We start from the raw sequence: 72,089 nt of genomic DNA, 5'->3' as shown, positions 1-72,089 counted from the left end.
GATTATGTAATCCATGTAAGATCATATACTGAATCCACATTATTTTTGTGTTAGGTGTTTAAAAAAAAAAAAACCTATTAAAGTTGTGTGAGCTTTGAAGTTGGTGTTGAGTGAGTGTGCCAGATCTTGTATGTTGTAATTGGCCCAGCAGCACCCTTATAATATTATGCATGTTTAGGAGAGTGCAGCCTTTTTGGTTTATATGTAAATATAATTGTGAACAAAGGCTTGTTCCCTTGGTTTTGCACCCCTCATTCCAGGGCCCTATTTAACATTGCCCTGCAGAGAGCCTGAGGAGAAAGGATTTCACAATAAGTGGATTAATCTCAGAACAGGTATTAGGTTGTTAGAATAGGACCTGCCAAGAATGGGATATGTTGGCATTGAGGCAGAAATAAGTTGGACTTTGTCAGTTAATGGGAAACTATAGTGCCAGGAAAACAAACACTTTTTCCTGGCACTATAGCTTCCCTTTCTGTCACTTACCTTGGTCCAACGTGAAGGTCCCTCGGTGCTGGCTGGGGTCCGCCTTCACTATGGCTATGGCCGCACTCGCATCACTGCTTTCCTATGGGCATTCCAGTGACACTGGACGTCCTCATGCATAGCGACCCGGCAGGGCCGGTGTAAGCAGTTTTGGTGCCCTATGCGAAAACAAATTTGCAGCCCCATTTGCGTCACCCAGTCATGCAGAATAACACACACGCTGACTCAAGTAGACACACACTGACCATTCAAAATAACACACGCACTAACCCATGTAGACTGATGCACACAGACTCATATACACACACTGACCCATACAGACAGACACATTGACATACAACTGATGTAGAATTATTAAAAAACCTTTATTAAATTTTTGCACTAACTCCATTTAACTTCATTATATGACAGATTTTCCCAACAGCATTTAGAATATTAGAAAGAGAATGTATTTTCTAGAAGAATATGACTAACACCGGAATTATCAGGTTCCTGTAATATGTAACAATGTATGCCACGAGACCTGGGTAGATGAATCCTGGGGGAAGGAAGGAGATTGATCACCTCTGAATACACGGTGGAGACTGCAGCAGCCCCGGTATGTTTCTTTTCCCCTTTGATTTATCTGTCCAAGTGTCTGTGACTGCTGCCAAGAGGACATCAAAGACAGGTAATATATTGCCCAGAGAACCTATACCTTATTTGTTAATACTTTTTACCTGCATTTTGACTATCTGTTGCCTGGGTGTGTTTGTATTGGTCTGTCTTTAGCTTAAGTGCCCGGGTAGAGTGTTTGTCTGTTTACCCCTTTTTGGGATAAAGGGGGGTGGACCTGTGGTAGTTTGCCTGGGGGTCCTTTGTTTGTCTGTTTGCCCCTTTTGGGATAAAGGGGGGTGGACCTGTGGGTGTTTGCCTGGGGGTCCTCTGTTGCCTGTTTACCCCTTTTAGGAGCCACGTGGCTGTGGCTGTAGGGAAAAAGGGGGGTGGACCTGTGGAAGTTTTCCTGGGGGTCTTCTTTTGCCTGTTTACCTCTTTTAGGTGCTAGGTAGCTGCAGCAGTAAGGAAAAAGAGGTGGGGGGAGTCTGTGGAAGGGTGTAGACTCATTGCTTCCTGGGGATTCCCCATGGTGTCACTTTGATAGCCTAGCTAGCCTCATTGTGCACGTTGCTCTGCTTGCAGAGAGGTGGTATCCTCCAGCCTCGAGCTCTGAGGCTGGTGGCATTCCAGTTTTATTTGTGGCGCGTGGATTCGGGCAGGCATTGCTGTCTCCATCACCACGGGGTAGTGAGACTTACGGGTGGGTCCGTAGGGGCGCTACGAGGATGAGGATAGTGGTGGTCACACTTATTGGACCACTGTAACGGGGGAGGCATACAGATCTCGGGCCGGTGTTAGCTGTTTTCTGTGGCCGCTGGTAGTGAGACTTGAGGAAGTCATTCTCCGAGCGGGGACACTACGAGGTTGAGGGAGGTGGCTTTGGCCACATGAGTAAAGGAAAGGGATTATTGTTGAATTTATTTGAACTGTGATGCATGCACTGTATTTTTTTTTTTTTTTTTTTTTTTTATAATTCTTTATTTTGTCAGTGACAGACATATGTGGGTTATGCAGTTATATGGCTTGCGCAGAAGCCTCAAAATCGTACACGTGGTTTACATAATCAGCCATTTAGATCATACGTATGAAACATCCGTCTGTCATTGTTTTTCAATATTTTTCAATAATATAGTATGAACAACACTTAGGAACAGTGATAACTTTAGCGTGCAACTTTTGACCAAATAACAATATTACAAAATTAACGTTTTGTTGCAATGGTGTGGATGTGTTGAACGTATAGGCCGAGTTACCGGTGAGTTCGGCCTATAATTAAGGGAAGGGGTGGTGGAAAACTGTTGGTAGAAAGGAGGGGGGGGGGAGGGGGAGGAGGAAGGGGTGGTCTTGGACGTCACTCGTGACTAATTAGTCGTCAGTGTAATTATCCCATGGTTCCCATACCTTTGTGAATGCTTTCATAGTGCCTCTCATTTGGGCCGTTAATTTGTCCATGAGATGACACTCTCTGATTTTGTTGAGCACCGTGGACAATGGGGGGGGGGTGGGCTGCAACCAAGTTTGGGCCAGTGCCTTTCTAGCAGCTAGAGCTATCTTGTTGAGCAATTGTTGTTCTTGTCTGGGCAAATCGTCAAGGGGTCTGGCTAGGAGGAAGGTCCAGGGGTTTAGGCCTATTGGTCTATTTAAAATCTGCGATACAAGCTTCTGGATGTTTTCCCAGTAAGTTTTTATCGTGGGGCAATACCACCACATGTGTGCATACGTCCCCTTCTCTCCGCAGTTGTGCCAACAGAGATCTGTGGGTGTTTTCTTCATGTGATAGAGTTGGACCGGGGTAATATACCATCTGAGCATCGTCTTATATGCCTGTTCTTGCATCGTTACACAGATGGAGGTTTTGGTATTAGCTTCCCAAATATCTTGCCAGTCTATACCCTCTAGGGTTTCCCCCAAGTCAATTTCCCATTTATCAGTGTATTGCAGGGTCCCCCATTCCCGTGTGGTGGAACAGAGGTGGGAGTACAGCTGGGTGATTAAGCCTCTTTGATATTGTTCCGCTAGGCAGATGCGCTCAAAGAAGGTTGGGATGGTTTTAGCGGCGGTTTTTACCGTCGCTTGGGCCGCGTAGTGTCTGAGTTGTAAATATCTAAAGAAGTCGGCTGGCTTCAGGGTTGTTCTGGATTGTAGATCTGGGAATGCTACTATCGTGTCGCCTGTGTATAGTTGGTGCACCCTCTGGAGTCCTGCGTGTTCCAGGCCTCTAAAGTCCCGGGGTCTCATGCCTGGTGTGAATGCCCTGTTACGGTAAATTGGGGTGAGAGGGGAAGTCGCAGTGGTGAGTTCGTATTTGATGGCATAGGTGTCCCATAATTGGATAGAGTTGGTGATGGCCGGGCACGCCGTTCTCAGGAGCGCTCTGTGCTCCTTTGGTGTCCAGATGTAGAATTGTGGGAGGTCGGATCTCATTAGTGCTGATTCCAGATCTACCCACCGTCTGGTCTCTGGGGGGGTGTGCCATAGGGCTATTTGTGCCATCTGGGCGGCTATGTAGTAAAAGTGAAGGTGGGGTAGTCCCAACCCTCCTCTCGATCTAGGGCGATACAGTGTGTTGCGGGCTACTCTGTGCCTCTTGTCTTGCCATATGAACCTGTCTATTGCTCGTTGTAAGGGGATGAGGTTATGTTTCGTGATGGGTATGGGTAGTGCCTGGAAAAGGAATACAATTCGGGGCAAGACATTCATTTTGATTGAGTGTATTCTCCCTATCCAGGATATGGGTTTATCCGCCCAGGTCTCCATGTCCGAGATGAGTTTTTCTATCATAGGTGTGTAGTTCAGTCTGTGGAGCGTAGTTATGTCTGCCGGTAATTTGATGCCCAGATATGAAAGGCATGTTGGTGTAATACGTATGTGGTGTTCTGAGGTGATTTTGTTTAAGTCCGGCTGTGTGAGGTTTATTGGGAGTGCACTGGATTTTTCTACGTTCACTTTGTAACCCGAGATCGTCCCGTATGTTCCCAGGAGTGGGAGCAGGGCCTGTAGCGTGGGTATGGGTTCCGTTACAGTCAAAAGGATATCATCAGCGTATCCTGAAACCAGGAATTCTTGGTCGTCAATTTTGACCCCTTTGATTTGTGGGTGTTCCCGTATTGCCTGGAGAAGTGGTTCGAGTGTCAGCACAAAGAGTAGAGGGGATAGGGGGCATCCCTGTCGGGTGCCATTGGTTATGGTGAAGGACGGGCAGGTCGTCCCGGTTATCTTTATTTGCGCTGAGACTGATGTGTACAGTGCACGGATGGCTGTTATATATGTGGGGGGCATGTGTAGGTGTTCTAAGAGGGTGAACATATATGGCCATTTTACACGGTCAAATGCTTTTTCAGCATCGAGGGAGAGTGCCAGGGACGGTGTTTTTGTGGTTGCTAGGAACCCTATTAAGTCGATGTTACGTCTCGTGTTTTCGTATAACTGGCGTCCCGGTATGAATCCTACTTGGTCTGCATGGACTAGGCTTGTCAGGTATGGGTTCAGTCTTCCTGCTAATATCTTGGCGAATAGTTTGCTGTCGTGGTTTATGAGTGAGATAGGTCGGTATGCTTCTGGCTGTGTGTGGTCTTTGCCTGGCTTTGGTAGCAGAATGATGTTTGCCCGTGTCATGTCCCTGTCTGGTGGGGTCCCCTGCATTAGGTCCCGGAATAGGGATTCTAAATGTGGGATGAGAGTTTCTCTAAAGGTTTTGTAGTAGCTGCCCTCAAAACCGTCTGGGCCGGGGGCTTTATTGCTTTTGAGAGCGGAGATGGCTGAATCGATTTCGTCTTTGGTAATTGGTGCTGCCAGTTCCGTTATGCATGCACTGTATTTTAATTGAAATGTTGTCTTAATTGGGAGTCATTCAAACTCCTGTGTCTGTCTCTTCTTTCACTTTTTACTTTTACTCTACTTCCTGTGTTATTTACACTTTCCCCTCCTATTTCTCTTGTGAGAGAAGTGATTGGTCACACACTTCTCACCTCGCTCCAATCCGTGGCTACCTCGGGTAGGCGGAATAAGTGACTGGTCTACGTTTTGGGAAGACGCACTTGGGGACCCACCCTCAAGTGGCAGTCGAGCATTGTAGACACTCTGTTTCATCTTCCTTACTCTATATCTGGGACGCCTTTTATAGGGGGAATGGGACAGGGATTAGAAAAGCCCAGTAAGGGCTGGTTAGCGTGTGATCTAGTTGAGGACAGAGAGGGTGAAGAGATGGTTAAAGGAGTTGAAAAGATTGCTACGGTGTGTAAGATTGCTGTGCCTTCATGTGGTAGATTACAGCCAGAGAGCTGGCGCAGATTATTAACAGAGAAGAAAGGCAAGCTTACAGATAATGATTTACTGCGTACTGCAGAAGCCTGGTACAGAGTAGCAAGAGCTATTCAGCAGGAAGGTTGGGTTGAGGAAGAACTAGATCACAAAGGGTTAAGAATGTATGTATATCATAATAATTGTGTTACTAGAAGGCTCTCCCAGCCAGAGCGTCCAGGAGGTGACCACTCCCATCATCCCGTCAGTAATGACCGAAATGTAGCTGACCACGGTCACCATCCCTGGTCCCCACCCTACCCCAATCTTAAATTCTGTGGGGTTTTTGTATTTTGTGTTTTTTGTGTTTTTTGTGTTTTTGTGTCTCTTTGCTTGCAATAATTGTAATGTAACTATCCTTCTGTCTTGTTACTGTACAGCAGTGACATGGTTAAATCTTATGCCTGTAGATTCTCTCGTGTCTCTCTCCCCCTCCCTCCCTCCTCCTCTCTCTCTTGCTTCTGGTCTCCATGCGGAGGTGCGGGGGGAGTGAGGGGGGTGGCATGCTTGCGATTCAGATTTGTCTCTTCAGTGAAAGTTATGCATAGCTACCGATAAGAATTAGAAATGGAATTAATAATGGGGAGATTGGTTGCATTCCGTGAGTTTATTTTGCATCATGTTAGTATTTTAAAGGTATATGTTTCTAGAGACAGCTTTACGGGCTGTTACATGTATGTTGTTTTCAACTGTCTTATTTAATCCGTCAAGTCTGTCCATAGTTTAGTATTTCATTTTGCCGAACAGAATGCTGCTTCTCTGATTTATTTTATTAGGCAATACTATAGTGTAATGTAGAAATGCCCTAAAAGAAAATGGCCCCTAGTACAAAAGAAGGTTGTCCTTAAGTGACAGCACTCCTGCCCTCACTTCTGCCCTTACCATATCAGTGAAGTCATTTCCGCCCTTATGGCTGCCTGTATCATGAGACCTACTCATATCATGCTCATCCTATCTTAAGACATGCTGTTTTCCTTAAATCCCACAGATTATGAACAGGAAAGTTATAATTACTAAAGGGAAAAAACTAGAGAGTTTCAATAATTTAATTTAATGGTAATACAATTAAGGATTGGTCTCAAAATGTTTTGATCTAATTGAAAAGGAACCAGTAAACATTATAAGCCTAACTATTAACAAATGGATAAGGTGGGAGTGTGTTCCAATCTGTCTTTGTTGGATAATGTTTGCCTCCAAGATTAAAGACTGACTAACATAATTTTTGATGTAAGCCCAGATGTTTTATTATTGCATATGCATAGAAGTTGAGACTTTGGGCATTATAGTGTATTGATTCCAGATCTGTTACTAGCAGCAAGTGCTTTACATAGAAACATGGAATGTGACGGCAGATAAGAACCATTTGGCCCATCTAGTCTGCCCCGTATTATAAATACTTTCATTAGTCCCTGGCATTATCTTATAGTTGGGATAGCCTTATGCCTATCCCACGCATGCTTAAACTCCTTTACTGTGTTAACCTCTACCACTTCAGTTGGAAGGCTATTCCATGCATCCACTACCCTCTCAGTAAAGTAATACTTCCTGATATTATTTTTAAACCTTTGTTCCTCTAATTTAAGACTATGCCCTCTTGTTGGGGTAGTTTTCCTTCTTTTAAATATAGTCTCCACTTTTACTGTGTTGTTTCCTTTTATGTATTTAAATGCCTTTATCATATTTCCCCTGTCTCGTCTTTCCACCAAGCTATACATGTTAAGATCCTTTAACCTTTCCTGGTAAGTTTTATTCTACAATCCATGAACCAGTTTAGTAGCCCTTCTTTGAACTCTCTCTAAGGTATCCATATCCTTCTGAGGATATGGTCTCCAGTACTGTATACAGTACTCCAAGTGAGGTCTCACCAGTGTTCTGTACAATGGCATGAGCATTTCCCTCTTTCTACTGCTAATACCTCTCCCTATGCAACCAAGCACTCTGCTAGCATTTCCTGCTGCTCTATTACATTGTACATTGTCATTAACAGCCAGAAACTGGAAAACAAGAAAGGTGAATTAATGTATAGCTATTTATAAAGCTTAACAAAATCTCCATTATCTTTTTCATTTATTTCGCAGAAGACAGTTATTTGTCTATTTTGTATGTTTTAAAAATACATTATCAGTGAAGAGTAGAATAAGTAGAATACTCCTCCCTCTACTCCACCTTCTCCTCCTCTTACTCCTCCCTCCTCATCCTACTCCTCCCTCCTCCTCCTACTCCACCTTCTCCTCCTCCTACTCCTACTCCACCTTCTCCTCCTCCTACTCCTCTCTCTACTCCACCTTGTCCTCTTCCCCTCCTCCTACTCCTCCCTCTACTCCACCATCTCCTCCTCCTCCTCCACCTTCTCCTCTTCCTACTTCTCCTGTCCTTCCTACTCCACCTTCTCCCCCTCTCGCTCCATCCACTACTCATTCCTCCATCTCCCCACCACCATATCTATATCCTTTATATGCTTCCTCCCTTCTTATTCCTTACCAATTTCCTCCGCCCATAGACAACTCTGCCTCTACCTGACAACATTATATTTTGAAGAAAAGTTGCTCTGGCCACTCTTCCGCCACTTCCCAGGGGGGAATACCACACTAACGAAAAATTATTCAGACTGGTGGAGGTGCACTTTATCATGAAAGACCTGTTTTGGGCACTCTCAAGGAAATAGTGCGGTCCTGACCCAGATACCCATGGAAGTAAGACACCTGTATCATCACTGGGAGGTGGCTGTCCCTCATGTTTTCTTCACTAAGTCCCCAGAGATCTCATGAAAGGAACCTGACTCATTAGAACAAAAACATTAAACACTAAAAATCAATATCAGCTCTCTACAGAGGGGGGTTAGCAAGAGAAATGTAAATAGAAAGACAAATACCCCCAATCTCACACAGAAATAGGCGAGGAAACCTCTTCTGCTGCTCCTCATGGTTGCTTTGAACAGATGAAAGAAGAAACAAGACACCTCTCAACAGGGCATGCAGTAGCTTTACCAGATCCTGACTCCACTCTGTTTGCGGATAAAGAGGAAAGGTACCATACTGGATTTGCTGTTGCTACAGAAGATCAGGTAGGTCAAGCATCTTCACTTTCCTCACCCACATCTGCTCAAGACGCTGAATTGACAGCCTTCTCAGTGGCATACAAAATGCCTGAAGGAAGACATGCCAATACCTACACTGACTCAAGATATGGCCTGGGTGCGGCACATGATTTTGGATCAATCTGGATGACAAGAAGCACCACTCAGCTGACCAAGCTGCCAACCAAGCCACAAGTGCACCAAGGGAAGTGGACAGAATGGTGTCCGCTAAAGAAACTTACTATACTCACCATGTAAATCCTACCTACAGATCTCAAGCTTCTGAAAGAATGACAAGCAGCTACTGACCCTGAAGAAATACAAAGCTGGAAAACAGAAAGGGGCAACCCTTGAAGACGGGCTGTACTCCAACACTCTCAAGTTCTGTTTACCCCAAAACATGTACTGGGCAGTGGGCCCATGGATTTTTATACCTATCCAAGACCCTCATGAACTCTTTGATCTCTAAATACTCTGAAGCACCTAGAATTACTCCTCTAATCATCAGTTACTGACGATCCTGTGTCATTTGTGCCAAGGACAGCTCAGGCAGAAGAGGAGGAGAATCCTAAGCACCTAGCTAACTCTCACTATCCCTTTCAAGAATCCAAGTGACTATATCCAGGTGCCAAAGAGCTGCCGGGTCAAATATGCACTAGTTATAATAGACATTTTGTCAGGATGACCAGAAGCCTAGCCAGTCATCAATGTGACAACCAAGACCATATACCCAATAGTGCATTGTGAAAGTTGCAGAAGATCACTCAGTGGATTCACTGTTCCAGATTCAAGACTCTCTCTGCAACATGGGAAGTAACATTTGTTGATTTTGACAAACCTTTGACTCTAAAGGAAAAATTACTTGCTAGAAAACAAAAAGATACCAACAAGTAGGTGTTTGATGGCCATAATAATGCCTGACCACCTGCCATCGATGGAAAGCCGAGGACCCCAAAAGGAGACCTCGGGAAGCTAACGAGATTCAAACGCCAAGCTTCTTCAGGATTATCTGCCCATCCTGAATTTGTGGTGATATTAATATTGACTATATGATCCGAGTCCACCTACACTGATGTAGCGTGGGACAGGTTTAATACTATGATGAATAAGCAAATGTGCCCTAGCCAAGGTTATTATGTCCATACACATAATACATGACAAGGTACTCGACACACCACATTCATGCTTCAGAACACAAAGAGGAGCACCCCTCTAAAGGGAAGTTTGACACATATATATTGGTGCCATAGGTGTGCCAAGGGAGGTACCAGATGATTTTGCAGTTAAAGAAAAGTTTGAGTCCATTTACCCAACCGTCACTGCTAATAATAATATTTTGATTTGCATTTATTATATCTATTGCAACCAACAACGTTTTGTCAACTACACCAGAGATGCCCTCCAGGGCTTGGCCGAACAGTTGCAGGCCACATCCCAGATGACCTTCCAGAACAGAATGGCCTTAGACATGATTCTAGCTGAGGAGGGGGGTGTATGTAAAATACTGCCTGTCACCATGACTTGTTGTGCCTATATTCCAGATAACACAGGTCCATATGGTAATGTAAGCTTGTCTATTTTATGATGTCCCTCTAAGAAGACTTTAAGAACCGTTACTTCATAGGGTTTTGTGCCTTTGGGCTAACATGTCTTCTGGAACTAACAAATAAAGTTTATCTTTTTAGAATCTAACATTTCATAGGGGGGACTGATGTAGAATTATTAAAAAACCTTTATTAAATGTTTGCACTACCTCCATTTAACTTCATTATATGACAGATTTTCCCAACAGCATTTAGAATATTAGAAAGAGAATGTATTTTCTAGAAGAATATGACTAACACCGGAATTATCAAGTTCCTGTAATATGTAACAATGTATGCCACGAGAAACTGCACTAATGAAATGTTCATTTACTAAAAAGCCTTGAAACTAACCTCGAAGCTAAACGGTGCCAAGTACTCAAAATGGCTGGCTGCCAGATCCCCCCTCCCATCAATGGCGCCTGGATCTTATGTGCCATCCCTGTCAGAAATGACGACATCCCATGATGGGAGGATGCCCCACTAGCCACTTAACCCTTAAGCCAATTACTAATATAGATGGGAGGGCATTTAACTTACCACTTAGCACAGACCAATTAATGATGTTTATTTGTTGTTATCTTGATATTCTATGATGATGTAATATTGCCTTTAAAAGGGTCTGCATACCCGTTTTTTAACCAGATGCCATTAAATATTCTTAAGTTCTTTTTAACCTGAACTCCATGTGTCAGTGTGAATTTACTTCTGCGTATACGCAATTTAATCATCTCAGATTTGGACAGGAACAGATAGTCATTCAAACATATTTGTTTGCTTAAATTAATCTATGTCACATAAACATACTGACTGAAGCAGACTAACACACATTCTCTGACATACCTTACCTTCACATTGTTTTTCATTCCCTGCTCCTGGCTGCCCTTTCTCTGCATATTGTGCTCCCGCCCACTTCTCCCCACGTACAGAGGAAGGGGCGGGAGCAAGGAATTGAAGCGCCCGCACGCTCCTGCAATGCATGTTGGGGGGGGGGGGGGGTGCTGGCTGAGTGGGCTGATCTGTATGCCGCCGGACCTGTGTTCTACCGGGCGCTAGTGAGCAACAATGTAAGGGCTCCCGAGCGCACGGTAAAATGGCCGGCGGCATACTCAAAATAATCTAACTCTTCAGGGCCGGCGCCCCCCCTTAACCCCTTAAGGACACATGACATGTCTGACACGTCATGATTCCCTTTTATTCCAGAAGTTTGGTCCTTAAGGGGTTAAGCAGCACCCTAGGCGGCCACCTAGTTTGCATTTAGGAAGCTCGGCTCCGGCCCTGCGACCCGGAAGTCCCTCTAGTGGCTGTCTGGTAGACAACCACTAGAGGAGGAGTTAATCCTAGCAGGTAATTTAGTGCAGTTTATAAAAACTGCAATAATTACATGCTCAGGGTTAAGGGTGATGGGACATTGCACCCAAACCAATTATTAAGTTAATGTATGGGTTTTCCTGTTATACATGACCCTTATTGCCAGAATAATTTGGAAGAGTCTATGTCTACGTTACAGTCTGCTAAATATCAACATGGCTTCTTACAGGGACCTTATTTTATAGATCAAATTATCCATAATTATTATCATCATCATCATCATACATGTGACATTAAGCCCTGCACATTATAAAGAGTATTTTTTCCCTTTTAAAAAAAATTATAATAGTCAAATCATAACAGTTTTCTTTTTCCCCACAATTTTATCTTTGTCTCCCCAGACAGAGATATATAATTGTTAAAATATGTAACATAAAATCAGCCATGTCAGATTGTAACTCCAGCACAGAAATAGAGGTTTATAAAAACTGTAGACTCACCTGAAAGGGACAGCCAAGATATCCAAAACCATTCCATAAGACTTTATTGAATATACCATGTGTACATAAATGCAGAGTTCATAAAAAAAAAAAAATATTTGTATTCAAATAAAACAAACCGCAAAATTAAACTGGTGATGAAACCTAGGTTTGTAAACAAATATATAAAAACAACAAGCCTCCCCATCATTGGTTTTCTGATATGCATTGTTAAAAATACAATTCTATACACTCTTTGATATAGATGGGGTGTGCTATTTATAATGAGAACGTTATGGCTACGTTCGACATAAAAAGTACAATTTATTAGTTTTCTTTACATTATTTTTCGTGGTATTAAAAAAAGTCCCTTTGTTATTTTTCACTCCTGCTGGTTGTGTAAACCAAAATGTATTGTTGAAGATGAAAAAAATAAAAAAACTCAAAAGTTCTTTTAGACTATTTTCCTTGCTATAAAACAGTTTCTTGCGCCCCGCAGCCCCCTCCCCCCCCCCCCCTTCTTCTTTTGCTCTATGCATCTACAGGATCGATGACTAAATTAGGTTTTTTTCCTGGTGGCATGGGCGGTCTACGTTCTTCAAAATGGTCATCATTGTCATCATCGTTGTGGTACTGCTGGGCTTGTGGTGAACTTTTAGTCTGCTGCTGGGGATGTTCTTCTCCTTCTTCATCTTCTCTGTCCCTACAACAAAAGAAATCTGTGTCTGTTACCATTGTTTGTTACCATTCTGTGTCCGTTACCCGGTCCTCCGTACCCTCCAGCGTAATGTCACGGTCTAGGTCTTTACAAGTTATGAAGAGTAACAATTCCATTTTAAAATATCTGTCCACAAATGCTTAAATCATCTCAAGCCATATTACGGATCTTGGGATGAATCACTTACCCTCGTCCCTATCACCGGAGATCCAACACATAATTTATTGATGCAGACTGACTCTGTTAACATCACAGTAAAAAAAAAGTAAAAGTTTTTTTCTTTAAATTTCTACTTGGAATTGTAGTGGAATTTCTAAGTTTTAAAATCCTTTGTTTTGTTTTACATGCTTATGTAACATCTTCAATATGGCTCTTTACTACTAACAATAAATTGGGGAACTGGCCAGATTTGGACCTGCGACAGCAGGATGCCATTTCTACTTTGGATATAAAGACTTTGGGAGACTTAAAAGGGTTATTTACCAAAGTGAGAATTCCAAAGGGATTTTTATTTTATTTGGAATATATGATTTTTATTTTCCCTAAAAGGTAAATTGGGATACAGAAAAGAAAAGGGGGAGGAGGGGGAGCACAAGGATTATTATTATTAGACTTGGACACTATAGGCATCAAAACAACTTCACTTTAATGAAGATGTTTTAATATATAGATCATGCCCCTGCAGTGTCACTGCTCAGTTCTCTAAGAGGAGCTAAGAGGTTCCCTGTTACGGCTACCAATGCCTGGTGAAGTGTGGGCTGCTGACATAATCTGGCCTAGAGCAAAATGATTCAGGTGCCAATCTGACTGTATGGTGAGGACAGAGGAAATAATTTTTTAACCCTATGTTCCCCATTGTATCTACATATTTGCTTGCAATTCTCCAGCTATTAAGCATACATAACATGGTTTCATTCTCGGCCGTACACAGTGAAGATTCAGCCGCCTGTTTATCAGCCTCCCCATTTCATCATGTTTCAATATCACAAATCTGTTTATGTGCACCTAATGTTGGACTACGAGAGGGGATTTGTTAAAATCAAAGCTACTTAGCAAGCTTGTTTATTGCCACATGACCTGTGAAGCATTTCATTATTTGGAGTAATTGCAGATCATCACTTGGCTAAACACTGCTTTACACGATTGCCTCTTAAAGCCATCAAAACATATTACAGCGATACCTATAATGTGACAAAATACTGCATAAGCCGTTCAAATATTTTAAATTTGTGTTAGGATCTTTAGCTGTGTGTGAGACAATACGGGATAGTATACATAAACCAACCCTTTTTTATTTTAAATCCAGAATTTAAATACAAAGAATATCAGATAGAGGAGTGAATATACGCTATTTTAGTTACCAAAATAATATCCATGACTTAATCTGTAACAAGTGTCAAAACAGGGAAACGTAATCTTTCAAGAGAACGGAGAACCACTTGTCTTTTTTTTTTTTTTTTATTCTTTTTTTTTGTAGTGCATAAGCTGATAACATGTTGTTTCAAGGTACCCCAAAGGCATTCCTCCAACGCTTAAAAAAATACATTTGAAACATATAGGTACATGCAAAATCAAGCACAATTTTTATATTTAGAGATAGTTTAGGTAATATGATGAACTAGAAGAAAATAAAATGGATTAAATAGATTAATCAAGGCTTAATTGTTGTCTACAGTGGCCTTCGTGTTATACATATTGATGAACACATACAGTTTAAACTCCGCCAGTGAAAACACTCTATCGCTGTCTCACAAAGGATAACAACAGGGGTTGGTCGGAGAAGGCATATTTCGGGCTGTTAGCGGCTTTGGATAACATGCTGAGATACTTAAGTGTACCACTGGCCATGGAGGCAGGGAAGTAGAAACATGCTAACTTTAACGTGACTGAAATGGCCACAGGTCTGATTACATACAGCAAAAACTCACTCGGTCTGGTAGAGTAAGTGGTAAAAGGTTATAGCCGGCTAGACATCTTTTAGAGCCCTCAAGTGCTATGTATCAATAAAGTTCTAAACATATAAACATATCTAAGTTCTAGGCTGCTTCCTTTACTGAATGAAACAATGCATATATATCTAGCTTACGAGTCACAGGCCCTTAGATTATATTGATTCATTGTTAGCTAGTTTCGCAGGTCGACTGACTGACTGCTGAGCCATAGTCCCTCCCTGCCAGTCTGTATTGTAAGTTGGTCAGCCGATGCCCACGGCTGGCAGGCCGCCGCTCCATGCTGAGAATGCTCCTTCTAGAGTGCGTGTGTGCTGCCAGACCCAGTGTTCTCCGCATTGATGCACCGGCGTCTGGTATTTTAGTTTCCGGCTCAGGTCCGAGCCCCTGGGTCTTCTCGGTGCCTGTGGTTGGCTCTGTGGTGCGTTTCTCTTCTTCCATGGTGAGTTAGTCGCAAGGGGTTGGTCTCTGCCCGGTCGGGTTGTGGTGAGGCCATGGTGAGGAGAGTAGGCGGATTTGCGTAGGCGCCATGCTCTCCTGGCACCCGGATAGGGAGCTTGTTTTTGTGCGGTTGGGCGTCTTTTGCCTTTGTGTGGGCGGAGGGCCTGGGAAGTTTGTCTGGGGCGCTTATGGGTGTGGGTTCTCAGTGAGACTGAGTGTTGCTTGGGGGGTATAGCGTCGGATGGCGCGTGTTGTGGCTCACCTTCATGCCGCCCTTTTATTGTCATGTATTTCACCGGTGTGTCTTTCTGCTCCCTGTGCCCTTGGTTCCGCACGCCCTGGGGTGGCGGTGCTTGCGGTTTTACCTGAGGCGTTTACATCAGGTCCCATAGCTTGGTCCAGAATTGGTCAAAGGCTGCATCCAGTCGCTGCTGAATGTCGCTGCCATTCTCTGTCCCTTGTGTGTGGTTTCTCTCGCTTGTCGCCGACATCTCAAGCAGGCCATGTGCTTGGTAGCAAATATTAATATATAGGGACTGATAGTGAGAAATGAATAGACCCAATAGGATCAAATAACAGCAGGGCTGCGTCACATACAAAGGAGCGACTTATCTAATAGAACTGAAAAAATAAATATCTGGTATGTGAGCGCTCCAATACAAATAAACTAATAATTATGCTAATAAACATAAAAATCAAAAATAAAGTAATATGTAATAATGACCAATATAGCTGGGATCACCACAATGACCACCATAAACCAAAATTCAATAGTGATATATTGAATCTCAAGAAAAAACGGGCATATGTACTGGATAAATCTATCTAAATCAGAATAATATACAATTATGTAAAGTGTATACAAAATATCATTTATTGTATAAAACGCCAAACATAAAAATGTGAAACAACATCTCAAAATGTCCAGTATCAGATATAAGCGTGGTGAATAATATGGGGCCCCTTATTCATTATTCATTATTCTTGTCGACAAAAGACTGATGTGAAAAATCGGAGATGTGCACATAAACATAAAAAATATATAAACATAAAAAAGAATTCAAGCGATAAATTCCATGTACATTCCGTGAAAAAATATATATGTGTAGACGGATAGTGCCCAGACGAATGAACCGTCTCACGGAGAGGGAGCTCGAAAACCAGCCAAACACCCGGGTCAGGACTAAGGGGGAAGCGATAGGGATAGCTCCAAAGCAGAAATCACATCCACCAGATATGGAACACCATGGGGATATCACTAAGGCAACTTACCCTATTCGTCCGACCTTCGGATGAGATACTGGGAGCACATGAACTCCAAACCGTGGGAGCTGCAGGATCTGTCGTTCTCGTCAGGTCACTTGCCGAAAAACAATGACGGGTCGTAAAGAAAGGACCGGCTGGAAAGTTCAAATCAGTCGGCGGTGTGGTGAGGCAGCAGACAGCACGTCTACGCGTTTCGTCCTTGCTGGAGGACTTTTTCAAGACAATGTATGCTGTCTAAGAGCCGGGTATATATACCCACTCTTAATTGTTTCACAAAATGGTCATAATTGTTAATTGATATACTGAGATCATTACATATCTAAATAAAAAATGCTGCAAGTTGATAGAGCAACACCAACTATAATAAATGAAAATATAGTGAATTTGTTTATCATTATTTGAACAATGTCATATAATTAGCATCGAAAAATGCATATATATAAAAATAAAATTAAGATTAAAACATTTTTTTTTTTTTTTTACTAATAAAATAATTAAATCTCCATTTTCAAAATGATTTTACAGAGCTTAATTATATTAGTGAATCTTAGTTTGCTAGCCTTTTTTTAAAATTAAAAAATAATACAGTTAAATTATTTTATGAATCATAAAAAATATATTTAATTAAGAAAAAGAAAATTGAAATGATGCTGAGCACTCATGTGAGATTCATATAAGTGTCATAGTGACCGTAGGGTCTATAGTGAATCACAATATATATATGTGGTTCCCAATTAATTCTCTCCCACATATGGAAACAGTGAGATATCTTCCACTGACAGGGACCAAGAGTATATATTCCAAATCAATTCTTAGATGTTGCATTCCACTTCTTCATTTAACCCATTGGGGGTAAGTGTATTGAGTCTAAAGATCCATTTGGTTTCCGCTGTGATTAAAGCTAATTTTCTATTAAGTGTATTCTCTGCAATATGCTCAATGCCCATTACTATTAGATGTAAAGGATTACTGTCATGGGCCATTTGGAAGTGTCTGGCCACCGAGGATTTTTTATCACGGTTACTGATGGCTCGTCTGTGTTCCCTGAACCTAGCTTTTAATGGTCTCGAGGTCTGACCTACATATAGTAAGTCACAAGTACATATCAGCAGATATACGACAAATGAAGTATTGCACGAGATTCTAGTGGTTACATGGAAGTTCTCATCTTTAGAGGATGAGGAAAAATTCTTCCTTCCGTGACATATGTGTTGACACGTTAGGCATCGAGTAGCACCACATTTAAAATTTCCTGCTTCACATAATACCGATGTTTTATTGGTTTTTGTAGTCGGAAATTTGGAAGGGGCCAATAGGTTCTTTAAATTCCTATTTTTACGGAATGTTACTCTGGGTACTTCAGGGATACTGAATCGAAGCCATGGATCCAAACGCAGAATTGACCAGTGATTTTTTAAAAGTTGAATGATCTGATTGTACGCCCTATTGTACGTAGTCGAGAAAATGGGACCTTTATTCTGACCCACCTCTCTAGTGCTGATGTGAAAGTCATTCCTTGATTTAGGTCTCCTTTTGATCGGATGATTCTCCAGTAAAAATAGAATCTCCCTATGTTTGCCCATGCTGGACCGTGATGACCCCCATCGGTCCAAAGGGGGGCGGGTAGGAGTTGGGAACCCCTGGGAGTCCATACTCAGGTCTGCAGTGTGGTGAGCGGCCGTCTCTCCACTGCCCGATCTCTGGTAGGCCTCGGGTGGTAATGCAGGGTCTCGATGGGTTACACGTTTCGTTTTAGCACCCAAGTGTCACCCGGGTGTTCCCTACTTAATGGCACCTCTCCTGCATGCTCTTGTGCTGTTTTTTGGGGGGGTTAATTCCCCAATTTGTGCTGTTTTGGGCAGGAGCTGAGGTGCAGCACAACCGCTCCGTTTGGATGCTAGGCTCCGCCCCCCACCACTTGTCTTTTTGATCATAATGATCTTGGAAAAAATTACCACCATTTTACTGTAGCGGATCCAACTACTAAAAGTTGAGTAAAGTGAAGAGGGGATCCTGCGAAATCATCTAGTGGCTCTATATGCCTACTTTGTTGTATGTCAGTGTTCCTAGATTGACTTACGCCATTTCGTAGTCTTCCTTATCGTCCCGGTCTCTGCAGCAGCAACAATAGACGATTACTCCAATGGCGATAATACCAGCAACACTGCCACCTATGACTCCAGCATATAAAGCTATGTTCATGGAAGCTGCAATGAAAGCAAATATTTAGTCATCAGAAATTTGACTTTTTTTCCCATGATATAACACTTTAAAACAATGTTAACCAGTTATGTATTGATTATTTAAGAGTATTAGACAACCTCAATCTCAAATCTCATCAGTAATCTGCACAATTGAACTACTCCTTATTGTATGTATTTTCTCATCACCTTCCCATACAGATAGCCGACACCAATAATATTATATAACCGGTTCCATTTATATTTATGTATTTTATAAGCAATTATGTGTGTGGTTCAGAGTTTTATACACACAGCGACATTTCACAAGCATAAACTATAATGCAGAGGTGTAGCTAGGTCACTTGTTTCGGGGCAGCAATCTATGTTGGAACCCCCAGCTAATTTTAAACTTTTGTGTGTCGTTTTTAAACCCACTCATTCCGGTTTGTGTTTTTCCTGACCCTTCTTGTGTTTCTCCTAATCCCTCTTTCAACCATGTGTGTCCCTTTCACTTTCTTGTGTGTTACTTTAACACTTGTTACTTCTTCTGTATTTCTTAATCTCTATTACCTCTGTCCGTTTCTTAATCCTGTCACCCTTTTTTGTCCCCCACATACATTTACTGAGTCATGCATACATATGCAATCATACGTGCAATCACATACAAACACACAGTCGCAACAGAAATAATTACATGATTATACACAGTCACACATACATATGTCTAGTCACACAGTCACATACATACATGCAGATGCGCACAGTCACATAGTTGTACATAGTTTCATACAAACACACAGTTGTACAATCAGACGCACAGAGTCAGATACAGTAGTCAGGTGCACACAGTCAGACACATACACAATGTAACAGACATTTACACATGCAGACACGCACAGACAAATGCACACAGTCTAACACACCACACCGTTACTGGCACTCTTACACATAGCTACAGACATGCACACACATTAACACATAGACACCACACACAATCACAGGCACACAGTCCGTTACAAGGACACAGTTACAGTTATACACATGTTACAGTCACAGACATATGTAACAGACATGTTCATTGATAACCAAGGGAATCTGCGCATTGTACTACGGGGGCTAGAAGTGCCAAATGAACTTATTTTTATGCAATCAGATTATCCACTTACGTGGCATGACTGCTAGCGTCAAATTACAGGATTCTGATCCTATTTTGTTGGTAGATGTGCAGATGAAGAATCCAGAAGTATCCATTGAAATATTTTTTAATGTTAGATCGCCTCCCTCTGTAAACAAAAAGGTATTAAAATTAATGCAACCATCCCATTGGCAAACAAGCTAAAAAGAACACGCTGACTCACAACACAGAACTATTACAATACCAAACATCTACAAATTGGTCTTGTCTTTGCAAGTGCAAAATGGTGACTGAATAATTGTAGAAATGATTTATTGGTTGGCAGAATGTAAAAGCTTAATAAGTAAACTGATAATTACAGTGCTAAATGGCTGATAAGAATAAATTAGAGCTTGTGTTTGAGAACACAAATCATGTCAATTTACTAGAAATGGAAATCCAATTTGGGGGTTTCTGGAAACTAATGATTAGATAAACTGGGTTTACTTGAAAATGTAGGTTTAACTTGCATATCCCAGCATACCAATTTTACTTGTTTCATGGTAAAGAGAACAGTTTGTGAGCAATATGCATTATTTTTTCAGTCTGGTGGCATTTTAGGAAACTTACATTCCCCAAAATGCCACCCAGTTACTTACAAATACCGCTATGAAGTGTATTGTACCAGGTTTCCTCATTTGGTTTGCAACATTATAGAGTCTCTACATTTTATCACAGAATGTCTGTAAAGGATAAACTAATTAATGTAAAGTAATACATTTTGTACTATGTCCTAAGAATTGTGATTTATTTTATTTTTCACAAGAACATTGTAGTAGGAGGTGAGTGAAAACCAAATATCACACAATTACCTAGAAGGAGGAGCTTAATGTCCAGAGCCAGATTATATTAATGGAACAGAACAAGATAAATAAGGTAATGTATGGATTATGCGTAAAATGAGAATCCTGCACATTATGGATTCTTTATGTATATCCTTCAATCTGTATCCGTGCTGCAAGGTGTATTTACTTATTATTAATTGTCATGTATGGATTATCATCTGAGCAAATCTACTCACCTACTACAGCAGTTAGCGGCAGTGTTCTCGGTGCATCTTGTGGAGAGTAACTTTTCCATTCATAATTAGGTATGGGAGAACCTTCCTTAGAGTTACACTTCAGTTTGATCACCTGCCCATATTCTGCCGTTCCTTCAATCCCACAATCTGGCTTGGACGGTGCAACTGATCAAACAAGAGCAAGTTATACCGGCTAAGAAATATTTAAAGAAACTACATGAAAACCAATTAAAAACGCTCACCTGACGACAAGCATAAACTTTCAGAGCTTCCTCTGAATGATAAAAAATAATATTTTCAAAACTTCAACCATCTTAATCGAAGACTGAAAGGTCTCTAGGTTTCTTTACCAAAGTCAAAATTCTAAGTGAATTTCACATTTAAGGTAAAAATAGCCAAACTTGTAGCATTCTCTAAGATGGCAATGCGTTCAGTTCAGATACACTGGCATTTAATTTAATAAATTAAATGTAATATTCCCTTTGAATTCTACAAGGAACAGAGAAGACAAGGAGCAAAGACATATCCATAGATAGTTTGATGATCATTGTGAAATTTAACCCCATCAAAAAAAAAAAAAGGTTATCTGTATTCTAGAGGTCACACGTCAAAGAAAACACAATCTTTAAAACAAAGAAAAAAAAAAAAAGAAAGAACATATCTCATCCTTCCATAAATACTATGGTTTGTTGAACAATTAGAAGAAAAAAAGAAGACTGGTATACACCAGCTGAGAGATTTAATATATATATATATATATATATATATAGAGAGAGAGAGAGAATATCCATTTTAGAATTGGTCAGAAATGTTTACTATGGAATGGACAATGATTAGACACAGCATTGAACTACCAAGAGCTGATCGGAAATTGTCAAAGTCCATGGACTTATTGCTCCTGGAGCAGATGACGTAGATTGGAATGCATCCTATGGTCCTGGAATCGAATTAAGATTTCAGTTGTGACATCGGTTACTTCCAGGAAAATATTGGTAGGAAAAACGCACTCCAGTAAGAATTCCTGTAAGGCAGATGGTGCCGATCTGCTGTTTATTTATTTATTTTTAAATTGAATGATTTGCTCTATCTACTAAACAATCCTTCCAAGAAAGCCTGGTGGAAGAAACTTACCTAAGACGACAAGATCCATTTTAGCGAGTGGGGTTCCATGGCGATCTTTGGGGATCGTAACCTCACATTGATAGGTGCCATTGTCACTCATCGTTAGTTTATCAATGAAAAGGGTGGCATCGTTGCTGTAGACATTTCCAGTAAATGCCACACGACCTATGTAATCGTCACCTGTGGTGTTTACAGAACCAAAAAAAACACTGGCAACTTCATTCTAGGAAAGAATAAGAAACAGAATTTAGTAAGAAGCTTTCTAGAATTTCGGGGATACTTTGTTTTAAGTAAATGGCATGTGATGTCCTCTTCAAATAGTAGGGCTGTTACAGGTTTGTAAACTACATGCACATTAAGGCTGACAATGCAATTAGGAATAATAATTAGGATTGCTCCATTTTTAAATCTTTGCCCCACAACTGTTCAGCAGAAACGGTCTGTAAACAAGACATAGATTTAGCGCTAGAAAACTGTATTGCAAAATTTGTACAAAGCTATTACAAGGAAAATTCTCACTACAAGCCAAGAACTAAAAAATAAAAAAAGGAAGCCGATGGTTGCTCCCCGTTTAGCATACATGCCCCTACCAGTAGCTTGATTGGGGGTTTTAAATCAACCTATAGGTAGTTGGGGGTCATAATGAGCCCCATAGCTCGATTTTTCATTTTTTACTTTTTAAACTTAAACCTTGCACCACTGATTTTTAAATTTTTGTAATTTTAATTCTTTATTTTTGTAGTGCAGGAAAGGGTTTACAAATATTAAATGTCGGATTGGGAGAGGACGATCAATCAATGCAAGACATATCAATAAGACACAAAGCCAGAAAAAACACTGCACTATTTTTTTGTGTTAGTCGAGCCAACCAAATCTATGCATGGACCTCATCAGGATAAAGGTAGTTATATTAAGGTGAGAGTAAACTCATAGGCTTAATTATCAATAGGCTTGAGGTTTGGTAATTCCAAGCACCTTTGTATAGCACAGTACAGTCTCAAGTACGAGTAAGAAATGTCTCAGTGGCTAGGCCATACAGACAGAGTGGCAAGGGAAATATTGGTTAGACCCTGATGTATAAGCCCCAAATATAGGGTGCGTAGTGAATATCTGTCGTGCCGCTGTAGAGTAGAGTATCGACCCCTAATCAAGGGGGGCACAGGAGGGTTAGTTAACTAAACTAGAGCACATAGCTCGCACTATGTGTGGAAAGTTGCCTATAGGGGAAATGAGGCCCACCTAAGGGGTCCACTAGCAACTGAGAGAACATAAACAAATTATATGCAGAAACATAAAATGTAAATAAGGCATTAGCAAGAACATATTAGGCAAGACGATACTGCGTGATATCTGTTGCTGAACAGATAATTAAGTAATTGCCTCTTTCTTCATTCCACCTCTGTCTGGTGATTGGAAGAAGGATGGAGCCTCTGATATGGAGGTAAGTTTCAGGATAGTATCGTACCAAATAATCGCCAGGGTTCTTGGCAATAACCATCTATATTAAACGTTTGCATTTCGTAGTTGGTTGGTTACTGGGCTTAGTGACTTCTGCCATTGCAGAGTGTTTCGAATGATGTCTTGGAAAAAGGTTACCCTGGAGAACTCAAATTCTAATGGGGCCTGACTCTGAACTGTTGCTAAGATGCGATGTTTGTCGAACATAGAATGGCACCGGACGATGACATCTCGCGGAGCAGCAGGAGGTGCCTGTTTTGCTTTGTTGATGTGAAAGTGGTCATCGAACTTGAGCTTTTTAGCCTGTGTGTGTGGCAGGAGTACAGCAGTGAGCCTTCTTAGTAGTGAGGTAGTTCGGTAGTCAGACAGATTGAATCCGGTATCCCCCAGATTTTAAAATTCGTTCGCCGACTATGGTCTTCCATGGTGTCCAGTTCAGTTTGATAAACAGAGTTGGTGGACTGTATTTGGCGTTGGGTTTCCCCCATACTTTTAACTTTTTGGTTAATGTCCAGTATGTCCTCTACTGTAGTGTGGACTTGTGTTGTCACTGCCTGTATCTCCGTCTGAGTCAGGTTCATATCAGCATCAAACATTTGTTTCATCTCTTGTATCAGATGTCGGATGTTACGTTTTGTGGCCAGTCATCCCGTCAGCTTGCGGCATATGAGGTGGCTGAGGCTGGTGACATTCCCCTTGTCCCTCTGGGTCCAGCTCCAAGCAGGTTGAGCTGGTATCTGGGTCAGGTTCAGCCGCCATGTTCTGGCTTGCAGGACACTGCAGTAGGGCCCTGATATCCCTGGTGTGCTTTGGATGGTTCTCTCCATGTTAGTGCTGGCAGGTAGTTGCCACTCAGCAGTTGGTTTGGAGAAGTACTCGAGTTCCGGGTGCAGCTTTGAGAGTAGTCATGAGGCCCCCACCAGCGGGAGAGTGTCCTAGCCTCATCCTACAATTCAGTGATGGGTGCTTTTGCTTTGTTATAGTGCTTGGAGTCTCCTAACCTCATCCTACTATTCAGTGATTAACCGTTTTTCAGCAGTTTCACTGAGTGGGGGTCTCTGGCCACCTATTGCCTGGCCTCCACTGGGGGAATGGCAGAGATTCTTACACTCTTTTATACCAGCAATGGGTGACTGTGAAAGGCTGAAAGTTGTCTGCTGATACCATGTCAATCACAGCCACCCACTTCTGCTCGGGCTGTTTCAGTACCTACAGGGGCCATTTATGTCTTTTTAGACATTTTTGCTTTGTTAAGAATCTGTTATTTTACTCTTACTTGTTATACACTGATCAACCACAAATTTTAAACCATAGGCCTAATATTGTGGAGGTACCCCAAAACAGCTTTGCGGTATCAAGGCATGCACTCCACAAGACCTCTGAATGTATCCTGTGGTATCTGGCACCAAGACATTAGAGGTAAGGCCTTTATTGCTCTAGCATATCCCACATATGCTTAAATCAGATTGAAATCTGGGGAATTTGGAGGCCAAGTCAGGTCAACAAGAAGAAAGTATATCAGAACATAATAGGTCCTCACAGATGTGAGGTCCCATAACTACCGAACCATATAGTCGGTAAGCTAGTGATAATAGAATGAAACAAAAACAGGGAGAGAAAAAAAAAAAAAGAAGAGATGAAGTTAAAAGGAAAACAGGAAGGCAATTGGAAGCCTAATTCCCTCAATGGCTATGCACTCAGTGGTTCCTTTGGTGACCTCAAACATATATTTTTTTTTTTTTTATTTCTTTATTTTTATTGTGCAAAAGATAACATACAAGCTGACGATGCCACAACAGCGTAATACAAGCCTATGAAAACAAGGTATTTCACATAAATGGCATTTAGTATTGGCACATTTTGTTTTTATATGAGAATAAACAAGATTGGTATGTACGTCTAGTTGTAAGTCACCAGGGTGTCAAACAGCAACATTAGCATGCATAACATGGTGAGTAACTATGTTGTAACTTAATGTGGTGTGTGTTCTGACAGCATGGCTAGCCTGGGTAACTCTAAACCGGGAAGTAGAGCAGTAATACAAGCTGAAAACTCATGAAAACCTTTTAAGCCTGGAGGGTCTAATAGCAGGTAAGTATCATTGCTAAGGGATGGTAGCATGCGTGGAAACTGAGTAAGTGCTAGCCCTACTAAGCATATCAAGCAGTGACACGTATGTGGCAACAGGCTTATCTGGCAGATAAAACAGATTAGCTAAATCATTTGTGTCGCTGGGTATTTATCGGTTAATAATATTGCTAACACATTTTAATTCCTGCCTTTTGACCCGTGGTAGTCTCTTAGGGTATAGTGATGCTGTCGGCGTAGGGAGGTTTGCTCCAGTGACTCTCTGCGTGGGTTGTAAGTCCCAGGGTAGGTCGCTTGGCTTAGAGTCTCTGGATGTGCCAGGTGGGTCAGCCGATGCCCCTTCTGGAGGCTAGGTTGCCAGGTGCTGCAGGTGAGTACCGCTTTCCTGTGTCTTGAAGCAGCTGCCTGTCCGGCCTCTGCTGTGATTCGGACCCGTCCTGCTCATGTTGTCTAGCTGAGCTGCCTGCCTTTTTCCTTCTGACAGGACAACGTCGGTGAGCTGCACGTGATCCAGCAATAGCAATGGGTATCCTTTGGTCAGGATTGCATTAACCTGGGGTAGGACGATGTGTGAGATGTAATGATTCACAGGCACATTCAATAATGCCACCACGCACCCTTGGACATGTACGGCCTTCTCTGCTCGCACGGCAATTGGCAGGTGTTGTCAGCCCTGTAACGCTCCGGTTTTTTCTTGCGCCGTCTGGCTGTATGTGCCACCGCTGGGTCCCGTCTTTATTTGCTCGGCGCAGTCCGCCAGCCTAGCCCTGCTGCAGGCTGTCATGGTTGTTGAACTGGCTGTCGTGCGGCGGCCATCTTGAGAAGCGCCATGCGGTGGTCACCTCGCGTCCGGGTGAGTACTGGAGCCTGGTTTGGCGAGCTGCTCAGTTCCCTTACGGACCGGGATGACCCCCCGGGAGAGACGGCCGGAGACCCGGGAGAGCGGCCGTCTCGTCCCGGCTCAAGCTCCTCACGCCTTGGGCCGTCATCGGGTCACGGAGCACCTCATGGAGGGTATCCCCTTGTACCTCAGAGTCTGGGGGTCAGGGTGAGTGTCGTTGCGGATTTTTCTGAAGGTTTTACCTCCAGTTAGCGCCGTTTTCCCGGTCCCAAGGCGGGAGCTCAGACCAAGCGTGTCTGATCCCGTCGGCGGTCCGGCCCCGCCCCCTCAAACATATTTTTAATATAAATAATTATTTCATCAACTATTGAAAGAATATCTATTTTTTGGAATGTAGCAATATAAAAAAGAAAAAAAAAAAAAAACAACATGTATCTGCACCTTGGGTCCAACAGTGTTTGAAAACCAACAGTCTCTATAATTTTTGAAGCTGCTGTGCAGGGAATGAGGCAGGGAAGACCATAAAGACGGTCTGTTTTTAAACACTGCCCTTCCAAAGGTGAATGTATATGGATGAATGATCCTGTCATATACTAAAGGTAGGGATGAGTTTTACAGCTTACTGTAATTGTTCTAGTGTGCATAGTATGTATGTCCCTGGAGGCTTTTTAATGTAAACACTGCCTTTTCAGAGAAAACATCAGAACATCACTGTCTACTAACACCTCTAGTGGCAGTCACTTGAGCTGCTTCATGTGTCAGTGTGCAGCACGGATGTTTAAACTATCCACGCTCTGCACGTTCCTCATAGAGATCCACTGATCCAATGCATCCCTATGAGGAGATGCTGATTGATTGAGCTCGGCGTTTTGACACGCATGTACAATAACAGGGGGCAAAGTGGGGCCAGAGGCCTAAATGGCACATTTAGAACTATAGTGTCAGCAATACAGGTTTGTATTCCTGACACTATATAGTTCCTTTAATTTGAACAAAATCTATTTCCTTTCAATACTTGATAAAAGGAGTATTATATAAAACTATTTCTGAAGTGACAGTTCTCTTTTAAATATTACTGATATTTTTTTCATCAACTCGTGTGTAATTCTATTTTCCTCCAATATCCATTTGCTCACCACTTAACGTACACACTCAATGTAACGCCGCTCCTTTAAACTCACAGTCATGGATTTAATGGCAATATTTTGTTTTACTGTTCACATTTAGTTCTTGAAGTCATATTGAACGATTACCAAATGTGTATGAATCTGGTCAATCCTTCGACTCGGTCATTGATTTTTTTTTTGTCCATAGCACAAAATCCACAAATTGCCCATGGACATTGGAGTGTGCTCCATCCCGAATTTGTAGACCAGGGGTGCCAAAAAGGTAGTTTTTAAAACCCCAAAGGTTTTAAAACTACAGCTTCCACGATGCTTTATCATTCTAAAGGCATGCAAAGCATTATGGGAATCGTAGTTCTACAACATCTGGGGATCTACTATTTGGTTACCCCTTGTTTTAACCCCTTAAGGACACGACATGTGTGACATGTCATGATTCCCTTTTATTCCAGAAGTTTGGTCCTTAAGGGGTTAAACAGTAAATCTAGTCATCATTGCTGAACTTACCTGGTCAGGTAACTTTTTCCACATAACGTTGGCACCAATTTTGTCTGTGGCAGTAGTCTGGTAGGTGCAGGGCAGTGTAGCATCTTTTCCTCTTGCTGCTTCCACAACGGGTTTTGTTATTTGAACAGTAATGGCAGAAACTGCAATAAACACTGAAATAATAATACAAAAGAAATTAAATACATTGCAAAAGGAGATCACCCTCCTTACAGGAACACCATTTTCACCTAAATAACTTTAGCTAAATAAATCAGTTTTAGTGTATAGATCATTCCTCTGCAATTTCACTGCTCAATTCACTGTCATTTAGGAGTTAAATCACTTTGTTTCTGTTTATGCAGCCCTAGCCACACCTCCCCTGGCTATGATTGACAGAGCCTGCATGAAAAAAAAAACTGGTTTCACTTTCAAACAGATGTAATTTACCTTAACATTAAGCATGATTTCCGCGTCAGAGAAAACAAAACCTCGCTTACATACTTGGGTGTCAAACTGACCTCGACGGCGACCAACCTGTTCTCCATGAATTTCCCGCCTTTGTTACACACCATAAAATCTGACTTACAAAAATTGAACAAGTCATCTATCTCCTGAAGAGCAGATTAAATGTATTAAAAATGAACATGTTTCCTAGACTTTTGTACCCAATTACAGCACTTCCAATACATATACCCATGAAACGTTTTCAGAGTAGTCAATACTGCCTGTTTGGATGATGTCTGGATGGGGAAGAAACCACACCTCAATCAGGCGAACTTGGGGAGAACTCGAAATAGGGGGAAGACTAGGGTACACCGACGCGAGGAACTACTCTATCGCTAATGTCATAGCAAAGATATGCCAGACGTACATAAACCCTGGAAACAGATTGAGGCTAGTTTTTTGACTGTGCCGATAGATACATTACCCTGGCAGGAGGCCAATGACCACTTACTTTGCCCGAGCACACGCCAGCATCCTACTATACTACCGACCAACAACATTGCACAAATACAGAGCTAACTTGGGGCTATCTCCACCCTGTTCCTCATTACTATCACTCACACAAAACCCGTCAATATCCATTGGCCTAAGTGCGTGGCTGTCCTCGTGCAACCCTAACAACACTAATGTATGGATACAAGATATCTGCACCACAGACATTGACACAATGTCTGCATGAAAGAAAACCGGACAAATTTAGACACCGTCAACTAATATACTATCTGAAGTCGTTGCCGAATATGCTATTGGCACCTCCTAGTTTGACCGAGTAGGAGCGAACCATCCTCACACACCCTCGTCCCAAACATCTCCTGTCAGTCATACAGAACACTACAGACACTGGTAGATGACACTCTTACACCAAGGCGTGGGAAAAGGAACTCAGTATTTTTTACCTTACCACTTACCAGTGGCAAAAAAAAAATGTTCAGGCCACCTATTCTCTGGCGAAGAGCACAAGGCTTTTGGAGGTCGTAACTAGATGGTATCATGACCCAGACAAGATACACAGGTGGTACCCTACCCTCCCAGACAGCTGTTGGAGATGTGGACACGTTGTCAGGGTAATTATATCGGCAGACATATTGTGCTATGATAGAAATTAAAGTGTATATTGCCTAAATCATTCTGAACAGAGCAGACTCCATTTTGTTATCTTCAAGCTAACAAAAGACACAAGATTTCTATCCCTTCTGTAAAACTAACCACTTTGCCAGAGATAAAGGAATGCTTATTATATAAAAACCGAATTGATAAGAAATGAGAACGGGGGATGGACAGACTGTCTAGATGCTAATGGAATATAATTAATTCTAAACCCAGACATTTGTGACAGAGAAGATTAAATAATTTAATTTTACTTTCGATATTTTATAAGGTCCCATTGTAAGTAAACTGTCAGTTTTAGAAATTATAGCAGAATTGCCAGACACATAGTCTGAAGAAAGCCCAAAGAAACTCTTTGAAGTGACAGAAAACTTAAATTATAAATAACCATAAAGATAAGGTAAATAACTTCAGAATAGCCAGCAGGAAAAGTTAACTCTTTCCTGGATAGGTATGTTTAGTGGGACGAGACTGCCCTCTATAGACCAAATACTTAAATTGCTATCTAGAAGGTAACCACACCTCCAGTTTTCTATTGGTCTATCACCTAGTGAATTTTCCCTTTAAAAAAAAGTTAAGACAAAGTGAAGAGAGAGGAGAAGAAGGAATGCAAGGAGAGGAAAAGGAAGCAAAGAAGCAAAGAGGTGAGCAGTCGGGGGCAATGCAGAGAAATCCATGACAGATATCCGCTCCAGGGCACTCAGAATTTCTTACACACCAATCACATATCCATTCAGTTCCTGATACTACCTACTAATCTGATGAAAATATCTACTCAACTGGTAATTATACTGGTTTCATTTAATTAATTTAAATTAATTAAAATTTTCTAATAGCATGATATATGACTGGATAAATCACGATCAGATTTCGATATTTAGAAATCTTAGTTACTAAAGAATATATAATTAAGCATTCTATTCTGCAGATAGAAAGGAATAATTATATATATTAATGTGACATATCACATGTTAGCATATCGTGATATTTATCCAGGTGCATTGATTTGCTCTAAAATAAGATAAAATATCTGTTTAGGCAAGTTAAGATTCTGCTTATAGAATTTGATAGATTTCTCTTATTGGATGGTTCCAGGAAATGACTAATGAGCTGGTTTAAATGTTATTTTATTTAAAAATTACATGAGAATAGGTCTTAATTACCTAGGAGGTCTAGCCAGCATTGAAAGGGTTATTCTAACGGTCAGCTAAAGTTTTATGGCCTTAAGCTGCAAGCTCTGTGTGTGTACGTTTCACTTTCGTTTCTCTGTGAACTACCGTCATAAATCTTCTCTTGACAGCTAATGTTGTAGATTCTATAATGTATTAGCCATTGGAATGTGTTGCCATTTATATTGCATACTCATGTTATACTGAATATTCATTGATTATTATCACGCATCTTACTTATTATTATTTAATTTGTCACAATAAATTGTATCTATTTTTATAACAAATTGTGATTTTATTTATATGGAATACAGTTCACTTACACGATAACGATCTTTGGGATCTGAGAATTGAAATAGTGGGCAATTCTCAACTGTTTACTATTATTATCCCAGAAATATCCCCACAACGTTCTCACATATTTTGTGGTCCTGTCCCCCAATCTGGAAATTCTCGGGTGAAGTTATACCCCTGATCTGTACTATCACTAACCTTCAGTTGACCCAAACTCCTGCAGAAATCTTACTGCTTCATTTGGATTTCTCACTGTCCAAACTAAAAAAAAACAAAAAAAACTGTCTACCACTGCTATTGCTGGCAGCGAAATCCCTTTATCCATTACATTGGAGATCCCCCCAGATCCCAACGTTGTCAGAATGGACTCAAACATTGAGGAACTTACTGCTTACTCCTTTAATTCCCTTGATAAACATGTCCTCATTTGGAGGCCATGGATTCAGCAGCTAGTAGGGCTGATGCCGGGAGCAGAATTAGCACCACCCAGATAGGGAACTCCTACCCCAAAGTAATTTTAGAGACTTTGGGAAACACCCCCCGCCGCCAGACTTAAATTCTGAGATATTATATTTCTCTTCCCCGCAGCAGAGTAAATTGGTGCAAGTAGTACTTAAAGGAGTATATGGTCAGGAACACAAACATATTTCTGACCCTATAGTGTTAGAACCACCATCTAGTCCCCCTGGCCCCCTCTTGCCTCCCTAAATATAGTGAAATCTTACTTGTATTCAAGTCTGCAGCTGCTGCCTCTGCCCCGGTCTGCCTGTTCAACTGCCTGCTGACATCATCAGAAGTGGTGGTCTGAACCAATCACAATGCTTCCCCATAGGATTGGCTGATAATGTCAAGGAGGCAGATCAGGGGCAGAGCCAGCACAAGCCAAACACAGCCCTGGCCAATCAGCATCTCCTCGTAGAGAAGAATTGAATCAATGCATCACTATCAGGATAGTTCAGTGTCTGCATGCAGAGGGTGGAGACACTGAATGGCAGTGCTGCACAGTAGGCAGTACTGCCCCAGGAAGCACCTCTAGCAGCCATCCGAGGAGTGGACAGTGGAGTTTTCACAAGGCTGTAATGTAAACAGCATGAAGGTAATGATTCTACTCACCAGAACAAATACAATAAGCTGTAGTTTTTCTGGTGACTATAGTGTCCCTTTAACCTTCACTGATCTTGATCTTTGTCCTGTACTCACATCTCCCTCTGATCTTTTTTTGTAATTTTATTGGCCATGTACATAGTTACCTTTTATTATTGTTTAGAACATTGATATACCAATATTACTGACACTAATTTTGTGATGTTCATTTTTTAGATCTAACTACCTATGTAGAAGTGAACTCTATTAAAACTAAAACATATTTCAAATCTGTCGACGTAAACAATTATATCCATCTTAAAAGTGGTAATTTCTCCCCCTGGCTAAACAATATACCTAAGTCACAGCTTCTAATGTGCAGAAACTGCACAGATTTGGAAATAGTTGAAGCTCAGGTGAATAGAATTAAAGACCAATTTATTGAAAAAGGATACAGGGAGGACATCTTAATGAACACCATAAAGGTAGTCGAAAATAAAAATAGAAACTCCCTGTTAGAATACAAACCTAAATTCAAAAAGGAAAGAATAGATATGTCCTTCATTTGTAATTTTAGTCAAGAAAACAAAAAAAGTGAGAAATATTATAACTACATTGTGGCCTATTTTAAGAAAAGACCCTGCAAAACAACCTGCGTAACAGGGGATAGTTTTAAGAGGAGCACCAAATTTAGGACAAAAATTAGTACACAATCACATAAAAAAAAACAAAAAACCATTCCTACATAAAACAGGCTTTTTTTGGCTGTGGCTTATGCACAGCCTGTAAAAACACATGAAATATAGAAACATGTTTGAATCCATGAGATAATAAGGAATATAGAATTAAAACCATGACGGACTACTAGTGATGTCCCGAACGGTTCGCTGGCGAATAGTTCCTGGCGAACATAGCTTGTTCGCGTTCGCCACGGATGGCGAACATATGCGGTGTTCGGTCCGCCCCCTAATAGTCATCATTGAGTAAACTTTGACACTGTACCTCACAGTCAGCAGACACATTCCAGCCAATCAGCAGCAGACCCTCCCACCTCCCGGACAGCATACAATTGAGATTAATTCTGAAGCTGCATTCTTTATTTTTTTTAAAAAATTTTTTAGACAGAAGTGTGTTATATTTGAGCATGCTAGGCTGAACGTGAGTATATCATGGCTAGTTGCACTGAGGGTATGAGTATATAGCAGTACATTGTTGTGAAAGATGGCTGTCATGCTTAGGGTGTAGCTTGCACGTTATCAACTGTGTATTTATATCAGCAGCTCCACCACTAGTTATAAATCAAGTGGGAGTCGCCCCATGAGATGAGACTAGTGAATAACATAATACATGAACGGTTAAGGTAAAGGCATGTAAGGAACTACGACAATAAACTCTTTAGGAGGTGAAATAATGACATGTTTAAACGCTTGCTACTTTACGATGAGTTAATGTGCAGAGAGCAGTTCATGTGATCAAAGGCATGGTGTGGAGGATCGGCTATAGTGGGACATGCTTGGCAGGCTGCTGTTTACTGCTTGTGCTCATCCGATCCCTTCTGGGCGCCAGGTGCAGACCCTGGGAGTCCCGGATACCTGGAACAACAAAGGCAAGTCTCTGGCTGAGTGCCGGGTTCGTGGCTTGAGGTGGTGGAAGCTTGTTTTGTCGGGTGGTCGGATCTGTCCCAGTGGTGCTTCACGTCCGGTGCGGGATTGTGGTGGCTTAAGGTGGAGGCGAGTGCTTGACGTGGGGCAGGCTCTGCATTTCTGTTTGTGCCTACGGTCCAGTCATCGACGCCTTTTGCGTTGGTGGATTTTAGTGGGGACTGCTTCACTTAGCTGTGGTGGAGCTTGTTGGGGCTGTGGTGGAGCTTGTTGGGGCTTCCTGCTTGTTATTTGCTTCCAAAGTTGATTAAAGAGTCTGTCCAGCTTAGACTCAATATCCTGCCATGCTTTGCTGGTACCAGGAGGACACGCGGCTGCCGCCATATTGGGAGAGTCGCAGATGAGTATGTCAGCCTGGGCGGCTGTGCTCTGTGCGTCCATTAGCTCCAGACAGCCTCTCATGGTTGGACCGGGATAACCCCCACCGGTCCGAGGGGGGGGGGGTAACGGAGCTCCTGCCGGGAAGTAGCTGCCGCCTCTCCCGCCCGGTGAGCACCAGGCCACACTTGCCACGCGGAGGTAAGTAAGACTCTGTCGAGTTGCTGACCGCTATTAAGCATGTCGGGTCGGTCAGGTAGGAGCAACATTGCTGGGTCATCCCCTTCTAGGGTGAAATTCGCTTGTTGATAGCTGCTTAAAGTGAGATATTGAGGGAGCTCACACGAAGTGCGTCTTTCCTCCATGACAGCTAGGTCCCGCCCCCCGGAAGCTGCATTCTTAGTGAGAGGAGGGACAGTGTAGCTGCTGCTGATTTAATAGGGAAATCGATAGCTAGGCTAGTGTATTCATTCAGTGTCCACTACAGTCCTGAAGGACTCATCTGATCTCTGCTGTAAGGACAGCACCCCAAAAAACCCTTTTTAGGGCTAGAACATCAGTCTGCTTCTTTTTTTTCCTGTTTAATCTAATTGCAGTTGCCTGCCTGCCAGCATGTGTGTCAGGCTCACAGCGTATATTGTGCCCACTTGCCCAGTGCCACCACTCATATCTGGTGTCACAATAGCTTGTATTTAAAAAAAAAACTAACTTTTTTGACTGTAATATAATAGCAGTCAGTTTCCTTCACACGTGTGCGTTTCAGGGCACAGTGTCACACCAGTGCAACTCATATCTGGTGTAACAGTAGTGTACATTTAAAAAAAAAATACAGGGGGCTTGTTGTCACCTTTCGGGGACCCTTGGTGTTGTATGTGGGTGGGTGGATGAAGAGACCTTCAATGACATCAGTGAGGACAAGGAACGGAACATGGCTAGCTTGGTATCCAACCTTGTGCAAATGGGGAGTTTGCGGTTGTGCAAATGGACTGTTTGCGGTTGATTGCGGTGCGTTAAAAACGGGGAGTTTGGTCTGTCACTGTGAAGCGGGCGTAACCCTTACACTACCTGATCGATACAACATCATACCTGATGTTTTAAAGCACGTTATTCCAAACAATTTAGGAATGTTAGGTGATTTATGCCCTTTATGGATTAAAACCAGACTCTGCATCAACTATGTAATTTTCCATGGGAGTTTTGCCATGGATCCCCCTCCGGCATGCCACAGTCCAGGTGTTAGTCCCCTTGAAACAACTTTTCCATCACTATTGTGGCCAGAAAGAGTCCCTGTGGGTTTTAAAATTCGCCTGCCTATTGAAGTCTATGGCGGTTCGCGAACATTTGCGGAAGTTCGCGTTCTCCATTTGCGAACGGAAAATTTTATGTTCGCGACATCACTACTGACTACATGTTACACAAAAAAATTAATTAACCTCTTAAAGTGCCCCTGTAATTTATTATATGTGAGAAGAACTAAACGTTCCTTACATATAAGAATGAACACGTGAGGAACATAAAAAGAGGATTTAAACAACACAACATTTTTAACAAAATCATAATAGTGACCCCCATTGTCTCCAATTTTTAGCTATACGAAAAATAGACATTAACTGGAGAGGTGAGGATATGATAAAAAACAATTAGGAAAGAGTGAGATGAAATGGATTTTACATTTTTACACCTTAAACCCATTCGGTCTAAATGTGGATTTTGAATTATGTCACTTTTTATGATTCTAATTTTTAATTGTTCTCTCTTTTTAGTTTTTTTTTTTTTTACTACCTTTTAAATCCATTTTTTAATTCTATTCTATTTAATTCCCACCTTGATTTTCATTTTATCAAAATCATACATTTTTATAAATTGCGATTACAATTTATTGACCAATATGAGTAATAATATGATAGTGAAGGAATATGAAATAGTTAACTTTTCTTGTTCATATGTATTTTATGCTTTTATAAGGTTTATAAGCTTTATTGCTGACTGAAAGGATATGAAACAGTTAAACTCAATGTACGACATAATTCTGCTAACTGTGGCAAGACTTAAACAATAACATTCTTCCTTCTATAGGATGTGCGACATTGCTAATTATGCTGACTATGGCAGACTTATACAATTTAAGGTATTCCTTCTATAGGATGTGCAACATTGCTAAATCTCTGGATGTCTTGCCCATTCTGATTTCAGGATATTCCGCCCCAGACTTATTCAAATGCTTATCTTTCCATTGTCAGAATAATCTTTCTATAAGGAAGCAATAAATCTTATGGTCTGTACTGTATGGCATATCTCATGACTCATGTAACAAAAATTGTATAAATGCTCGTTTCACAGTAAAACAGATTGAGAACTTGTCAAGCACCTTTTTCGTGTCTGTCTGTTATTTGCTGAGCAAGTTTCTCCCGTCAATTGATGTGGTGATGTGGTGACCGAGGACTGAGGGAAATTGAGTCCAGGACAGCATTAACCCTTTCAGATAGATCATTCCAATTCCCTATATTTTATAATTTACCAATTAATGGATAGTTTTTTTTTTTTTTTTTTTACTTAATTGACATACATTTAAAGTAAATGAAATAATTCTTCTTTTCCCCTCCGTTATACATTATATCTGTAAACAGAAATCCCTAATAAATATCTTTAAAAATGCATTTAATATATATATTATTAATAGATTGATTTAAAAAAAAAAATCCCAAGTGTGTATGTAAAATAAGATACATCCATATATTTAATAGTTATATATATAAAAAAATGTTTTAATTCTTAAAGTATTTAAAATTAAATATAGATGTTTACATTTGGGGTATAATATAACAAAAATAGTTTGTATACTCAATTTTTTGTTCTCCTTTTGCATGCTTAATGCCATAACTTTGGACTATGGACACTTATTCCCCACTATAAAAATTGGACAATCCTTCCCGGAAACGGAGTGCCGTAATAACAAAGAGAAGAAAACCGAGTACGGTAGTTCCAATTGAAAACCAGAAGCGACATATCACATATGGGTTTGCGCGTCATGGATACCGCCCTAAATTACATATCAGCTGTGAAAAAAACCACGAGGATTGGATTATGCGAGGAAGGGGCAGAACAAATGTGTATTTAACAGTGAAACCGGACACAGGATGAATTCACCGCTTGAGAAAGCCGCTATTCCAGGCGAAACGCGCCTCGGGAGACAGGAGCTCAGTATTTTTATATTACCCGTGTTAATATAGGTTATTTACACTGTTTTTAATATTTGGTAATATATACTTACCCCCTCCTGAATTCATCTAATATTTGGGTTTCAGACAGGGGCGTGTCACCCCCAAAGTGACACAGGTCTTTCATACTGTGAGCAAGTTGCTGAAAGGCTCCAAGCAAGGTGAGCACTTCATTTAATCACATACCACTCGATTAATATCAGCTCTACTACACCCAGAAGGCGTTTGTATCTCTTATTTATTTACATGTATTTTACTATGGTGCCATTTTCAATTCTGCATTGTATCAAGCCTTTAAAAAAAACAAAAAAAAACCACACAAATAGCAACCTATATCACTTCTAGCATCCATCACGGCCTAGAAACTAAAGGGGAGTCTGGAGGCACTCCCCTGGAACAGCCTGGATCCTGATCCAAAACAGTTGGTCATATGGGTCCTGCAGGCCAAGTCCCTAGACTATTTAAATGCAGAGACTGACGATTGTGCAACACACGTTCTAGTAGTACAAGTAGTTCAGCAAATTAGTGCTAGGCCCAAAGAAAGTGTGGATAGGGTGGGGACAGGACTGAATGAATTGTTAGGAATTCAAAGTGAATTCTAAATGGATTTCACATTTTAGCCACAATAGAGGAGGCAAAATACCCTCCAGGTTAATGGTTTTCACTCCAGCTATTTTGACCTACAATTTAAAAATAACTTGATGTTCACAATATAAAAAATGAATAAATATCAAAACCAAACCGACCTTCTTCGAACAAATCTTCCACGCGGAAAAATACCAACGGGGCATGATTACCTAACTCTACTCCCACCTCTGTTCCACCACACGGGAATGGGGAGACCTTCATTACACAGACAAATGGAAAACTCACTTAGGTAAAACACTAGAAGGTATAGACTGGCAGGACATATGGGAGGCCAACGCTAAAACCTCCATATGTGTCACTATGCAGGAACAATCGTACAAAACAATGTTCCGGTGGTACACCACACCGGTCCAATAATACCATATGAAAAAGACACCCACCAAACTCTGGTGAAGCTGCGGAGAAAAAGGGACCTATGCACACATGTGGTGGCAAGGCCCTAAGGTCAAACTATTTTGGAAAGATATCCAAACACTGACATCCCAGATACTATCCAGATCGGTAGAACTGAACCCATGGACATTCCTGCTGGCTAAACCCCTCAACAACTGGACCAGACCAGAACAACAGCTGATTAACAAAATCGCCCTAGCAGCCCAAACCTACCACACCCCCCAATGGCCACAGTGCTCAACAAAATTAAGGAATGTCACCTCATGGACAAACTGACAGCCCAAATACGAGGCTTCACAAAAACATTTTCTAAGACATGGGAAAGCTACATTGACAAACAATAGGAACACAAACAGACCAAGGACCCGACAGATAAAACAATGACCAAGACGTAATCCCCCCCCCCCCCCCGCAACCCCTCACCCCAACTTCCCCCACCTTCTTCTACTAGGCAGAGATAACCAGTACCCCAGCCTACTGTTCGTTACACCAAGCTAACAAAACAAGATTGTAATCTAAATGCATTGTTACTACATGTAAACTAAGTTTCTCATTCTTCTTGTTAAAAACCACTGACAGATGGCAGCTGCAGCATAAAAGTTAAAAAATATACTGTAACGGAACCGCTGGCACCCCGACCGGGTACCTTCCGTTGATGGATGCTCCTAGTGCTTCCCGAGGACTCCAAGTACTCCGCAAGACACTATAACCACTGCAGACCCCACGAACCGCCGCAGCTTGGCTGGGGTCTTGCCGTCTCCATCCACTCTGGACCCAAGACCAGGGTCCAGCTTCCAGTAGGTCAACCTCTACGAATTCCAGAGAGCAGGAGCAGGAAGAAGCTCTTAGCAGAGCTTAGTGATTATACCCTGGGGAGTATAGTGATTATAGCAATCCCCAGAGTGTAGTTCTCCAATCCCCCAAACATGAGCCGAAACTTCTTGAAGGTCCAAGATGATCAGATCTTTTAATGACCACACTCTGGCTTTTATGCAAGTCCCCATGCAAGGGGACATCCCACAGGGTGGGACACAGTACAACCAATCATTTACACGAAAACCGTAAAACACACCCAGCAAAAACATATAATCCCTCCCCTCTGCCTGTGATATAATTACTGCACACAATGGGTTAATGTAATTTATCACAGGCAGGAAAATTACACTTTTTATACATGCACTGTAACTTTAAAAATATGCATCATATTCACATAAATATTCTGAATCAGCATACTTTGAATATAAACATAACCAAAAATCATACAAATCCCTCCAGTACATAAAAAGATAGCCGGAAGTCCTTTATGACCGACCGCAAGCACATTTTCCTGCCCAAAACAGTTCCATAGATTTGGGCTGTGCGGCCGGTCAATTTCTGATGTTAAAGGCAGTTCATTTAGAAAAAATACTAAGTCCCATTCGAATGCACGAACGGGCATCGTTCGTGCAAATAGCACAGTGTAACATGGCGTTCGAATTGTCGAACGCACTTCGACTTTAGCCGAAGCGTCGAAGTGGAGGAGAAGGTAAGGGTCGTGCATTTGTGTAGCCAATTTTAGTTCCATGGATTTACTAGCACACACTGCGGACCGCGTTCGACTAAATTAAAATGGCCGCCGCCACGTGTTCGTTTGTCGAATGGCGGCCAATTCAACAACTTCGGCTGCATCCGAAGTGCCATATAAAAAGTACCTTTCCTTCACCATGGTTTTTAAAGGGCCCAATCTCCCTGGGGCCATAGTCATGCGGAAGGAGGCTGGCAATCAGGCTCCTCCAACAGCCAGGGGAAAAGGGCAGCTTGTCACCTAACAATCCAGTGACAAAAGGCGTTTTGTCACATATACCATGTAGATCGCCTGTGATTCTGACCCAAGTGTACACAATTGAACCGTGCATGGGCTTTTGCACAAGCCGCTAAACTGTAAAAATGTAATACCCACTGACATTCCAAAACTAAAGAATTATATATATAAAAAAAAAAAAATAATAATAATATAACATTGAAATAAGAAAACATCGATGGCACAATTCAAAGAATGAACACAGTGAAGTAGAATGCTTATTTCAAAATGTAGATACAATATATACACGGAACATACATTGTACCTCTGGGATGTTAGACCTACAACCTCCATTAAGGTGACACATTAAGGTAGTTGTAATTCTGCCACAGTCGAGGAATGTGTGATTTTGCCGCCCCAGTTGTGCAATATATTCCATTCATATTTTGTATCTACATTCATAAATAAGGCTCTTTTTTCATTTATAGTAATATAAACGTATTTCTGCTGTACAGTAAGGGCCTGGGGTCAGGATAACTCACTGTCAGTATGTGGAGCCTCAGAAAATAACCGCAGTGTTAGGACTGGCTAAATACATTTCCACTATTTCTTGATTGGACACAACTCAATGAAGCATCAAATTATAGGGATTCACCACAAATTATCCAGGAACTTTAAAGCGGCATATGTCTTTACTTGATTTGTTTGAATAATTTAATGCATTATCTATAACTAGGGTTACCGTATTCACCATGTTTTAGGGGCACATATCACGTATACATATTGATGGGCAGCACATGAAAAGGGTTGACCTGTAGTATGTAGAATTCAGAAGAAGATGTTTAAGATAAAGCAATTATGCAATGAAGAATCCCAATGAATATGCTTTATACATACTGCAGGGCAACACTTATCATGCATTTTCATAAATATGACAAAAATTACACGTGTCTCTATTAGCATGGCAAATATGGTAACCTTATCTATATGATGAGGATATAATAAAATGGGAGGTCTACTTGTGTAATGTTAGGAATCAGGATTTCGAGTTGGATTACAAGACATATGTTCATATCTTGATTTCTTTAAAAGAGCGAAAGATGAAGAGATCCAACATGTAATTTGTAAATGAAAATTCAGGAAGTTCTCTCTTCTATAACCATCTAATTTAAATGAATGAAACTTTGTGAACATTAAAAATATAGTTAAAATGTACCAGGAACCAGAGACCCAAACTGACAAAATCCTACCGAGATAGCCGTGGGATCGGCCTCTAGTCGCTTCACCACCACCACTTTTTCATGAAGCTTACCTAAAACAGACCCTAAGTGGTACACACTTAGGTACCAGATTCGACCACATAGTACCTCCATGCACCAAAGTTGCAAAACAACAAACCTAGCACAACGAAGATACAAAATGTCTAATATAGACAAAGGGGCATTGGGTCTCAGCACAGATACGCACGAGTACCTTGAGCCTGCGGGTCCTCACAAAAAATGCAGAGGCCTACTGCCCTCGCTGTTTTATAACCAATCATGGTTAGAATGTTTAACCGTTTACACGTACTTATCGACATGTTTGCCTTGCCCGTTTCCTATCTTTTCCTCACTACATAAAATGAGAGCGGTCTTTCTGACCCTGAATATGTTATGAGCTGAAATGTACACTACTTGTTATACTATGTCAATGTGAACGGTTTCTATGTACACCTTGCAAACATCTCAATAAAATAAATGTTTGACAAAAAAACAAAAATGCTGGGATCTGAAAATCCAAAACAAAATGACTGTACAGTCAAAACATCAGTTGTAAAATGGGAGTTTTACTCTGTATTTTGTTCAGTATTGAAAGAATCAGGTTTTTCTGGTTTTCGTGAACACCTCCCCCCCTCTTTTCCAGCTTCAGGGCTGGATTCCAGAGTTTCATATTGGTAGGAGTATCACAGACACAAGATACACCTCCCCCCCCCTGCAAATTCCTCTTTCCTGTTCCCACAATATGTGGGGTGTAGAGATAAGATTAGCTCTGAGATAGAGGCCCACCTGCTTCTCTCCCAAAACACAACACCCCCTTTATTAGTAGTGCACTGAGAAGCTGGACACCAGGCAGGGAACAATCCCGGGACAGGAATTGCAGCTTAGAACTTTACCGCTGAATCTAGCACTGTTGGAAAATACACCATCTTCCAAATTTACAATCTGGAGAGACAGTTCAGGTCTTTCCTGTTATTGCTCTGCGGTCATGGCTCTCGGCATGCGCATGTTATTTAACGCACCCACAGATAGATCGATCTACCCAGGGCCGGTTAATGACATTGTGCTACCTGGGTCCAAGGATGAAATACTGACTCCCCTCCCCCCGGTCGGCACTCCGCCTCTACGACATCATCTGATGGGAACATTATGCGCATGCGCGGCAAGCACAATAGTTATTCCCCATAGAAAGCATTGTCTCAATGCTTTCCTATGGGGATTTGATAACGCTGGATGCGGTTTTTGGATGACCAGCATTTATGTTTTGCCATTTGGAATTTGTAGGTTTATTGATGATAGGTTTGTGTTAATGTACTGTGAGTGTTCGTGCGGAGTAGATTCCATCACTATGTGTTTAGAGGATGTTGAATTTGTATGGGTGGTACTGTGTGTGTGTGTAGGGGATGCAGTGTGTATTTAATGAATATAGTGTGTGTGTAGGGGATGCAGTGTGTATGTAATGAATAGTGTGTGTGTGTGTGTGTGTGTGTGTGTGTGTGTGTGTAGGGGAGGTAGTGTGTATGTAATGAATATACTGTGTGTGCTGATTAAGTAGTATGTGTTTTGGATGTATAATGAGAGTGGATGTAATGTGTGTGAAGGGAATGGATTGTGTGTATGTGCTGCTGATGCAGTGTTGGTGCGAGTGCTTTTGGATGCAGCATGTGTGCTAGGAATGTAGTTTGTATGTGTGTTTGTGCTGGAGATGCAGTATCTGTATTTGTGCTTGAGTGCAGTGTGTGCTGGGAATGCAGTGTGTGTCTGTGTACTGGGGATGCAGAGTGTGTGTGTGTGTGTGCATGGGGATGCAGAGTGTGTGTGTGTGTGTGTGTGTGTGTGCATGGGGATGCAGAGTGTGTGTGTGTGTGTGTGTGTGTGCATGGGGATGCAGAGTGTGTGTGTGTGTGTGTGTGTGTGTGTTGGGGATGCAGGGGATGTGTGTGTGTGTGTGTGTGTTGGGGATGCAGGGGATGTGTGTGTGTGTGTGTGTGTTGGGGATGCAGGGGATGTGTGTGTGTGTGTGTGTGTTGGGGATGCAGGGTGTGTGTGTGTGTGTGTGTTGGGGATGCAGGGTGTGTGTGTGTGTGTGTGTTGGGGATGCAGGGTGTGTGTGTGTGTGTGTGTTGGGGATGCAGGGTGTGTGCGTGTGTGTTGGGGATGCAGGGTGTGTGTGTGTGTGTGTGTTGGGGATGCAGGGTGTGTGCGTGTGTGTTGGGGATGCAGGGTGTGTGCGTGTGTGTTGGGGATGCAGGGTGTGTGCGTGTGTGTTGGGGATGCAGGGGGTGTGCATGTGTGTGCTGGGGATGCAGGGGGTGTGCATGTGTGTGCTGGGGATGCAGGGGGTGTGCATGTGTGTGCTGGGGATGCAGGGGGTGTGCATGTGTGTGCTGGGGATGCAGGGGGTGTGCATGTGTGTGCTGGGGATGCAGGGGGTGTGCATGTGTGTGCTGGGGATGCAGGGGGTGTGCATGTGTGTGCTGGGGATGCAGGGGGTGTGCATGTGTGTGCTGGGGATGCAGGGGGTGTGCATGTGTGTGCTGGGGATGCAGGGGGTGTGCATGTGTGTGCTGGGGATGCAGGGGGTGTGCATGTGTGTGCTGGGGATGCAGGGGGTGTGCATGTGTGTGCTGGGGATGCAGGGGGTGTGCATGTGTGTGCTGGGGATGCAGGGGGTGTGCATGTGTGTGCTGGGGATGCAGGGGGTGTGCATGTGTGTGTGCTGGGGATGCAGGGGGTGTGCATGTGTGTGTGCTGGGGATGTGCATGTGTGTGTGCTGGGGATGTGCATGTGTGTGTGCTGGGGATGTGCATGTGTGTGTGCTGGGGATGTGCATGTGTGTGTGCTGGGGATGTGCATGTGTGTGCATGTGTGTGCTGGGGATGCAGGGGGTGTGCATGTGTGTGCTGGGGATGCAGGGGGTGTGCATGTGTGTGCATGTGTGTGCTGGGGATGCAGGGGGTGTCCTGGGGATGCAGGGGGTGTGTGAATACAACCTTTGTTGTAACCGGTGTGGCCTCTGGACTGACTCCTAGCAGCTCTGCTTCTCACCTCCCTACCAATGCTGCCGGTTCATGGGGTCTGTGTACTGAAGCTTGTGCTGCGCTGTGGGTTGCCGCGGCACGTAGAGTGTGGATTGTGCACTCAGACCTTGGAGACAGCCAAACACTGCCCAGCCGTCAATTACTGTGGGGAAAATTAACCACTGAAGTTCCAGCATGCACGGCGGTGCACTGGAACTTCGTGGGAAACAAATCCCAGATCAACCTCCCCCTCCTGATGCCCCTGATCCTTTAGAATTAATTTGCAGCCTCCTAGCCTGCCCCAGTGAAGGGGCTGATCTAAGAAGAGATCTCTAGAGATACTAGTTAGTATCAGGTTAGAGAATTACATTTTGCCGCCCCTGTCACAGTGCTGCCTGGAGCCATGGCCCCACCTTGGCCTATGGACGGGCCGGCCCTGGATCTACCCAAACCGCATTCGGACACATCTAAGCCACACATACCTCTCCTGACAGATACTAGGAGACAAATATAGAGAGAAACTTCATTGATAGATACATCCAAAAGCAGGGCTAGGCAATCTTCAGAACTCCAGATGTTGTAGACTACATCTCCCATAATGCCCTTACAACCACAATGCTGGCAAAGCATCAAGGGAGATGTTGTCCTTAAGGGTACAAACTTCACAATCAGTTTGCGACTTCTACAATTGTACAAAAGATTAATAATGAATGCGTTATTTGGTTTTACTGTCTTTTTTTTTTTATAAATTCTTTATTTTGAAAGATTTTTGTTTTATGGGTGGGGGTACAGAAAAGAAAACAGGGAGTTAGCTTGTGGTACAGTATTTGCAGAATATACATGTACTGTTATGTCTGTCAAACATCACAAATATACGTGCTAGTCAATCGTTGTTAGTTTCAGCATATATCAATCGCCAGTATACCGTTACTATCTTCTTATCGATGTTCGATCTTTTTCCTAGTATTATAAATTCTTCGTTATGGATTGAAGTTTGAGTTACAGTTATGGTATTAGGGTGGGGGTACAGAAAGAAAGGAATGTCTGGGAACAAGGTTATTTGATACAGAGTTGCATTGTGAACATTAACATTAAGAAGCATTTAGTTGAATAGCTTGTGAATTTGCGGTCTGCTTGGTCGTTTGTTATCGTTTTTGGTCACAGTGTTTTTGTGGGGGAGCGTGTCCGCTCCGTTGCTCTGGTTGTGGGTAGGTTCGTGGTGTGTGTTGTCTAGTAGTGACTTGTCTGTTTGTATGATTGATGAGTTGTAAATTGGACTCTAGGGTACCCCTAACGTCCTTGTTTTCGGGGTTTTTCTCAATCTTGGTTCGTGCTGTTCCCATTTGGGGGTTTGTGGGGAGAGAGTGAGAGTGGGGGTGGGCCGAGGGTATGGTGTGTGGGGTCGGGTGGTCAGTATGGGTAGATAGTCCTTAGTCTGGGTGAGTGAGCCTTGTGTTCTGTGGGCTATACTGTTCGAGTTTGTGGGTTCTCAGTGAGGGTTTCTTCATTGTCGGGTTCAATGGCTGTATGTGAGTTTTGGTGGCCTATGCCCGACTGGGTGTGTGTCGAGTGTTGTGGGTGTAAGTCTGTCTCTGGTAGTCCCCAGATGCATGGTCGCGGGTTTTCTCTGTTTTGTGGCACTTTATCTAGCGGGTTAGGGTAGTCGTTGTGAGCTTTTGGGTTGTGTGCTGCTGGTGAACTTGTGTGAAGTAGGTTGGGTGTGATGTGGTGTGGGTGTCAGATCCCCGTAGGGTATGTGTAAGTGAGATGGGGGGGTGTGGCTTATGGGTAGGGAGGGGGATTCTGTAGTATTCAGGGCTGTGCGCCTCGGGTGGGCTCACCCGCCTGGTCTGTTTCTCTGTGTTAAGTTGTTTCAGTTAGGTGGGAATTCGTATAACCATGGGTCCCAAATTTTGTTGAAGTATTTAGTGGTGTCATGTATAAGGGCTGTGAGTTTATCCATATTCATGGCTTCGTTTATTTTTCGTGTTATCTGCGTTATTGTTGGGGTGTCTGGGCTTCCCCATGTTTCGGCTATTGCCCTCCTGGTGGCTAGCGCCAATTTGGCTATGAGTTTGTTCTGCGCTCTAGGGATATCTCTGAGGGGTCTGGATAACAGCCAGAGCCATGGGTCCATCGGGATGGTTGTGTGAAGTGCCTGTGTCGCCTTTTGTGCTATTTGCTGCCATAGTGTGGTTACCCTAGGGCATTCCCACCATGTGTGTAGATATGTACCCCTATTCCCACATCCTTTCCAGCAGAGGTCGGAGTTAGTTTGTTTCATTTGTTTTAAGCGTAGCGGGGTGAGGTACCATCTGAAAAGGGTTTTATAAGCTTGTTCTTTGTGGTTGACACATATTGATATTGTTGCGGTGGCTTCCCAGATGTCTACCCAGTCGCCTTGTTCCCTCGTGGGGCCTAGATCTCTTTCCCATGCTGCCACATAAGGCATAGAGCCTTCCCGTGTGTGTCTACTTAATAGGGAGTATATCGTCAATATTTGTCCCCTTTGGAGTGGGTGATTTATGCATGCTCTTTCTAGTGGTGTGAGAGGGGTGATGCTTGCTTGTCGTATGTTTGGGGTTTCTACATAGCTACGGATTTGTAGATAGCGGAACAAGTCTCTAGTTATGTTTACTGTCTTTTTAATGTTACATTTCAGCATTAGTGGTATAAAAAGGTATATTAGGGAATTAGAAAGGTTTTTTTTTGCTCCCAAGCCAGAGCATCCCTGTGTAAAAGCAGACACTCTTCCATTTTCCTGGGACTGCCAGGATCTGGGGATCAGATAAGTATTTAAGACTAGGCCCGGGCCTGCAATGGCAAGTTGGGCATGCGTCACGATACGTTTTTTCTCAGACTAGTACTTATTTTTATTATTATGTGCATCCATACACATCCCTAATCAGATAACAGATTTCTGAAGTTACCGGCAATCTGCCCCCTGGTGACATGGCCCTGGGATCGCAATCAGTTGAGCGATCTCTATCACTTGCTGGTTGGAGCAGTTGTCACTGGAGATCGGAGGGGGAGAGGTGGGCACGGAGTAGTGGCAGTCGTTGTGTGTTGCGATGATGGAGACAGTTTTTAATCACTGCAGGAGTACTGTCCTACCCAGCAAGCTACCAGCACACACACACACCTAGGTGAGGATGCTTACATTAATCCTGCACCTCCCTCAAATCACACTGAACTTCATGGCTAAAGGATGGAACACAGGGCTTACACCCATAATCCTTCACTCTGGTATAAGGGTTATATTCTTGAAGAAACAGTCTAGGCACCATAACCACTGCGCATATATAATATAACAATGTCCAAAAGCTTGCACTCCAGTATAGTCAAAATAATATAGCCCGGTGCTTGGCGGCATCAATAGTATACATGGTAGTTTGAAAAGCACTCCATATAAGGTGAAAATAAACTTGGCTTTATTCTGCAACAACCAAAGGTGATCAACGTTTCAGTCCTACAACAGGATCCTGATGAAAGTCCTGTTGTAGGACTGAAACGTCGATCACCTTTGGTTGTTGCAGAATAAAGCCAAGTTTATTTTCACCTTATATGAAGTCCTTGGAGTGCTTTTCAAACTACCATGTATAATTATATATATATCATCCACTTACTTCAGGTGGAAGGAGTTTTCATCCACTCTTTTGCTATATATTATAGAATTTGAAAGGTTTTGACCCTTACTTGGGTTTCCTTAGCTCCTCTGCTTCAAGCCTCTTCTCAGATACATACATACATACATACATACATACATACATACATACATACATACATACATACATACATACATACATACATACATACATACATACATACATACATACATACAAAGTAGAAATTTATCCACACTCCAGGGATTCTTGAAAAAAAGAAGTTTACCTACAAACAGGGTCTCAAAACAGTCAACGTTTCAGTTCCTATTTGGATTTTTTTCCAAGAATCCCTGTGTTGAGTGCGGATAGATTTCTACTTTTCATAAATTTCTGGTGCGGGAAGGGAAGGGAAGGGAAGGGAAGGGAAGGGAAGGGAAGGATAGATATCAGAGAAGAGGTTTGAAGCAGATGAGTTAAGGAAACCCAAGTAAGGGTGAAAACCTTTCAAATGGTATGGCTACGTGACATGGGAGCTTCATGTGACTCCGTGCATCAGAACTACTATGTGGTACACTGAATCTTTTTTAAAAGCAACATGTTGAAATACATATATAAAAATATATATAGATATAAATGCCAAAAACCTGGCAGTGAGGCCAAAAACAAATCTCACTACGGAGCAAATACACACACACTACGGATACAAATACACGCACACACACACGCATATAGTGTTCAAGTAGAGATTGTCGCTGAATTAGTCCATTTAGGCTTGAGAAAGGACGGTTCTCCCAAAAGCTTGTCATTAGAAAATTGTGTTAGTCCATAAAAAAAAAAAAAAAAATGTATTACAAGATATGAATTTTATTTGTTTTTTTTTTTTACACATACACACTTTTATTATCTTGCCCATGGACCCCTAGGTTTTCAGGTTCTAAGGCAGTGCATGTTCTAACTAAGCAATACAATCCAGCACATAGCAGCTGGTTGCAAGATGTTACCAGGGACAGCATACAGTAAGATGCACAACCAAGCAGTGTCAAAACTACTGACGGTGCAGCAGATGTGGCTGCACCAGGGCCCGCACACTGCAGGGGGGGCCCATCGGTAGGCCCATGCGCTTAGCACCATGCGGAGGGCATGTGAAGAAAGGGGTCCGGTCAGATGCTGTGACCCTTTAACAGCACGACTGGGCCCCTTTCGTGTCAGCAGCACTGGGAGGAAGTGACAGCTTGTTACTTCCTCCCAAAGAGATGTAGATTGATGAAGAAAGTTGGAGGAGAAGCCAGACAGAAGGGGACCAGGATAGACAGACCCTAACGTGCAACCTCAGCCAGCACACTGGACCCCATGGAAGCCACCCTCCTGCACCAAAAAGGTCTGGTGCTGGAGGGAGGCTATAAAATTGTTTGACCTGAATTGTGTTTGTGTGTATGTATATCTGTCAGTGTGTATCTATGTGTCTGCATCTGTATGTCTGTCAGTGTGCATCAGTGTGTCTGTATGTTAGTGTGTGTGTGTGTGTCTTTGTTAATCTGTATGTGTGGCAGTTTATGCGTATATGTGCATACATCTCAGCATTCAAACACCAACAATACACACACAAAAAAAAAAAAAACACATCTCTGCATTTAAACGTCAACACTGCATACGAAACACACCCTTACATTAACACAAACATACTCCATACAAAAACATGCTTACATTAAAAAAAAACACACAAACACTGCTCAACGCTACAAGGATGGGAACATGGTAGAGCCGTAGCTGTCAAAGCATTGTGGGAGCTGTTCAACAGATGGGGATCTACCTTTTGACCATCCTTGCAATACGGGGGGCGTCCAAAAAATGCATCAGGGCCTTCTCTATGTTAGTTCCGCCACTGCCACTGAGTGCTGGGATTGTGTACGGCAATATCTGTACAGAATATGGGCTGAACCAGAGCTAGAAATGTTGTAGAAAGTAAAGGCACGAATAGTCCCAGTTGTGACAGGAGAATTTGTGGCTGTGACCCTCAAGTTGGTGGAGTGGCTTCCACAGATTCCAGGTGGGAGATCGGAGATCTCTGTCCAGAAGAGTGCAGTTCTAGGAATAGCTAAGATACTGTGCAGAACCCTCAGACTCTCAAGCCAGAGAATGAGGAACATACAAAAACAAAATATCACCTGGAGGTGTGAGAAAGTCATAATATATAGACATATGACATGTTTTAACCAGCTGCACTAAACACACATTGTTAGAATGTCTCAGTAAATACTGGTAAGAAGTTAAACAGTGCAATACTTTGTCTGCAGTTGTTGCGAGTTATAGAATAATGTTTGCCGGTACGGTGTGCTTTCGGCACATGCTCCCACAGGGGATACTTTACATCTGCAATCCTGCCAAGTGCATTATCAATGTGTTCATGTGATCCTATACGACGCTAGCTACAAGCGATAATCGAATTTAACATATTTAGTAGTTGGCAACTCCGCTACAGATTACAGAGAAGAGCAGGGGTTTCTGGGAGTTGTAGTTCAGATTGCTACATTTTACTGTAGAAAACCAACAATTGACTTACAGCTTCCTGAAACATTTACTGTACATAACATACCGCAGAATTACTGGAGCAAGGAGGGGCGGGACAGAAAACTGTGCATTATTTAAAAGAAAAATAGAAAAGATCTATCATAAGACAAAACAAACATTGTAAATGACTGTAACTTAACCAACAAACTGCACCTAGCGTGTGTGTGCATTCGGTGTGTCCCTTTAATGAATTGTTAATCACGTTTTACAGCTACAGAAAACTCAGACCCACCCTATAATTATGGCCTCGCAAGGCCTGGTCTCTTTCACTTACAAATAAACACATTCTGTAGGTGTGAGGGCTTTGGGTAGCAAAAAAACAAGTAAAAACAACCAGTGTAAATGCTTAGAAAAATGTGTTCTATCACTATTTTGAAACTAAATCCTCTCCTACGATGTTAAACAAGTATTTGACACCACTGATCAATGAACGTTGCCTCTGACACTGGGGGTATTTTTTCACAGACTGCTACTCCCATCAAGGGTCAGTTAGCTGCGTTCATATAAGTATTGTTCACCTGCCTCAAGGGGCATTTTTACCCACATATAATATTTTGAGATATATTAGTAGAGCGCCAAATATATTCTGCAGTACTTTACAATTATAGAAAGAAGATATTTGAAGGCGAACAAGATCTTAAGTGAGTCAAAAGTGATCACAACAACTTGTGGTTAAGCAAAAAAGCCCTTTGTTGTATATTGAATAGAAAAGTAAATACGGAAAAACAAATTGTGAGTTTAGGGTTTGTCTACCTGTGGCAGCAAAATATAGCTCTACACAACACATGCTTGTCAACTGGATTTTCCCATTGCTCTTAAACTAGAACATTAATTGTGACTACTCTAAACAGGAGACAGCTGAAGGTGATGAGGAGGGATAATGAGCATTGTAGTCAGACAGCTCAATATACATTTATTTTACATAAAAATAAAGTGTAGTACTATAGCTACAAGAGACAGGCAGTCTGACAGTTCAGCTCATGGTGACTGCAAATCACATTATCCTTAGCCAGGGAGTCTCCCAGTAAGTTCAATAATTTTTTTTTCACCTTCCTGTGTTACTCTGATACTGGCGACAGGGTTATTCACAAGTGTGAATTCAAAATGAAAGGAGACCGAATTGAAATCATAGATGGTTTGGAGAATATTGGCAATTTTGGGCTAGAATTTAAGAAAAGATCACTTTTCATTATATAGGGATTCCCCGGTCACTCTTCCTGTTAGAGAAACGATTAGTCACATTCCTGGGACATTTCACAGAGCTTACAGATAGTTTCAGGGTTCAGTTGGGCAGGTTCATCATCACCTCATTTCTGTTGGTAAAAAACTTTTATCAGTGTTTTACCATTGTACAGCGCTACTGAACATGTTGGCGCTCAACAACAATAAGAAAGAAACAATCCCGAGGATGTGTGTTTCTGATCAGCACAACTTTACACCCCACCGAAAGTATTAACTCTGTGACTGCCAGAAGCATCCATGGGTACAATATTTAGTATAAAAATAGCCACTGACTGCAAACACTGCTTTCAAAGGTAAAACAACGTCAGCTAAATAGCAGTATTAGAGTGTAAGCTCTCCTGCCCATTCCCATAAAGCCTATGTATACCCTTATATACCGATTTCTAAACATTGTAACCGATAAGAGTTCCGTGTTCACGTCAATTTACAATAAAACCAGCACTCCGTCACTTTTATCAAAGAATAAACAGAGATTAAGGAATGATATAAAGCAAGCAGACTTTATCAGCGTTAGACACAGAATGGGATCAGCAAACACGAGATAGAACGATATTAGCACATTATTCATGGAATGGAATGCAGTGATACAATGTATCTCCTGCTTGGACTCACCTGTCCCCAGGATAAACCCAGACAATGCTCCAGCCCTGTGTGTCCCCATGGTCACAGCTCCCAGTGTGAGGTCCAGGCAGGGAGTACTCTCAGTGAAAACAGGATTGAACTGCCCTGTCTCCCCCTGCAGTATGTAAAGCAGGCAGGTAACAGTCACTGGCTGAGCTTCTCCCAGGCCCTACCTGTCCCTGGAATTGTCACTGGCTGTCATGTGACCTGGCCACACCCCTCCCAGGTTTCACCTTAATCTCTCTCTTTACTTCCTCCACTTCAATCTCTCTCATTTATTCATTCATTCATTCTTTCTCCTTGTTCACTCACACTCTTTTCCTGCATTTCCATCCTTTTTTCCTCACTGTCTTCTCTTAAAGGAACACAAACATGTATTCCTCACTACAGTGGTAAAATTACAATTAAGATCTCTGGCCCCCCTCTCTGTAGTAAAAAGGTGATTTGACTCACATTATGTCCCGGACCATGCCTGGACTCGCTGCAGCTGGCTCCGCCTCCATGGCTGAGATCATCATCAAACTAGTGTGCATTGGTGACAAAACGTCGCTCTGGCCAATCAGCATCTCCTCATAGAGTTACATTAAAGGGACACTCCAGGCACCCAGACCACTTCTGCCCATTGGAGTGGTCTGGGGGCCAACTCCCACTACCCTTAACCCTGCAAGTGTAAATATTGCAGTTTTCATAAACTGCAATATTTACATTGCAGGGTTAACGCCTCCTCTAGTCACTGTCTACTAGAGAGCCACTAGAGAGGGCACTTCCGGGTTCATAGCACAGATTTTCTGTGCTATAGCGTCGCTGGACGTCCTAACACTATGTGAGGACCTCCAGCGTCGCTGAAATCCCCATAGGAAAGCATTGAAAGCATTAGGTCTCCCCCGGCGGGGGAGGAGCGTGGGCGGACCCTGAACCAGCGCCGAGGGACATCGGCGCTGGATACAGGTAAGTCACTAAACGGGTTCTAACCCCTTCAGCAACCTGGGATGGGGGGTGGGAGGGAGAGGGGAGCTGCAGTGCCAGGAAAATGGTTTGTTTTCCTGGCACTGGAGAGTCCCTTTAAATCAATGCATCTCTCTTGGGAACGTTCAGCGCCTCCACGCAGGGTGTGAAGTTGTTCAGTGTTAGAGCTGCACACTGTGACAAGGAAGCACCTCTAGTGGCCATCTGAGTGACTGCCATTAGAAATGTTACTAGGCAGCAATGTAAACACTCCATTTTCCTTTAATTTTTCCTCTTGAATCTTAATGATTATACTTTTCTATTTCCCACTGACCTTTATTTATATTTATTATCTTTTCTGCCTTGCACCGGATATCACTACCTGGCTGCCTCCATTTTGTTTTACTCTGTCCATACAGTCTGCAATCTACCCTTCTGTCGTTTTATGGGAACCCAAGAGCTGGCCGGCTGGCCACCTTTCGACTCCCCTGGGACCGGCGCCAGTTGTTTCCCAGGCGGGTGGCGAGGGAGCCCTTTTCCTTGAGCTCTCTGCTCAGCTCCCTCGTGCGACCCGCAGTAATGCCGGGAGCCGGAATATGATGTCATATTCCGTCTCCCGGCATCACTGCGGCTCGCAAGGGAGCTGAGCAGAGAGAGCTCAGGGAAAAATGCTCCCTCGCCACCCGCCCACCTGCACGTCCGGCTGCCTCCCCGCCAAGCAGCCCCACTGGACCCCAGGTGAAAAATCCACCCAATTAAATTAGGGGGGTGCCCGAGCACCGTCCTGCCTAGGGCAGCACAAATCCTAAATACACCACTGCCGCTCATTGCCAAAGATCATGCTCCTCATGAGACAAAGTAGTCGTTTCAATAATAAACCATATCCTCCCAACATCTGTAACCTTCTAGAAATCTTAGATACAAGCCACAACCTCCTGTTCCCTGGTAAATAATCTTCAATTAGGATTTTATTTATTTAATCAGTTTAGATAAACCAGCAAACACATTCTACAGGGAGGTTTATTTCACTCCATTAACATATATTATGCAAAGTTATCCCTAATCCATACCAGGAGGGAAATGCTGGAAGTGGTCTATCATCTTACATTGTAATGAGATAAGATCTCAATTCACATTAAATAACCACCAAGTCATGATTTATTAAATACATCCCAGGGTGGTCCACCACTGTAAGCAAAAACACCCAAACATCCATCTTAGATCGTATCACTGGAAAAATATCCCATTAAAGGAACAATCTAAGCACAATAACCACTACAGTCCGAGTGCGTTCCCAGAGTAAGTAGTCAAACCATTTAGGAAAGGTTTGACAACTTACCCATATTCCACTGTGCACCCACCAGTGCTGGAGTAAAGGGACACTCCGGTCACCATCACATCTTCACCTTTAGATTGTAAGCTCACGGGCAGGGTCCTCTACCTGTTGTATCGGTCTGTTCTTATTGTGTTTGTCCTTATCCCAATTGTACAGCGCTGTGGAATATGTTGGAGCTTTATAAATGCCAGTAATAAATAAAATAAAAAATCTACATGATTATACTCTTCTCTTTCCCTATGTGGAAATTATATTTAAACATAAATAACCTAAAATTGTGTCAATTTACAGAATAACATTTTTAAAATTGTATTTTATTAGACATACAATATTATTGTGCTACCTGTGGTTTGGGGTTTCTTGATAACCAGTTTGAGCCAATCTCAAGCACATCCTTGCAGGTGCAGAAAACATGCTTTTTACCATATATGCAATGTCTAAATGCTGTACATGTATTTACTAAACTGTTATTCTTGCTGACAAATGGAAAGTACCTAGCCGCATGTCCGTGCTACACCCCGTAACATATGCTTTTATTGTTATAAACCTTATGTAGAAATGATGCTTTCAGTATAGATATGTACAGACCCCCATGATTGGTTAATAATGCCCTTAATGTAAACACTCCTAGACAACTTGCCTTATATATTCCTATGTGTTGCGAAATAAGTTTGAATACTTGTTCAGTACCACACTATGTTGTGCCAAGTGTTCCCAGCGCTGAATACAGACCTGAGAGAGAAGGCAGAACGTACCTGTGATTCTAGTGAAAGTCCACGGCAGGGACCTGGGTTCGGATACCCTGAGGTGTTTTGTATCCTAACACATGACTTACCATTTCTTAGGTAATTCCGAACCATCTGTTTTATGCTAATGTATATAGAAAGCCATTGCCACTGACCTATTGCTTGCCAACAGTGGTATAGTTGTGGGTGACGCAGTCCCTGCCACACTAAGCTTTGAAATGTTTTTTTAAATACTATAAAACCATAACGGTCTCCTAATAAGCTCGGGGTTTAATTATTATAATTATAATCATTCTGACTATATTAACAGCTAATAATGATTATCGCTTTATATATGTGCCAATGCGTGGCCCAGGTTCTTTGGTGCCAATCAGCAAAAATTCCTAATGCACCCAACATCCAAATATTTTAGAGTTTTTATAAGTTTTCTCTTTTTTTTTTTTTTCCAAAACTACAATTTCTTTTGTACTCAGATGTCAGAATATTCTCAGGCTAAAGTAAGACTTGAAAATTAATTTCACATTTAAGGCCACAGTAGCCGAAATCAAAGCATAACGGACTCAAATAATATTTAGATTTGTGCTAATTGGTCCTTCCTTCACTGTGAATTCACCCTGATTCTGTCTAGTGTCCCTTACGGCTTTCTAACGTCTGTACGATCCACATGGAATCTGTGGGGTTTAGTCTCTACATAACCGCTAGAATATGCTGCAGTGATTATGGTGCTTAGCATGCCCCTTTAACTGCTTCTCTGCCCTGGTTCAGGCCAGCCATGTATTAAATGCACAGCCCTATGTACAACACACCGTTTGAAAATCATGCACATGTATTCACTAAATTTGAAATTGGGCAAAACAGACTCAGTAAATGCAGATTTTATGCCAAAAGATTCCAATTCTTTTGAAACTAATTGTCTATTCTCCACCGTTTCTGGTTTATTGACTAAGTCTCCTGTGCTCGCTTTATAACAAATACAGTGTATCAGTGAGGGATGAACCCCCATAAAATAAGGACTTGGATCACCTGGCGTCTATCCCCCTTTCCATTACCAGTCCATACACGCACGGTCTGGGATCAGGTTGGTCCTAACGACCTCTTACTGCCCCACCATCTGGAAAATATCAGGCGTAAATGCTTTAATCTAAATTATTTATCGCTATTTTACAAAGTAAGTGGCGGCCGTGGTAATGTAAGGAAGATTGACGAGGGCGTATGAGAGGGGTAGGGAGAAGTTTAAATGGATTTAAATACAATTTAAAGGGTGAACAGGGGGTCAGCACTACAGGAGGAAATTAGGAAAACCTAATTAAAACAAAAATACAGGTTGCACCAAAGTAAAAATAGCAGATAATAAAAGGGAATGCTAGTAACACTTTAAAAAACAGACTCAAAAAGCACAAAATAATATAATATGTTAAAGAGTGACTTTCTTATGATTCATTTTTATTATCCTGTTTTAGGTAAAACATTGGTCATTATTTAACTAACTGTGATTGTTGGTAAACTGAAAACTTAATTGTAAAATATTGTCCAAAATACGCTGTTACGTTTTATCAGCTAATGTGGTTTGGTTACAATTGAGCAATTTCAATATTTAAATCAAAGCTATACACTGTTTAGTAAATAACCCCCCGTTATCTAATTTCTTTTCTTTTGTCTTTTAAAACCCCATGACTTTATAGAGTTTTAAAGGACCACAATAGTGCCAGGAAAACAAACTTGCCCTGAGGGTGCCCCCACCCTCATGGCCCCTCTCCCGCTGGGCTGAAGTTGGAGGAAGGGGTTATATCACTTACCTTTCTCCAGCGCCGGGCTCCCTCGGCGCTGGGGACTCTCCTCCTTCTTCGGTCATCATCGGCTAAATGCTCTTGCGCGGCAAGAGCCGCGCGCTGATTCAGTCAATCCATAGGAAAGCATTCTCAATGCTTTCCAATGGACGCAAGCGTCTTCTCACTGTGAAAATCAATGAGACAGCCACTAGAGGCTGGATTAACCCTATTGTAAACATAGCAGTTTCTATGAAACTACTATGTTTACAGCAGGCAGGGTTAACCCTAGAGGGACCTGGCATCCAGACCACTTCATTGAGCTGAAGTGGTCTGGTTTCCTATAGTGATCCTTTAATGTAAATTGGTCATTAATGTAATTGGTCATTATGTTTGGTTTAGACGAAGGAGCTGTATATTTTGTAAAGACCCCGAGGGTGACATCGCCGCTTGGTGTGAGGCAGGGCTGGACTGGCCCACCGGGATACCGGGAAATTTCCCGGTGGGCCGCGGCACCTGGGGGCTCCAGAGGTATGTGCCACCGGGTGGCCGGTCCGGTGGCACACTCAGAGGGGGCCGCCCGCTTTCCACGCTGGTGCCGTCGGGCCGGGTGGCAGCCTCGCCAGTCCGGCGGCACTTCTAATGCTGAGGAGGGAGGAGCATGAAGGAGGAGGGAGGAGCATGTCTCTCTACCATGCTCCCTCGCGGTTCCTGTGCTGGGAATTGTGGGAACCGCGAGGGAGTATGGTAGAGAGACATGCTCCTCCCTCCTCCTTCATGCTCCTCCGTCCTCAGCATTAGAAGTGCCGCCGGACCGGCGAGGCTGCCACCCGGCCCGACGGCACCAGCGTGGAAAGCGGCCGGCCCCCCTGACTCCTCTCAGGCAAATGGAGGGGATGGGGGAGGGGAGGTTAAGATAGAGACACAAGGGGAGGGGGGGAAATAAAACAGAGATAGGGAAGAAAGAGACAGTGGGAGAATAGAGAGAGACAGAGGGGGAGGGAGAGTGAGACACAAGGGGAGAAAGAGGGGGATAGAGAGATGGTAGAGAGGGAGAGAGAGACAGGGAAAAGGGGGGATTCTCTTACATTAATACATTTAATTTCAATATTTTTATTAATTTAATAAGATCATGTTCCATTGGCTTCTATAATTAACTTCTTTCTTCTAACTCGTTTTCCAGATTGTTATTCTTAGAAAGGTTTAATCACATTATAAGCAATACTATTACTTATTAATTTGCATTTCATATTGAAATTTTGACGATTTCCCATTTCTTAATCCTGAACAGCGTCATTAGGCTAATGATAACCTAACAGTCACTTAAAGGGCAGCCCTTTAATCTAAATGACCACTTAGTTCTTTGTTACACATGTTCCTGACTGCTACTTACCTACACTTAAATGTAAATAACTCATCTTCCTGGGACTTTCTAAATGTGCTAATTCCCTTGACACAAATCAGGAAAAGATGCATAGAAAACATTATATTGCAAGTTGCGGCAGAGCCGCTGCCTGTTCGTGGATTTCCCTCTTTCTTTTAACATGTTTCCCTTGTATTTTCGTGTTTTGTACCCGCTCCCCGTTCAGGAGGGCTGCCGCAAAGGAAATCCATTCGCCTCCTGAACAGGGGGCACACCAATACCCCATTTAGAACGCTTCTTGCGTGAGTACAGAGCGTTGCCGCGGTCACAGTGGCAACGCTCCAGCTCTCGCGAGAGTGAACTCTAGCGCTGGAGCTACGGGCTAGAGTTCACTCTCACCACTGCGACCTCTAGCCCCATACACACACACAGACCCCCCATACACACATTGCCCCCCACACACAGCCACCCAAACACACATTGCCCCACACACCCTACACACTGAATCTTTCACACAAACTGCACCCCTCACACATTGCACCACTGCTCCTATACCCTACTACACCCCCATATCCCAGCAGACCCCAGGTAAGTTGTCAAACTGTTCTTAAACGGTTTGACTACTTACTCTGGGAGCGGGTCACGGCACTCCTGGCACCATAACTACTACACAGAGCAGTAGTGGTTATTGTGCATGGATTATTTCTTTAAATCTATAAGTGCCCCTCCCGAGATCGGGCTCTGGATCCGCCACTGGTGTGTGTGTGTGTGTATATATATATATATATCATGTATATTAATGTGTGTATTAGTTATATATATATATAATTATGCCTATTATATTTACACATATATTAATGTACTTATATATATATACGTAATACACAGAGAAATGTAATTGATATGTACCATATGTAATGATCAGATATTGGCCCAGTCTTGTTGCTAGGTGCATACTCCAGCACAATAACATATTTAAAGTGAAGAGCGCACCCACAGGACCTCAAAATAAACAAGATACCGTAATTTTTTACAGTTGTGCCCTTCATACATTCACTATTTCAGTCCCATTACCAAGCTTTCCTTAATATGTCATGGTAGTTGGACTGAAACATTGGTTATATGCAAAGGCACGTCTGCTTAAAATAAATCTGCACTCTTGTTTTTTTTTAAGCCTATATGTGCTTTTTTTCCACGTTGGAGTAATAATTTTTAATCTTAAATTATCTTTTCTAACGCTGTATTTGCACACTATGCTGGCGCGACGCATTATGGGGCTGGGAAATGTTTTTTTTCCAGGGCTGCTTTTAATTCCCAGTCCGGCCCTGGTGTGAGGTGAGGTATGTGTACGTGATACTGACCTCTTAACCCCCAGCTAGCTTCTTTCTATATCTCCTGCCAGGAGTCCACATCATCGACGTACTCTCGAGCATGTGTGAGAGGACAACATTAATGTTTATGGAGGATCCCGCAAGAGCCTTGTGATGAGTGTGACAATAACTTTTCCTCTAAGCCCTTGTTAGCGATATGTGGGGAAAGTGACAAAACCAGCTCCACCTTTTGTTAAGTTTTGGCAAGTGGAGAAAAAATACTTAAGACAAAGTAGCCCTTATTTATTTTACGAGAAAAAGATTGAAAAAGGACCGGATTAGAAGTGAGGATTTTTTTGTAGTGTTTAAGTGTTGTCACTTTAGGACTGTTTCTAATTCTCCGGTATTTTATCAGACTTTTTTTGTTTGTTTTTTTATATGGTTTATATTATTTAGTGCTTTTGTAGTTTGTTTTTTAAAGGGTTACTAGCATCCCCTTTTATTATCTGGTATTTTTACTTTGGCGCAACCTGTATTTTTGTTCTGTTCTCTCAGTTATTTTATCGTTAGAGGGGTGCTGCCTGTCATATTTTTATTTGGCCAGTTATTTAGCATTGCTCCATTTCCATTGTTCTGTAAGCCTTTAGAGATCGAATCGCTGCAGTAATTATTACTCTATATCGTTGCTCAAAGCTGACATTAAATTGTTTCCAAAAATGTTAGCTGAATGGATAAAACATCAGCTCTGCTCTGGGTCACTCTGATCAAATGATTCATACAGAAACTAAAAATAACCGACGATAAACCTCATACCCTCTATAAATAAACACAAAAAATAAATTATGACAAGCGCGAAAATAATACGCACGCAGTGCGCAGCTGATCGGATTTATATGAATGTAAAACCTAATTTCAAGAGAAACACAATAAAGTTTACTGTTTACTTAAATGTTTTCCTTTTCCAGTTATCAACTGATGTTTACAAAAGGTAGGGCAGATTACAAGTTAAGGGCATACAACGGAATCCAAGCCCTTTTAGCAAGTTCAGACGTGAGTGTGCGATCCCAGTGCAATAGGCGGCGTTAAAGAGACACTCCAGGAGTATGCACAATAGACGTGAGAAACTAATTTTAGAACTAAACAAATTTTATCAACAATTTGAAAGTGTCTGAAAATTTAAACGAAATGAAAACGATTAGACCTGCAACAAATTGAGATGTATAATTTCAGATCTATTTGTTTTGATAAAGAGAACAAATTAGTTATCTACTAAACAACGGAATGCTCAAAATTAAGAAAAGAGCTATTCTTAACTTTGTTCTTTCTGCAGTTTAGCAGATGACTCGCTAAATTGTAACTTTGTGGCTGCCACAATTCTTTTCTTTCCCCATGGGGAATAATAGGTGTTTTAATTAAAAAATAATAGGTGTTTGAATTAAAAAAAACAAAACAAAGAGTCCCTGTGTACATCTCTAATGTACAGAAAGCTTTAAAGGACACACTTCACACGCAGCCTGCTGACATGTTTAAAATATCACTATAGGGTCAGGAACACAAACATGTATTCCTGACCCTATAGTGTTAAAACCACCATCTAGCCCCCCATGGCCCCTCATGCCTCCATAAATATAGTAAAAAATCTTGCTGTATTCAAGCCTGAAGCTGTAACTCTGCATGCTGTTAGACTCAAAAATAAAGCAGTCTGCTGACATCGTCAGAAGTGGTAGCCTGATCCAATCACAGTGCTTCCCCATAGGATTGGCTGAAACTGAGAAAGAGGCAGATCAGGGGCAGAGCCAGCATGATTCAAACACAGCCCTGGCCAATCAGCATCTTCTCATAGAGATGAATTGAATCAATGAATCTCTATGAGGAAAGTTCAGTGTCTGCATGCAGAGGGAGGAGACACTGAATGTTTGGATGCATTTTAGGCAGCCATGACCCAGGAAGGATCTCTAACAGCCATCTGAGGAGTGGCCAGTGAAGTTATCACTAGGCTGTAATGTAAACACTGCATTGTCTATGAAAAGACAGCGTTTACAGCAAAAAGCCTGGAGGGAATGATTCTACTCACCAGAACAATTCAATAAGCTGTAGTTGTTCTGGTGACCCTTTAATGTATCAACGTTTGCTCATTTTGACTGCAGTTTATATAAAGTGTGCCGATCTGTACAGCATTTCCAGAGATTGCTACGGAAGCTCCAGGATTGGTGTCAGAGGTGTCAGATAAACTTGTGCACAAATCCCTTTATGTTGAGTTGAACTAATCAAATGCTTGTTAATCAATGGGTGAACAAATTGAGTTGTTAAGGAATGTCTGACAAATTGATTTGTTCGACTCAGCTGAAAGGGATTTGTGCACAAGTCTAGTATCAGATACGGATTGGAGAGACCGCACTGGGGATGCTACAAATTTTGATAAACCTTAATAAATGGTAACTTTTTATTACCTTCTTTTGCAAAATCCATTTTACGCATTATCTGTATAATGTACTAAAAGTGAGATAAACTCCAATTTAGAGTGTTCATATAATCCAGAATATCAGCCCACGTGCTGGAATTAGGGTGAAACGATTTGTTTAGCCGCAGGGGGCGTTGTGTGCTTCTTCCTTTCTCAGTGTTTACACAGTATCTTTCATTTTATAATTATAAGTGGAGATCGGAGCCTTTATTGGTTGCATTGTGCTGGTACATTTCTTATTCATATCTGTTCTGGAGTTTGTAAAACACGGCCCATTTTATCTTCATTATCGAGAAATAATAAGAGTGAGCGGTTCCGCACTGCTAGCTCTCCGCTGCAGGATTTTTTTGAGGCTACCCCATCTCTATGGAATTCCCTACTCTGTGCCATCTGACTCTTCCCCAGCTTCCAATCCTTTGAATAGGATTTGTCATGCCCCAAACCACTCTTGCTCTTTGGAAAGAGCATGACATTTAATTTATACATTGTGCTAGCTGTTTTGGGTGCAAATTTATAGATTGGGAGAAAATCTTATTTAAAAATAGGGTTTCTCTCACCTATCAATACATTTTTTAGAATAGATTCTGTGCCGAAGAATTGATTGACTGAGTGGAGAAGGGACCTCCCACAAATGGTCCTTCTGCTCTCCATCCATAGTAACCCAAGAGCATACGCTGTGGTTGCTATGCTAACTCCAAGCAGGGCAGATCAGTGCAGGCCACAGCAGGAATGAGGGTGTACCGGAGGATGCAGAGAAGTGTAACACCAACCTCTGTATGGAGATTGCGGCAGGTGAGCAGACGGTCAGGTAAGTGGTGGCAGGTTCCCTAGTAGAAGTAGTGAAAACACACCTGTTTAAGAAATCTACAAACCTTACAATTGCCCTCCTTAGTTCCCTCCCCTCTATAATGCATCTTACTTTCTCTCCTGCCGCTGTTTGGTTCTTCCACACACCAGCTTAATTTGACACAGGCACCTAATCCATCCGTCCCTCCTCCCCTCTGACATGTTGTTATTTCTTTTACCTTTACCCCTTCCTTATAGACTATAAGCTCGTTTGAGCAGGGCCTTTTTCACCTCTAGCCTCGGTTATATTCTGTCCATCAATTAATTGTCAAATATCCCCATTCTAGAATTGTAAAGCGTTGCAGAATAGGTTTGTGCTATATAAATATATAAATGCTAATAATGGACATTCATTTTTTTACCTGTGCGTGCACATAATGATTTTCTTTTATTATTTTCTTTTATTATTTTACCCTTATGTTTTTTTTGTTTTGTTTTTTCCTTCCAACTGGCTCCACCTAAGACTTTCCAAATGTCAATCTTTTTAAGGGGTGGGGGAATGCTTTGGTATCCAAATCCCTCTGTCTCTATATCCTATCCTATTGGTTTAGCCAGTAACCTGTGTTTATTATACATTATCCCTCCCATAGCCAGTAACCTGTGTTTATTATACATTATCCCCCCCATAGCCAGTAACCTGTGTTTATTATACATTATCCCTCCCATAGCCAGTAACCTGTGTTTATTATACATTATCCCTCCCATAACCAGTAACCAGTGTTTATTATACATTATCCCCCCATAGCCAGTAACCTGTGTTTATTATACATTATCCCTCCCATAGCCAGTAACCTGTGTTTATTACACATTATCCTCCCATAGCCAGTAACCTGTGTTTATTATACATTATCCCTCCCATAGCCAGTAACCTGTGTTTATTATACATTATCCCCCCAGAGCCAGTAACCTGTGTTTATTATACATTATCCTCCCATAGTCAGTAACCTGTGTTTATTATACATCTTCCCCCCCTAGCTAGTAACCTGTGCTTATTATACATTATCCTCCCATAGCCAGTAACCTGTGTTTATTATACATTATCCCTCCCATAGCCAGTAACCTGTGTTTATTATACATTATCCCCCATAGTCATTTATCGTTGGACCTAGGCAGCATGATGACTTAGGCCGGCCCAGAGAGTGAGTGAGTGAGTGAGTGAATAATATAATATATATGTTTACATATTAGTAATATATGTAAATCGGGTTCATGCAAAGAGGGTGAAAAGGTATTAAAGCAAAACACACTTATTGCATCAAATTTACAAAGCCAAACTTTTAAAAGCTTTCCTCATTTCTTTCTCGGGATGAGGAATATATCGGTTGTAGACTGAGGATTTCCATCTGCCCAATCTTTTAATAATATGCACTGGAGTGTCAGTGTTGAAGGAGACCGAAGCTGCCCCTATTCTAAATGAAAGACCCAAGACATGGATACAACCCAATCTTAGGAGTAGTGTTCTGGTGTAACAGTAGTGTACATTTAAAAAAAAAATACAGGGGGCTTGTTGTCACCTTTCGGGGACCCTTGGTGTTGTACGTGGCTGGGTGGAGGAAGAGACCTTCAATTACATCAGTGAGGACAAGGAACGGGACATGGCTAGCTTGGTATCCAACCTTGTGCAAATGGACTGTTTGCGGTTGTTTCGGTGCATTAAACGGGGAGTTTGGTCTGTCACTGTGAAGCGGGCGTAACCCTTACATTACCTGATCGATACAACATCATACCTGATGTTTTAAAGTACGTTATTCCAAACAATTTAGGAATGTTAGGTGATTTATGCCCTTTATGGATTAAAACCAGACTCTGCATCAACTATGTAATTTTCCATGGGAGTTTTGCCATGGATCCCCCTCCGGCATGCCACAGTCCAGGTGTTAGTCCCCTTGAAACAACTTTTCCATCACTATTGTGGCCAGAAAGAGTCCCTGTGGGTTTTAAAATTCGCCTGCCTATTGAAGTCTATGGCGGTTCGCCCGTTTGCGAACATTTGCGGAAGTTCGCGTTCGCCGTTCGCGAACGGAAAATTTCATGTTCGCGACATCACTAATACTCAGTGTTCCCGTGTTGTATGTGTGCCATATTTTCAGTTCTTTTACTGATTTTATATTGTGTCTTAAATTAGCCTGTTGTTTTTAAATATATTTAGCATGTTAACAGCCCACTGCCTTCTGAAAAATAAAACACGCAATTCGGACTCTCACCTATCTGTCCATCTGTCCATTCATCCATCCATCCATTGCAGAAACATTTTTTCTGATCTTCTAACAGAGGTTTTCATATGTTTCCATGGATGGTAATCCCTTGATTACATCACATCACATTTCTGGATATTGCATCACTTAATAAAACATTGAAAATCACAAATGGCTTGTAGTAACCATTGCTTTCTAGCTATGCTCTGTTTTTGTTTAAAATGATATTAAAGGTTTAGCATTTGGCATCACAATACAGTGCAGCCAGGCACAGTCAGGGCACACTATGCAAATGAAGAGAATAATTAGAATCATTGATTCATGGTTCCCATTCTCTGCTTTCTTTCCTGAACTGCCAGGTGCGAATGAGAGAACTTAGAACAGTGATTGACAGCGATCTAAAATGGAGACAATCAGTTACAAGATGTGGAGTTCTACATTCAATTTATTTTTTTGCATCTCACAAATACATATTTGTTAAATATAGGGATTGCTAAGCATAATATTGAAATTCCTGGGAAGGGACAGTTCCGATTTAAAGCATCTGGATTATCCAAGAGATTGAGTGACAATGAGCGTAGGGTGGAAACGCATTTAAAGAGAATGGCAAGCTTTTTAGCTCATGAAGCAGGGAGCCTGAGATCACGCCCAGTATTACTGGCCTTAAAATGATCCATTCCGAGTGAGTTTAATAGAATAGAAAGTGACAGCATTTACTTGTAAAATCTCCAAATGACAGCTGGTATTACATAGCATCACGATATTATCAGATTATTATTATTATCATTAGTTTTAAAGTGACTGCAAATTCTGCAGCGATGTGCAACCGGTGGACTAATAGACAAGTATTTGCAACAAGACGCACAGGGACAGGTGTTGGGGACCCTGCTCAAACAAGCTTACATTCTAGAGGTAGTGGGGTAACGTAACACAAGAGGTAAGGGAAGGGTACTAGATAGTTTACGATGAAGGGTTAGTTTATTGTAGGCATGTGCATGAGGAAAATGTTCGGTTCGGCATTCCGAAATTCTGGATTTTCGCTATTCGGGACTTCGGCAATTCGGCACTTCAAGACTTCGGAACTTCGGCACTTCAGAAATTCGGCAACGTCGGCACTTCAGCACATTCGGAAATTCGTCAACTTCGGCACTTCGACACTTCGGAATTTCGGAACTTCAGCATTTCGGAATTTCGGGACTTCGGCACCTCGGGACTTCTCTTGCAGCCGCTTGGTAGATAACTCCCTAATTCCCACGGTATTAGGGAGTTATCTACCAAAAGGCTGAAAGACCTAAATTGGTCTTTCAGCCAAATTTACTAATACTAAGTAAAAATTACTTAGTATTAGTAAATTTTGCCCCTACTCGCTATATCGCGAGTAGGGGCATGTCTAGTAAACAGTGAGCAGCCTGCGACTAAAAATGGGGGGCGCCTATTGTCCTCCCCCTGGCCCCCACCCCTGAGCGGTGGGTGGGGGCCCTAAAATAAATGTCCCCCCCAGGTGACTAGGGGTCCCCAAACCCCTAGTCACCCCCTCCCCCCCAATAAAAATTACCCCCCTTACCTTAACAACTAATGAGGGGGGGCTTTTAACTAAGTACCTTTAAAAAAAAACAAAAACCTTACCATTCGATGTTTTCTTTCTTCTAAAATGTCTTTTTTCAGCCCCCAAAAGGCCAAATAAAAAACCATAATAACCGACGCAATTATTAAAAAAAAAAAAAAAGAGCGCAAAAAAAAAATCCATCTTCACCCATGGAGGGCTCCGCGCAGACTGAGCTCTGCAGGGCGGGGGAAGGCTTATAAAGCATTACACCGCCCTGCAATTAGGCTCAGAGCACTCTGATTGGTGGGTTTAAGCCATCCAATCAGAGTGCTCTGACAGGTAAATGAAGAGACTGGCAGGTAAGTCTCTACATTTACCTGTCACAGCACTCTGATTGGTTGGTTTGAAATCCACCAATCAGAGTGCTCTGTGTCATTTTACACAGCGTGGCAAAGTTCTTTGGAATTTTCCCACGCTGTGTAATTTGACTCATAACTCTCTGATTGGTTACTTAATCCACCAATCAGAGAGTTATGAGTCAAATTACACAGCATGGCTGCTCACTGTTTAATAGACATGCCCCTACTCGCGGTATAGCGAGTAGGGGCATAATTTACTAATACTAAGTAATCTTTACTTAGTATTAATAAATTTGGCTGAAGGACCAATTTAGGTCTTTCAGTCTTTTAGTAGATAGCTCCCTAAGACCATGGGAATTAGGGAGTTATCTACTTATTCATTCCTGTCATTGCATTGACTGGCCAAGTAACTTACATTTTATATGAATGTATGTTACTTGATTGTTGTAAGTGTTGCAAATGCTTACAGCTGAATCCTGGCTATGTTTGTATACTTTTTATTTACAATTATTTACAATGTAACATTCTTCTTCTTTCACTGGGTAAGTATATTAGTACATAGGCAATACTGTGCTTCGGAACTTCAGCACTTTGACACTTCGGAACTTCAGCACTTTGACACTTCGGAACTTCGGCAACTTCGGAACTTCGGCACTTCAGAACTTCGGAACTTCGACACTTCGGAACTTCGGTAATTTTGGAACTTCGGTAATTTTGGAACTTCGGGACCCCGGCAATTCGGCACTTTGGCAATTTGGCACTTCGGCAATTCGGACATTCGGAAGTACCCGAATGTCCGAATTTTCCGAAATTCGTCTGAATACATATTCGGACCGAAACAAATTGCACATGTCTAGTTTATTGGGTGACACAGTTGCAGGAGAGGAAGCAGGTTAGGTTACCAAGGTGTGGGGAGGGAAAGCTACAACTGCTTAATTGATATGCTTTCTTAAAGAAGTGAGTTTTTAATGATCTTTTGAAGGAACTGAGATTGGGTGAGAGTCTAACGTAGCAGGGAAGGAAGTTCCACAGAAGTGGTGCAGCCCTAGAAAAGTCTTCAAGGTAAACATCAATACGAAGAGAGAATAGACGCAGATTTTCGGCAGAGCGTGGGGGCCTGGAAGGGACATAATTGTGTATTATTAAGGATAGGTAGGTGTGATCAGCATTGGGTAGAAATTTGTAAGCAACAACCAGAATTTTAAATTGAGACTTGTATCTTATGGGAAACCAGTTTAAGGACTGACAGGGGGGGGGGAGGGGAGGAGGGGTACGAGAGGTGTACGCACAGAAGATGATACCAACTATGTTTCTGAGATGGAGGCAGCAGGATTTGGCAAGTGACTGGACATGAGGGTAAATTGATTTTGAACTAACCATAACTCACTGTTTAATCCGTACACTCCTGTGTGTTTTCCTGAATGTTAAACTCTATTTGAAAAGCTGTGGTTTATGTCCGCATACGTTGAATGGATTTAGCCTGTCTTCAGAATGTCTCCATCAAAACTGTCCAATCCAAAGTCAGATCATCACTTGTGCGATGGCGTACATAGCGATGTCTTTTAGTAAACACTGACATCATGACATTGTAGTGAGCAGCATTGTAATGGGGCAGGAAGCTTGCCGAAGACAGTGTTACAGTACTGCACACGGGGGACCCCAAGTTAGGAGTTGTGGCTGAGAATAATGGGAGTTACAGACAAAAGCATCCCCAAAGTATCTAATGTTAAAGAATACTTTTCCACCCCTCTAATGCAGCGGAGTTATCGCTGCAATAATAAATGTCTTCTAAGTAACACTATAGATCGACACATATATATAATCTTAACAATCATACATATAATCTTAACAATCAAATATATAATCTTACCAATCATACATATAATCTTAATAAAGCTTTACGTATAATGCTCGACATTTTGTTCAAAAGTTAATCTTTAAAATTTTGTGAAATTATCAATCAGACATCCATTTCCATTGCAGCGAATTAGCACATTCAGGGTAATCTCTGTACGAATTAGAATAACTTACAATTTCGATTCCATTTCTGTGACTTTTGAATTTTCCCAATTGGAGGCACAGTCAGAACTTTTGTCAGACTGTCGCTCAGACAGTCAGACTGTTTGTACTCCCTAGATAACAAATATAATAAATGATGGTAAAATAGTAGCATTTCCCACATAAACTGCTTAATGACCAAAACATTATATTCCAAACGGTAAAACAGCTGGCAACACAAATCCAACAACTACATTACAAATCTACACTTATTTCTAAGGGTGCTGGGAGTATTCTGCCTGTACCCCATCTCACCAAAAACTATACAATCAGGAAGGAAACAGTGCTCGAACTAGTGCAGGATACTCCCACAATGCAGTGTGTAAGGATGAAAGACATCTTGGCTGTGTCCATCGCATTGATTGCATCTGATGGCTGCAGCTTTTGTGTAAATTATAGAATGACCAGATAGCAGCAACATTGATGGATGTTAATAATTAAACAAGTGCTAATCAATGTTATCTCAACTGCTGCTTTATTATCCACTATTGGTGCCCATTAACTGTTTGGGAGTGTTAGAAGAGCTGTTAATTGGCCAACCATTCCTCATTATGATTTAAACAACTGACTTCCCTCCTCACCCAGTCCCAACCCTCCTTATTACAGTATACACTGCGGGAAATAGATGATATATTCATTTATTTATTGATCTTTACTTCCTGCTTCTAATCCCTAGGGAGATAGCAGTTGGTTCTTACTGATATTTACTAACAAATGCTACATTTTAACTCTCTTTATGACTATTCGTGAGACTGTTTATGGCCATTGTGACATTAAAGCAGCGGCTTGGGTGTTATTTTGGCAGCAAAGGGAACTATTCCTATAAAGGTAAAGGTGAATTCAATGCTGACTGCTAAGTTTTTAATTTTCTCGCGGTGAGTCTATGTGACTCATTCTCTCTGTTTACCTGAACTCTCACTTGCCATCAGAATGAATTCCTTCAATATCATACGGTCATTAATACATTACGAAATATTGTGACTAAAGCAAGCTGCTCAGTTCAACGTTCCTCCAATCATAAATCATTCTGCCATTGGGACAATTTTACGTCAGTCCTTCTGAATTTTATTACAGCCATTGTAGATTATGGACTCCCAAATACAAAGATTCCACACAGATACACAAACTTCAAATTCCAGAATTGTACTTTGTGTAACAGATGAGTAGTAGAACAATAGATTCATTGTGTATTTTTTTTTGCCACTTTCTAAGTGTATCTGATTTCATTTTCTAGCTCTGTGTAAACAATCTGATGTTTTGATCTAATTCCTTGTGTTAACAGCGCAATGTAATATTCCATGACTGCTGACCCATTCTCCTTATACCTTCCCGTTGCCCTCCCAATAAAACACCACACACTTTTCTTGTGGATAAGGGCAACGGCCACAGCTTTATTAAATAAAATTCAAAACCAATAACCATAACCTGTCAGCTGTTGGGCGGTTAACCCAACAGACAGTTCTCCACCTCTTTTATCCAAGAGCCTCAACAGCCGGCACTTGCCATCAGCCCTTGTGCGGTCTGTCGTCTCCCCAACTCGACTCTGTGTCTTTCTCCTTTACTCCCAGTTGCACTGTCCAGGGATCCCGCCAAGCTGTGACAAAACAAGAAACAACAGCCAGACACCAAAACAAACAAACCAACACATACATAACCAAGGGGAGGGTGGGTGGGAATTTTTTACCAGTTTCCTTCAGAGTCTCTGCTGACTGGTAAGTCTCCTCCTGTCAGGGTACCTGAGGTCTCTACCTTTGAGAAGGGTAGAGACTTAGTTGTTTATCCGTCTAGACACGCCATATCCTCCGTTCCTCCCGGTCCATCCAGTCATGCTAACGCTGGCCGCAAGGGATCCGCTTCCTTTTCTAACATGACGCTCGATACGTGACGTCTTGACGCTATCCCGAGCGAACTGCCACTCTATTGGCTTTATCCTATCAGCACTCAGCTGAGGCGTGTCTACTCTTCGGACTCAGGGTATTTAAGCTTGCTTCACTCGTCAGCTCATTGCCCTGTCGTGGTTCTAGCTTGTCTAGTCACTCAGTGCTCTTGTATTCTAGTATTCTCTTTGGTTCTGACCCGGCTTGTTGTACGATTCTGCTTATCTCTGTTATCCCTCTGACCCGGCTTGTCTCTCGCTTACCTGTCTTCTCGTTCCCTCGACCTCGGCTTGTCTTTGACTATTCTCTGTACGTTAGTCCGGCCATTCTAAGGCCCGGTATACGTACCTTTCTACTGTTAGTACTCTGCGTGTTGGATCCCTGTCCCGATCCTGACATTACGACAGGGCCAATGGATCCTGCAGGTACTAACAGTCAGCTTGGTTCTTCCGACCCCAGGTTTGACGCCATGGAACACAGGATGGATCAGATGGCCCTAGCACTACAGGCGCTTTTGTCTCGTGCTAGTAACCCACCAGAGGAGACATGTACTCCTTCGATCTCTCCTGTAAGTTCAGGTCTAGAAGTAGCTACTGTAGGTGCTTCTTCTCGTATTACTCCACCAGTACGTTATGGCGGTTCTCCTGAGAAGTGTCGTGGTTTTTTGAACCAGATCAGCATCCATTTCGAATTACAACCCCGCTCCTATCCTACAGATAGAGCGAAGGTTGGATTTATTGTTACGTTACTCGTTGAGAAAGCTCTGAGATGGGCTAATCCTTTATGGGAGAATGATAACCCGTTAGTCTATAACTATAATGCCTTTGTAGCTGCTTTTAAAAGAACTTTTGACCCCCCTGGTAGGAAGGTCAATGCAGCTAGATTACTGTTGCGCCTTAGACAGGAAAATCGAACACTTGTGGATTATGCACTAGAGTTCAGATCCTTGGTGGCAGAAGTTAAGTGGAACGAACAGGCTTATATAGATGTATTTTTAAATGGGCTATCAGATGTAATCCTTGACGAGGTCGCTACTAGAGAGCTCCCTGAGAGTTTAGAGGATTTAATTTATTTTATCTCTCGCATTGATG

General features: G+C 42.1%; 1 protein-coding gene across 1 annotated transcript; it reads right to left on the bottom strand.

Annotated features, from left to right (window-relative positions):
* Positions 1–12,342: 12,342 nt before the first annotated feature.
* On the bottom strand, positions 12,343–52,375 carry GPA33 (glycoprotein A33). The gene is made up of 7 exons (XM_063446619.1): positions 52,182–52,375; positions 27,724–27,875; positions 21,715–21,928; positions 20,584–20,748; positions 19,555–19,671; positions 18,286–18,412; positions 12,343–12,534 (listed from the first exon to the last, which is right to left on the bottom strand). Exons 1-7 carry the CDS (start codon positions 52,228–52,230, stop codon positions 12,363–12,365), a joined length of 996 nt encoding a protein of 331 aa, XP_063302689.1. The 5' UTR covers positions 52,231–52,375; the 3' UTR covers positions 12,343–12,362.
* Between the last annotated feature and the right edge of the window lie 19,714 nt (positions 52,376–72,089).

The sequence above is a fragment of the Pelobates fuscus genome, chromosome 1, assembly GCF_036172605.1.
Source record: "Pelobates fuscus isolate aPelFus1 chromosome 1, aPelFus1.pri, whole genome shotgun sequence".
Classification (NCBI taxonomy): domain Eukaryota; kingdom Metazoa; phylum Chordata; class Amphibia; order Anura; family Pelobatidae; genus Pelobates; species Pelobates fuscus.
This window is presented reverse-complemented; position numbering and strand designations above follow the sequence as displayed.

What these genes read in the sequence shown, in the direction of transcription:
- GPA33 (XM_063446619.1), bottom strand. Translation starts at nt 52,230, where the DNA reads ATGGGGACACACAGGGCTGGAGCATTGTCTGGGTTTATCCTGGGGACA. An exon ending in TGGGTTTATCCTGGGGACAG is followed by an intron (nt 27,876 to 52,181) that starts GTGAGTCCAAGC and finishes TTATTATTTCAG; the next exon opens with TGTTTATTGCAGTTTCTGCC. An exon ending in AATGGATCTTGTCGTCTTAG is followed by an intron (nt 20,749 to 21,714) that starts GTAAGTTTCTTC and finishes TTGTTTGATCAG; the next exon opens with TTGCACCGTCCAAGCCAGAT.